The 72,089-nt window shown below is 38.7% G+C and overlaps 3 protein-coding genes and 2 pseudogenes across 3 annotated transcripts; all 5 read left to right on the top strand.

The window, feature by feature from the left end:
• The window catches only part of LOC132047527 (protein MICRORCHIDIA 6-like), a 9,156-nt pseudogene extending 3,503 nt beyond the window's left edge, over window positions 1–5,653 (top strand).
• Window positions 5,654–8,897: 3,244 nt separating this feature from the next.
• On the top strand, window positions 8,898–10,019 carry LOC132047526 (uncharacterized). Its single transcript, XM_059438559.1, has 2 exons — window positions 8,898–9,190; window positions 9,521–10,019. Exons 1-2 carry the CDS (start codon window positions 8,898–8,900, stop codon window positions 10,017–10,019), a joined length of 792 nt encoding a protein of 263 aa, XP_059294542.1.
• A 13,566-nt stretch (window positions 10,020–23,585) lies between these two features.
• LOC132035089 (thioredoxin domain-containing protein PLP3B-like) lies at window positions 23,586–29,083 on the top strand. Its single transcript, XM_059425407.1, has 9 exons — window positions 23,586–23,733; window positions 23,849–23,945; window positions 26,244–26,318; window positions 26,402–26,449; window positions 26,552–26,694; window positions 27,274–27,346; window positions 27,768–27,829; window positions 28,409–28,506; window positions 28,708–29,083. Exons 2-9 carry the CDS (start codon window positions 23,862–23,864, stop codon window positions 28,809–28,811), a joined length of 687 nt encoding a protein of 228 aa, XP_059281390.1. The 5' UTR covers window positions 23,586–23,733; window positions 23,849–23,861; the 3' UTR covers window positions 28,812–29,083.
• Window positions 29,084–29,333: 250 nt separating this feature from the next.
• Window positions 29,334–31,099, top strand: LOC132035093 (bZIP transcription factor 11-like; annotated as a pseudogene).
• A 7,894-nt stretch (window positions 31,100–38,993) lies between these two features.
• On the top strand, window positions 38,994–40,773 carry LOC132035081 (abscisic acid and environmental stress-inducible protein TAS14-like). Its single transcript, XM_059425402.1, has 2 exons — window positions 38,994–39,397; window positions 40,205–40,773. Exons 1-2 carry the CDS (start codon window positions 39,197–39,199, stop codon window positions 40,427–40,429), a joined length of 426 nt encoding a protein of 141 aa, XP_059281385.1. The 5' UTR covers window positions 38,994–39,196; the 3' UTR covers window positions 40,430–40,773.
• Window positions 40,774–72,089: the final 31,316 nt, after the last annotated feature.

Genomic DNA, 72,089 nt, shown 5'->3' with positions numbered 1-72,089 from the left:
AACAATTGCCTTATTTTCTTTTAGGACTGTAAATAAACCTCCTTTTGTTCCATTTGAATATATAATAAACATGCGTACATCCGTTCTTGATTCCCACTTATCTGTTTTTGCTTTGAACGCATGTGCTAGACAACCTCATATCCAAACATGTTACAGATTTGGATTATATCCAATCCACTATTATATGGGTATCAAAGGTACTAACTTAGAAGGAATTAAATTAAGAATGTAACTCGCAGTTTCTAAGACATATCCCAAAACGAAAAAGCATATATGAATATGTCAATCATTAATCTTACCACCTTCATAAGAGTCATATTTCTTTTCTCTTCCACACCAATCTATTGTAGAATACTTGGTGTAGACAATTGAAATGCAATCCCTCTATCTGATAAGCAACTAATGAACTCTGTAAAGAGGTACTCGCCACTACGATCAAATCGCAGTGACTTAATATATTTTTCCTGACGCTTTTCATTTTCACCTTAAATACCTTGAAATTTTCAAAGCATTCAGACCTACAAAGCATCAAATAAATGTATTCACATCATGAGTAATCTTCTATGAATGTCACTGAATACTCAAAATCACCTATGAATGTCACTGAATACTCAAAATCACCTCTTGCCTTGAAGTTTATTATACCACACAAATCAGAATGGATTGGCTTAACTTATTATTAACCTTATTGCCTTTTAAGAGAAAAGGTCTCTTAGTCATTTTTCCTTCTAAACAGGACTCACAAGTTGGTAGTGCCTCCACTTTCAATGAACATTAAAAGTTCATCCTTTGACCAACTTCGGAATCCTATCCAGATTAAAATGACCTAGACACAAGTGCCACATATAAGCTCATTCGATTCCCGAAAAAAATCTCTTATGGGACAGATTAACATTATTCAGTTCAGAAGAGATATTAATTTTAAGTGTCCACGCATCAATGTACCACAAGAGATAAAATGTTTATCAAACTCAATAACACAAGAGTTACAATAAAAATAAACTAACTATCCATCTCTTGTTTGGTTAGAAACTAAAAATAAATTCTTTCTAACAGAAGTTACATATAATGCATTCTTTAATTAATGTCTTATCTCTATCAGAAGAAATTTCTGACTAGTAGTAAGTGGGTTGGATAAAGTCTATTGAGAATTTGAGATACAATCATTAAATAGATCATTAGTTATGAAGTAAGAATAATAAAATTCAAAACACACATCACACATACAACCATGCATACTGAATAGCTAGATTCGATAGGGAAACTTAACTATTCATGCAAACTATGTGAGTCATGCCAGATAATTCACCCCATAAATTAAAACAGGACCAACTCAGATGGAGAGTAAACTGCTAATTTAAGTTAGGTAAATATCACTTTTAATAAACCCTAGTTCCATTGAACCAACGTGTAACTCAGTTGGAGAGTCAAGACAAGCTATCAATTAACTAGGGACTGAAGCACAGTAATTTACCATAATGAATCTATCCGATGGGGAAGAAGACCTACGTCAACATATAAACTCATTATATCACTGTTATATACAATGGAGACCATAGAGAATGAACCCTACCACCACTGTTTGAAGAAATAAATTTTTTTATTTAACAAAAAATTTCCAGAAAACAGAACAACGACCAAAAAACCCATCTAAACGATCCCGGATGGCCAAAAGGGGCCCAGTTCAAGAGCATAGCTCATGAGTATTGCTCAGTGGGTCGTTTCCGATGAACCTACCAAATTTCGAGTCAATCAGAGTCCGTCAAAAATCAGAATTCCGAAACCATGGCCAATTCGGATAAAAAAAAATATATTTTTAAGCCTAAATAGAATTTAAAAAACATATACATTTGTTTAGTAGTTCTTATCACATATCATCATTAGCGTACTAATATACATGAATCAAGAACAACGAATAAAATTTTAAAATATGTTTACATAATCTCAGTGTTGCTTTCTGGAAATTAGCATATTTATGTAATCATTGAATATAAAATTCAAAACACACCACATAGATATCCATGCATTTTGAACAACAAATTTCAATATAAAAGAACAATTCATGCAACATATATATGTGATGCCAGATATTCGCTGTATAAATTTAAAACCAGAGCTAACTCAGACGAAGAGTATGCTGCTAATTTAAGCCAAGTGAATATCATTATCATTATCTCTAGTTCCATTGACCCAACATGTAACTCAGATGGAGACTTAATACAAGTTATCAATAACTAGTGATTATACCTAGTGACAACCCATAATAAATCTATCCGATGGGGAGGAAGACCTAAAGTCAACACATAAATTTATTATTTCACTAGTATTTAGTCATGAAAACCATAAGGAAAAATCTCTATCGCCATTAGATCATAGCCAAGTAATTTTTCCTAAAAAATTAATTTTTCAGAAAACGAAAATTGCCCAAAACACCATCTAAACAACCCCGAATCACCGAAAAACAACATGATTCACTGCAAAGCAGTGAGTATTGCTTACTGGGTCGTTTTCGATGAACCTACTGAATTTCAGGTCAATCGGAGTTCGTAAAATTCTTGATCTCCAAAACTATGACCAAATCCGAAAAATAACCGATTCAGGCGATTTAAGGAAAACATAATCTGATCTATATCCTTATCATATATCAATTTCATGTTGAATCATCATGTGTAATCATGTTCCAGATTTAACATAAATAAAACTGACATAAAGAGTAGTTTTTCATACTTGAAATACGTTTTAATCCGAAAGAACGTACCTAAAACCCATCTAAACAGCCTCAAAGATTATTTCTTACTGGGCGTTTCCAATGAACACACCAAATTTCAAGTCAATAAGAGTTCGTGAAATTCTTGATCTCCACAACTAACCAAATTCGTCAAAATAACCGTTTTAGTCATGGCTAAGGATTAAATAATCTGATTCAGGTTTCTATTCTCTTTTTATAATTATCCCGCGAGCTCAAGGCATACATTGTGTCCTTTCTTTTGGTAAGACATACAACACCTAATTACAACAAATTGTCCTCACAATTAATACACTTGAGAATCAAGATATTACATTTTCTCCTTTTGAGTGAAAATCTCGATATCTCTTCTCATGAATTAATTAAGCGTTACTAGTATCTAAAGCAACATCTTCTATTAGTAGATAAACCTTCATCGCCAGTGTACACTTATCGAGGACAATTTTATACATGGTACATTGAACATATTACAATGACTCAAATAAATAGACCACATTAGTAGATCCTATTTATTAATCATAATTCTCAATCCATGTACTCATATAATATGACACAACCAATGCCCAACAAATTTTAACCCATCAGAGAATAAAGGCATTCATCAAAAGTCCAAGACAATATCACGTTATGATGAAAACCACAAAAATAAATTTCATATGAAAGAATTTGATCCACAAACATATCGTTGCAGTCATCAAAAAGGTTCTTTAATAAAAGATTTCACTTTCTCATATAAGAAATCATTCATATGCCGCCGCCAATCTAATTCCAAAGTGCATATATTTCTCATCTCCTTGTGATTTAAGGATTATGACAAAGTAAATCAAGTCTTGGACAAGAACTTCCTCTCCAAGAAATATGGAAACCCTAGTTCAAGCCAACTTTTCAACCAAACAAAATTTGTAATTTACTTCGCCGTTACCAAACCTTTTCTTCTTCCTTTTATTAACCATACAAAAAACGTCTGTAGCCATTCTTTATAATTGTTTTAGCAAGAAAAGATTTAAGAGAACAACACGAAATCGTAAGGCCACAGATATAGGCTCACTCATCGTGATAAAAGAATTGGCATGTCTCTAAACAATAAATTCACAGTAATAGCGACGATGAAACTTTGCACATGATTTTCGGCAGTATTATAAATCATGAATATATATATAATTAAATATATACATATCATTTAGGTTATCTATTTAGATTCAAGTGTGGCTCTTGATGACAATTGATGGAATAGAGGCATATGCAGCGGAAGCAAATAGGCAGGATTGAACTTTGTGTAATATAGACAACACATAATCAAAGATTTTAATCAAACATAAAATCGATACTTATCTCTTGGAGCGTGACCGCGGCTGCAAATCAAACTTCAAGCACGAGCAAAAGCTGTCCACGTGTTCATCCTTCAGTTCCACCGTCTTCGGCTGTGTAACCCGAATAATACCAGAATTTGCAAAATTCGTGTGGGCGAATTTGTATTGAAAAGTTGAAGAAAATTCTAAAACTCTTGGCCTCCTTATGAAATAAGACCCTTATTTTATAACTACAGGTTTAGGGTTTTCATCCTTTTCCAAAACCTGTTGGGACTTTATTTTCCACCAAGAAATAATATTTCATTTAATTCTTTATTATTCGGGCACAGCAGGGACCACATAATTTAATTAATGAGGCTTCCTATTATGGAATTAACTCAAAAAATCTGAATTAATCCTACCATAATAAATTACGAATTATTCCACTACAAAATCGTAACTGCACTCCTCAGTTCAATTTCAAAATCATACATTAAAACTTATTTAACTCCCCATGTTAAGATTACAAATACCAATCAATTAAATTAAATTGACAATTTAATTCATTGACTAATTGAATCATTTATATTTCTGCTTAACTTACATCATGTGACGGATACAAAATCTATCTGCAGAGTTTTCACATGAGACTTATAAGCATCCATAAAGGGGTATCATCAATCTCAAAGTCGAGTTATGAATTCTATCAACTAATTATTATTTCACAAATGTAATTTGCCATTATCCAATTTGCTAGGAATACATAGACCCGCAATTGAGTCGTACCATTTAATAAATCAAAATAATGAACAAATCACATTTATCATAATAATTATATCAAGATTAAGAGTATAAGTACATTTAATGAACTAGAGAATTTGTTTTATATATTCAGTACAAAAACACTTATCTTTACTTGGTCCGTTCAATACATACAAAATGTACTAGTACGAGAAGACGGAATTGTACCGTTCCCATAATGAAGATACATTATATTAATCTTGTGCTACAATCATACCGATAGCTTTGTCTAATTTCCATCTTAGATTGTGAACATAAATTTTATACTTATAAGAACAGACGATTTAATCTTCCGTGTATAAGCTAAACTCTATACACTAAATCATCTACTATATAAGTAAAGGACACACATACTAGTACATGATCTATTTAACTCTTTATTAAACAATGAATAAATAATTGTTCTATAATAAATATTATATCTAAACACATGGTTAATTGTATATATCCCAACAAAGATGCTGCAAAAAGGAAAAACTATGATCATCATATAGAACCTGAAATTCTAAAACAACAGGCGGGATTAAGGGTAAGTCTACCTAACCCCGAGTGCGTTCAAAATCCGCCTGCAACCGTTCCCGCAAGTGACTTGGAAGATCAAAAGATGGTCCTTTTTATTAAAGAGAACAAAAGGTTCCATGCAAGATGCTTGTAAAATGAGAAGAAGGAAAAGGAATTTAATGCCAAGATTACTTTGCTAAGGAAAGAACTTAAAGAAGCACAGCGTGAGTACAGACGCTTGCTAGTTCAATCAGAATTGCTGAAGAACCTGAAGAGAGAGAATACCATTATAATTCTATTGATAAGCTTGCTATAGAGCTTGAATGTCTATTGTATATTTGTACTAGTAAACTTTGTTGGGATTTTAAGGTGTGAATGAGAAATGAGAAATGAGAAAAGGTACCTTTTGGAGTGCACCCAAAAGACACCTTTTGGATTGCAACTACCCATCTCACCCTTTCATTGTCTAAAATTCAGAGGAATAGCCTCATTTTCTGCACTGAATTTCCGAGCTTCTGGGTACTTCCCTACAAACAAACAAAATCGAATGTTTGTGTAATTTGTTGCCGAATTTGCATTCGACGAAGTTGGTGGGGTTTGACGTAACGCTATGCCATCCACAGGTATATCCGTTTTATCGTAGGAGGAAGTAATCCATAACCTCGGGTACAGTAAGGGGATTAAATTCCTTAAGGACACACACTGAACTATGTGGTCTCAGATATTTTTAGTTTCTGCATTTTATGTTTTTCCGGATTAATTCAAGTTTCTGGTTTACTGATTTTGAACACATATTTACTAACAAGGTTCAAGAATTTATTATAATTTCTGTGTTCATCTCTTTTTTGTTAATCTACTACAGACTTACTCTACTCTGAAATAAAAATTTACTCTTTTCAGAGATAAAAAAAGTACTCTTTTCAGAAGATAGAAAAATACTCTTTTCAGGAAAAAAAAAAAGTCATTCTTTTCAGAAAAAAGAAAGTCACTCATTCTGGAGACTAAAACCTTTGTGATTTTCTACTCCGTTGCTTGGAGATTAAAATCTACATGATTTTTTACTCCAAGTTACTACTCAGTATACAGAATATAAAATTTTTATCGAGTTAGTAATTTTTGTTGGTTTGAAGAGATAAAACTTCGTTGGTTCTCATTGGTATTTATTCGGTTTGAAGATATAAAAACTTCGTCATTTATTAAATCTGGTTAAAGAAACAGAAAGAAATTTAATCCAATTATTTTATCGGATTGCTGATAGAAGAAATTGTAGTGTGTTGTTGCACTGTAACACAGCAACATTGTTTCCGTGTTACTGGAGAATGGCGAATATGGAGAGCAACTGAATTAAAATATGTGTAAGATTGTTTTCAAGGTGGTAAGACATGAGTTAGGCTTACATTATTACTTGAAAATTATTCTTGAGATCATGAAAATAAATGTATAGATCTTTTTGGGCGAGCAAAGATATATGTATGTTAGTTTGATAAAAATAAGAGATCAAACTATTATAATGTCTTGTTAATAAATTCTGGTTTACCCCAAAACCTGTAGGGGAAGTTATCCTCATGGTTAGCTGAATACTCAATTGTTTGCCCATAAAAAAGAAGCTCAATCCATTCCATCTAAAAAATGGAAAGTAAGAAAGCCCACCTTGAATTACTTCTAAGTGTGGAGTGTTTGGCTAAGTGCAAGTTCCTAAATGCAAAAGGGTTAAAGTAGGACCGAAAGCTGTTGATTGTGTTGCACAGGATATGTCCTTGGTGGATATTGATATGGTAGTTAGTGAAATTTTCAATTAACTCATTTGGTCATGGTGAGGACTAGTTGATCGAACTACTCATTTGATGGTTGATCATATGTCTTTTCATTAAAGGTCGTGTTCTTTAATTTGTGAAGGGATGTCACTTGAAATATTATGTTATTTCTTGAAATGGAATCGCTTGAAAGGTTATTCCTTTTCATGATAAGAAGTGTTTGTTGAAAGACTACCCTTTGTAAAAACGAGACAGTTCATTGAGCGTTTAAGTTCATTGGTCTATAAAGCGAAGAACCAACTAATGATAATGTTGTAAATCCTTAATAGGTTGGATTTTCACATTTGTGAATGTGCTATTAGTTGGCTGTTAAAAAATTAGACTTACAAAAAGTGAAATGATTGAAAAATATATATATTTGTAAAAGGTTGTGGCCATTAATGATTTCAACCATCCAAGTGTAGTGGTATAATGAGATCACTTTAAGTTAGTTGTATTATGCACTACAATAAGTATATTCCCGCAGTTATTAAGGGATATAGTGATGCAAATTGGATTACCGGAATAAATCCACAAGTGAATATGTTTTATCATTGACGGAGAAGCAGTGTCTCGAAAATCATCCAAACAGACATGTATCGCCCACTCCACAATGGAGTCTTAGTTCACAACTTTAGATAAGATCGGTAAAGAAGTTGAATGGCTCCAGAATTTCTTGAAAGATATTCCATTTTGGCCTAAACCATTGGCACTTATATGCATATATTTGATTGTCAAGTGACAATAGGAAGGGCCGGGAGCGTTATGTATAACGGAAAGTCTTGTCACATACGATGAAGACATAATGATGTTAGACAAATACTCTCTAGTGGAATGATCACAATTGACTATGTAAATTCAAGAAGTAATTAGTAGGATCCACTAACTAGGTGGTTGAAAGATCATCGAAGGTAATGGGATAATTGCCGAGGACAAGTCATCGTGGGGTGACTTGTAACACCCTGCATCTTGGAACTAAGTTTAGACTCATAGCATTAGAGTTTTAGCGGAAAAACTGAAGGTTTGAACGTTTTGCGAAAATGGTTGATACGCCTACTTCGGCAAAATGATAACTCCTTGATCAGTTTGAAATTTGGGAAAGTACCCTTAATGAAAGTTATAGTATGTAGAAATACCTTTCTAATGGTATAAGGACCAAGCCAATCAGGGATCGGATCAAGGAGATATGATCATCTCAATATGGCTAATAGTAAAGCACTTGAAATCCTATAGAATCGGCTAAGTTTTCGATACGTCGACTTCCGACAAATTTCGTGCAAATCCATTGGGAATTTGAGGAAGCTTCCTTGATGAAAGTTGTAGCCCTTTGAAATATATTTCCAACGGTATATTATGGGTCTTGAACAGAGTTATGTACGAGAAGTTATGCCCATTTTACCGAACACTGTGCAAAACCGACACCCGTCGCTTCTCGGGGCGCGTGAGAGAGCGCGCGATGGCCCCGCTTCGCGGAGAGATCGCACAACTCTGAGTTTTTAGCTTCAGAATGTTGCACGATGCACCCGCATCGCGGAACCATCGCGAAACGGGTCAGTTTCGGGTCAAAAGGTCAGGTTTACGCGTTTTAAGTTATATTTAAGGTTTGGGGTTTATTTCCCCAGCACCCCATTCACGAAAAATTAACCTAAAGTCAAGAAGAAAAAGTCCCAAGCCTTGATACTCCCTAAGCCGCCAGTGTTCACAGGGTCAAAGAAGGAGGAAGAACCCCAGAATTTCATTGATGGACTCCAGAAAATATTTCGTGTGATGCATGCTACTGATACAGAGGCAGCAGAACTCGGAGCTTTCCAGCTGCAAGATGTGGCCCATATTTGGTATGAGACATGGGAACAGTCCCGAGGGGAGGATGCACCTTCTGCTACTTGGGACGAATTTGCAGACGCTTTTATTGAACATTTCATGCCAATTGAGGTTAGAGAAGCCAAGGCTACAGAGTTTGAGAATCTAAGGCAGAAGGACATGACTGTTCAGGATTATTACCTCAAGTTCGTGTCATTGTCCGCATATGCTCCTCACATGGTTCCTGATATGAGAGCCGGGTTAGAAGATTTGTACTTGGGCTTAAACCCGAGTTGCACAGGGATGCCAATACAGCTGCTCAGAATGACAAGATGACTATTTCCAAGATACTGGCATTCGTCCAAGGTAACGAGACTAGGCCCAAGGAAGAAGAAACCTGCGCAAGCGTTATGAAGATAGGGAATTTAGTAAGAAGGCTAAGTCTACAGAAATTTCGGTCGGAGGAGGAAACCGCCCATCCTTCAAGAATGGGTCATCGGGACTGCTCGGCGCGCTTAGTGTCCCATTTCGTATGTCCAAGTTTAGCCGAAGAGTCAAAATTTTGAAGCAGCTACATATCCTTCTTGCAGCAAGTGTGGAAGAAAACACCCAGGGGTATGCCGTTCGGGCACGGATGGTTGTTTCGGGTGCGGTCAGCAGGGCCACTATCTGAAGGATTGCCCATCCGCAAGACAGAATACTGGGGGTAATGTAGCTCACTCCACGAATTCAGCGGTCCCTCGAAATAATCAGGCCCAGCAGGGGAACAATGCAGCTAGGTTCGGAAACACAAGCGGTGGGCAAAACCGTTTGTATGCATTGACAGGCCGTCAGGATACAGAAGCTCGTACAGATGTTGTCACAGGTACACTCACAGTTTTCACTGTTGAAGTATATGCCCTTATTGACCCAGGATCCACCTTACCTTATGAAACCCCTTATGTTGCTAAGAAATTTGGTATTGAACTTGAAAAGTTGCATGAACCTTTCGAAGTACCCACACCGGTTGGGGAATCAGTTATAGCTAGGCGTATCTATAGGGGTTGTCCTAAGATTTACAATGTCAGCAGAGTCAAGCCATTAGGATAGAGTATGCCAGTTATGAATACAGTAGCAACCGGTGCATATAAATAATTTTTTTTTTCCCATGAGAAATTGCTCAGATGAGAGTCGTCAATTTTGTACAGTATGAGGGAATTACAGAAGATAAGGAACGTTAATTAGATCCCATCAAAAGAGAAGAATTTATAAGTATAAGATGTCAGCCTTGGTCTAAGGGGGGGATGCATAAATCGCCGAAGTCCGTGAGGTAATTGAAGACCCGGAGGGTTATTATGAGATATGAATAATCTTAGTTCAGTCTCCATGTTTCATGTCATGTTTCCTTCACGTTCATGTAGTCAAGCTATGTCCAGCCATATTGTTAACCATGACCCATCATTCGAGGACGAATGATCCCAAGGGGGAGATATTGTAACACCCCGCATCTTGGAACTGAGTTTAAGCTCATATCATTAGAGTTCTAGTGGAGACACTGAATGTTTGAACGTTTTGCGAAAATGGTTGATAGGCCTATTTCGGGCAGCGATAACTCCTTAATCGGTTTGGAATTTGGGAAATTACCCCCAATGAATTTGTAGTATGTGGAAATACCTTTCTAACGATACAAAGACCAAGCCAATCAGAGCAAGGAGATATGATCGTCTCAATATGGCTAATAGTAAGGCACTTGAAATCCTATCGAATCGGCTAAGTTTTCGATACGTCTGCCTTCCAGCCAACTTTCGTGAAACTCTGTTATGAATTTGGGAAAACTTCCTTGATGAAAGTTGTAGCCCTTTGAAATAGATTTCCAACGGTATATTATGGGCCTTTAACGGATCTATGTACGAGAAGTTATACCCATTTTACCGAACACTGTGCAAAACCGACACCCGTCGCTTCTCGGGGCGCGTGAGGGCGCGTGAGAGAGCTCGGGATGGCCCCACTTCGCGGAGAGATCGCGAAACTCTGAGTTTTTAGCTTCAGAATGTTGCGTGATGCACCCGCATCGCGGAACCATCGCGAAACGGCCGGCCGGGTCAAAAGGTCGGGTTTACGCGTTTTAAGTTATATTTAAGATTTGGGGTCTATTTCCCCAGCACCCCATCCACGAAAAATTAACCTAAAGTCAAGAAGAACAAGTCCCAAACCTCAAGATCTCCCAAGGTAAGTTTTTATCATGATTCTAGGGTGAATTTATGTCCCTAATCCCTTTCTAACTTGAGTAAACTCTTCTAATCCATAGAGTTAGGATTGGAACATTTTTGTTGGATGTGGAAACCCTAGAACCCGAATTCAAGAGGATTGGACTTCAAAAGGTAATGTTTCTACTCTCTAATCATGTATAGTTATGAATTGATGAGTTTTGGGAGAATAGTAAATGGGTTTGATAAAGAGGATTATATAAACTATGCTGTAGAGTTTTGGATTGTTGACTTGAGATTGTTATAATGATATGGGTGATGGAGAATGATGTTAATTACATCTAATTGAGATTGTAGAATCACCTAGAAATAATAGAATGGGAATTGGGTGAAGAAACACCATTAATGGAGATTGTGGAGCTTTATGCCCACTAAGTGTTTGATAAAATGCTTAGATGACCAAAGCATGAATATTATTGCTAATATAGAATCCCTTTGGCTTGTATTGATATAGATCAAAGTTGAAAGGGGCGACGAACATTGTATTTTGCTCAAAGGCTGGAATTAAGGTATGTGAGGCTAACTATCTACGTTAGGGAATGTTCATGATTCTCCCTACGCCTCATTCTTCATACTTGTCGAATTTGACTCGGTAATACGCTTTAGCCCCGGTTTTATGATATGTTGTAGAATCGTTATCTTCTAGGGTTGCGATTTGCTGCATTCGTTCATGGTTATCAATTTGAATATCATGAACTCAAAGACGTAATCTTTATAGACTTATGTATTGTTACCACATGAGTCTCGACTAGAAATTCGGATGCTCGTAAACAAGAGTTTTCGCCTTCCAAAGATGTCTATTTCGGGCCAAGATTGTTCATTGTTGTTGTGGTCTCAAATCCTTATTAATTAACCATAATTATACATATGTGATTTTGCCCGAGGGCACGGCACGATCCGGTGTATACGTATACATGGCCGAGGCCATTGATGACGCACTACTAGGCCGAGGCCATAGCGTGCATTTATTATTGGGCGAGGCCCCACATATACAAACACGGATAATACGTATGATTCGGATATAGAGAAGGAGTATTCATATCTCTACTTCCTTGCTATTACGATTACGCTTATCGATTTCGATTTCGGTATTTTATTGCTTCAATTGCTTTACATAACAGTACAATTCAAATGTGTCGATGTCCCTTTTTATTGTTCGGGGGCTGCGCATCTCGCGATGCGTAACGATATACAAAGTTGACGACTCAGCTATTTAGAGTGCACGTATCGTCTATTGGTGAGCCCCAAATTCTTCGGGGCGTTGTCGGTCATCCGGTCGGTTCAGCTTTATAGATACTATTATTCGGACTCTTAGAGGCTTCATGACATACAGTCGAACATACGATATTTATTATGTTAGCCTTGTTGGCAAATCGTTCGCTTGTTTGGTTTAGCCATGTTGGCTACTTTCGGATGTTCGATTGTCTAAGTATTTCCGCATTATGATATTTCGGTAGACTTTTAGTTAATCGGATGTGTTAGTTTTATTTTATAAATTAGTTATGTTTTGATATCACATGTTGATCCACCAAACGGCTTGGTTCGCTCGGTCACACGCAATGTGCACCGAGTGCCGTGTTACGTCCGTGCCCGTGTTCGGGCGTGACGGTAGCGGCCAATTGAGAGGCGATCTCCTTAGGGAGTATGTAAAGGAGCCCGAGGTTCCGGTTCGATACCCCGTAGCGCCGCAGGCGGAAGAGGATTAAGGTGCGAACCGGCGTACCCGGCATGTGACAATACCCGAGTATGTACGATCAAGACTCCCGAGGGAGGTCGTCACATGACTCTACCTAGAAGACTGGAGATCCAAGGATCTAGGTTCAAATAGACCAAACAAAGTCATTAACGATGGTTCAATATTGTCAAAATAATTTTCTTGGTCCATTCTCATGATGAGACAATGTTCAGTACCAGAATAAAGCATTAAGGCTTTTTAATGGTTTCTAAGTCTAAGATAGGGTATATCAAATAGTGTATCTACAAGATGACACGTTTAGGAATCACCTATGTAAGTGTGAAGTGGAAGCCGCTTCAAAGAGATTCTGTGAGGCCAATTCTATACGCACTTATGAATTAGCCAGTGTTTATGGCTGAAATGAACAAAACAGTGAGAACCAAAGACGGTTAAAGGGTACGTTGTGTGACATGTGGTAGTCTAGGTATACACCATAGTTCGACGATCCAAAGTATCAAATCTACCGATTGAACGAGTAGATCCGACCTATGTTCACTACGAAAGTTCAAAGAGAAATCTACTTATGCAGATGCGATTAACCCTTGCTTATGAATCAATTCATGCATGTTTCCATCATATAGTCATTCCCCATTCATGTGGGGGATTGTCGTGATTTTAAGGTGTGAATGGGATGAGAAAATGTACCTTTATCATATAGTCATTTCTCATTCATGTGGGGGATTGTTGGGTCTAAGTTGAGGTGAAAGAGAAATGTTTTCAAAAAGTTGCAACTTTGGAGTTGCACCTTTTCACTTAACTCTATCAAATGGCTATATAAATCTGGCCAGTCCATCATATTTTCCTTATGAAAATTCTGATCATCTTCTTCCTCCTTTTCTGCACTTCAAATATTTTCTGTGTGTGATTTATGTTGTCTGTTGCGTCACCATTCATTAGGGTTTGAGGCACCGCTATGCTGGTGAATTAATTCGCTCTATCCTGAGAGGATATATCAGAACCTTGGAATTTCCTTAAAAACACATTGTGAAGTCAGTGGGTTCGAATTTATTTTCCGGCTTTTCAGATTCTGTTTTAGATTATTTTTCCGAATACAGGTCACCAAAAAACTTGCCTGCGATTCGTGAAAGGCTCTTACGGACGACAATGTGTAAAGAACTACATAAAAGGCACATCTTAAATCCCACCAAAGATGGGAATGGAAAACCTGTTAAATTCGAAAGCAAAAGGAAAAGAATTAGTTTTACAGGCCAGATTATTAAAAAAAAAAACACGTTAGAAAACATATACATATTGTATGACAGAATTCCACCCATAAAATACTTTGAACTGGTGCATATATGAAGAATTCTCATATTGAAGAGTTGCTAGCTGTGCATAAAAAATTTATGAAGGTAATTTTTCACCTGCACGAAGGAAACAAAAAAAGAGAATATATACATACAATTAATCTAAACTTTATGTTTTAGGAAACAACTTTTTACCAACTGTGTTCAATTTGAACGGAGGATTAAATGATACATGGACTATTTGATATCCCACTTAAGAAAATGTCTGAATACTACTTTTAATTTCAGTATAATTAATAGTTCACAGTGATCATAAAAATTTTCTTAATAACCTCTAATTGTTACTTACAAAGAAGAAAATATATGTAAAGAAGAAAATATATGTCTTTCAATTATGTAATCCCAATACACTACAAAGACGAAATGAATGCTTATAACCACTTACAATTTGAATAATAGAAGTAATATTTTTCATGGACCAAAAGCCAAATTTCTCCACTACAAAAGAGGCGTATAGCAGGTCATAACTGGCCAAATCCATAGCAAGTAACAAATGGTAACGGCTGAACATTCCTTTTCCTAGATTTCATCGTCTGAGGAAAATATTGACATATCTAAGAGAGTATAGTGACAATTGAGTAGGAGCGTAATAATTAGTATTCGCTCCGTCCCATGTTACTTGGCCACATTACTAAAAATATATGTTTCAAATTACCTGTTCATTTATAAAACCAAGATAAAATTAATTAAATCTTTTCCTTCTTACCCTTATATTAAATGTTCTTGAAAATAATTAATATCGATTATAATGTATTTATTGGAGAGAAATAGGAATAAGGTAGTAAAATACATCTTTTATTTATGATTTTTTAAGGGATGTGCAAAAGGAAAAGTGGTCAAGTAATATGGGACTGACGGAGTACACTCCTCACTCGGAACACTCCCAACAGAACAGAGGAAAATTAGCAATCTCAAGTCTCAACACTGTGAGGATGAACACACTGTTTTCATACTCACGAAAACAATGAACTCTATCAGAATTCTATACAACATGGAAGCTCTGTAATAAACTAATTTTGAGTTCAAGTTTTAATTAAAAAAATATCTATATAATCAATTTTAAATACGAACTCTATGGATAGGATAATTGAGTAAAACTAACTTCATCAATTTTTTTTATTTAAATTGTACTAGGATTCTATCCCTGGTGGTGATGTATTTATTCATAAAGAACACAAAAGCATGGGGGGACTAGATCAAAACCCCAAGAATACATCACAGACTGCAGTGCAGTCAGGCAAAAAGGAGAATGTTTACTAAAAAAAGCAATACATTCTCTCTAATCTCTATATTTGTACACTTAGCTGACAAAGAAATTGGCTTTGTCATATCTGACTCTAAGGTTAAGAAGCTGCATCCTATCTAGTACAAAAGGACCTTTAGCACCATATGATCATAGTTGCTATAAAGAATCTGTGCATCCAATGTGGCAAACTGAGCAAAAAAATCAGCCACTTTGTTGGTTTCTCTATAGCAGTGAGCAAAATAATATCAACATTGTTGATTCTGTTTGTAGTATCATCCACAACAGTCTTGAGGTTAATATTGTGGGAACTTTTGTTCTTCAACATATCTACAACAATTTGGGAGTCCATCTCATGATGCGATGATAACCTCCTTGCATACTGACGTACGCATTGCAAATTGAGCGACGAGCCCGGTAATGCGCGTGATCTCTCGTAATGCACAAAGCAGGAGGCAAATGCAAACACAAAAACACCATTACTATCTCTGGCTATTCCTCCTATTCCAGCTTTTCTATTCATACCCAGGAAGCTACCATCGGTATTGATCTTTAACTACCCCCTCTGAGGCATGCTCCATACCACAGACTTTGTGATAAGTTTCAGTCTGAGTTTTTCCACCTTCTCACATAGCTGAGGCCACTGCATCTCAATTTTGCACAAAGGAAACATTTTGTCCATGGATGCTTTGTCAACCAATAGACTTGTTGTTCCATTCTTGTACAATAGAATTTGATTTGATTGCCATATCTACAACAAAGATCTTGTTGTCCACAACACCCAACAAATGAATAAAGGCATAGCTTGTATCATCATCCTATGAATTGTATTTTTTCCTGAAGTTTGCCACCAATCTTGCACGAATCCTTTCATTGGTTTGCTCTAGTAAGTGATCCCAAGAGGTTGCCCATAGTACTTCCATAGCATCCTAGTAGGTTCACTATCAATAAACAAGTGCTTGATAGTTTTGCGGTAGAGGGTCTGTGCAGCATAGACAATCCATTGGATCTCTCCTCCATTGCATGCAAATAATATCATTAAAAGGCAGTTTAGATTTGAGCATTCTCCATGATAATTTTTTTTTTTAAATGGAACACTTTTCTGCCAAAGCTCTGTGAATAAGAGCATCTGGTACTCTTTTTTTTCCTTATGACGTCCCATGCGGATATGTTAGAAAAAGCACCATCATTGGAACAACTCTAGACCATTTAATCCTTTCTAGTGTAGGATCCAATCCTGATGTCAATGATGTGGTCAACCAACTAGTTAGTAAGAAGATTTTGAAGCTTTTGTCTATCCCAAACCTGATTGACAAAGAAATTATTCACAAGAGTTATAGTAGGGTGACTATGATCTGGACAGCAAGTGGCTAGAGCCCCATAACCAGTCCAATTATCCCACCAAAAACTGTTATTCCCTTGATGAACATTTCAAACATATGAGGTTCAGAGATATATCTAGCTTAAGTAAGAGCTTTCCAAATGTGAGAGTCACCACAGACCCAGACTTTAGAAACACGATGAGCTCTTACACAATACTTAGCAACAGTGAACTTAGCCCACAAAGAGTCTTGCTCTGTGAATCTCCACCATTTTTTTATATTGAGAATATCACTAATATACTTCATGCTTCTAATATCCAAACCCCCCTCCTTCTTAGGAAAGCAAAAGTTCTTCCAAGAACTCCAGTGGTACTTGTCCTTATCAGAAGAGGAGCCCTAAAAGAATCTTGCACAATGTTTTTCCATCAACTTAATGATACCTTTGGGAGGAGTCAGAGCAGTGAGAGTATAAATACAGAGAGACTGGATAACATGTTTTATCAAAATGAATTTTCCCCCATGAGAAAGCAGACTACTTTGCTAGCCATTAAGCCTCTTAATGACTTTGGACAGCAATTTTTTAAAGTACTCATTTCTTTTCCTTCCTATATAAATAGGACAACCAAGATACTCAAAAGGGAATAGTTTATCAAGAAAGCCAGTAGAATTCCTTATTTTATTAATTCCACTAGGCCCAGTGCCAGGAGCAGTGAGGGAATAACATTTGTTCTTGTTCATCTTTTGACTAGAACTCTTCTCATACCTATGGATCTATTTCATAACCATTTTAATGGACTTAGAATTATCATTAGTGAAGATCACAATGTCATCTGCATAAGAAAGATGATTAATGACAGGCCCTCTCTTGGACATAGAGAAGGGAATGAAATGATCACTATGAACAATGTTATTAAGCAGTCTTGCCAAAACCTCAGCAGCAATAATAAAAAGAGAAAGGAAAAGAGGATCAACTTGCTTGATTCCTTGGGAAGAAGTGAAAAAACCATTTCTGGCGCCATTTATAATAATGGAGTACCATACATTAGAAATGGTTCCCAATGAACAGCTTAATGACTTCATCAGAAAACCAAATTTCTGTAAAACAGCAGTAATGAAAGGCCAAGACATTCTATCATATGCTGTGGCCATATCCAATTTGCCAATTTGATGACAACATTTTCCCCCATATTCTTACTTTTAATATTTTGAACAATTGCTTGAGTTAACAAAAAAATTTCAGTAATGAGTCTCCCTTTCAAAAATCCACTTTGATTTTCAGAAATAATATAAGGGAGCAAAGGGTTAAGTCTTTTAGAAAGAATCTTAGTAATAATTTTGCTGGAGAAATTACTGAGACTAATAGGTCTAAGTTCAAAAAAATTAGCAGGGGATTCCACTTTAGGGATTAAAGCTAAGAGGGTATGTGAAAAGAATTTGGTAATTTTTCCTTTAAAAAGAAAAACTGAACAAATTCTATTACTTCATTCTTAATTATATCCCAACAAGATTGTAAAAACCTACCTGAGAACCCATACGTCCAGCAGCATTGTCAGAACTCATATAAAAAATAGTGGATTTGATTTCAGCTTCTTGAGCGCAACTGCAGATCAAATCACTATCCTCTTGGCTTATGCAGGTTGGAATACGATCAAGGATTCTAGGATCAAGATTTCTAGCCTTGAGAATAAACATATGCTCAAAGTGATTTATAGCAGCCTTAGCAATTGTTGAGTCACCAGAAATCCATTTTCCTTTCTTGTTCTTAATTCTATTGATCTCAAGTCTCCTTTTTCTGTCTCTTATAACAGAGTGGAAATATTTGCTATTAGTGTCTCCTTCTTCAAACCATTTAATCTTGGCCTTTTGCTCCATGATAGAGTCTTGCTTATTAAGCCAATAGACATATTCAGCATGTCCTTTGGTATCTTCTCGTCTACTATTCTCTGATCTAAGGATAGGACCTTCATCTTCTAGATATTGCATTTTAGTTTCCCACATATCAACTTGATCATGAACATCACTAATTTCTTCCCTTGACCATGCAGAAAGTCTTTTAGCCACACTTTTAAGCTTATTTTGAAGAATCCACATAAGGTTCCCAGTAACATTTTTGCTCCAGTCCATTCTAACAACCTCAAGGAAATAATTTTGAGTAGTCCAAAAATCCAGGAATTTAAAGTACTTAGGACCACATACTTGTCCGTTGTCACATTCAAAAAGTAATGATCTGTGATCAGGGCCAGTTCTAGCTAAATGCCTGACAGAGTTGTTAGCATACTTGGTGGCCCAATCATCATTAATAAACACTCTGTCTAGCCTCATCCAAATCCTCTTGTTTGGTCTCCAATTGTTGCACCAAGTATATCTAGATCCATTGAAACCAACATCTAACATACCACATGAATCAATACATTCTACAAAATCAAGGCTTCTAGAGTTTCTGTGGGGTAATCCTCCAAGCTCGTCTTCTGGATGAAGAATGACATTGAAGTCCCCACCAATACACATTAACTTATTCGGATCTTCCAAGTTGTTCCATAGGTCTTTTCTTTTAGTATTAGTACACTTTGCAAACACAGCTGTGGCATATATCTTATCACTACCATGGTCCTTATGGATGCGAAGGGTAACATGTTGCTCACGATTTTTTAGGATGGAGACAGTATAATTGTCTCTCCAGAAACACCAAATCTTACCATTTGAATTAGTCATGCAGTGATTGAATCCCAAAAATCTTTCATAAGCTTCCACTTTGGTCATGCTTATTAATGGTTCTGAGATAGCAACAATATCAACTTTGTTCTTATTAACAAGTCTTTTGAGTCTTTGAATGACCTTTTTAGATCTCACCCCCCTAATGTTCCATATGATTGCACTAATCATAAGAAACATCTTGGTTGGAGTTATTTTTTTCCTCCCTTAAGCTAGGAGGGGCAGTGTTCTCTTTGCTCTTTTTCTTCTCTCTATTTCCCTTCTTGTGTCTGCTTCTACCCCTTCTAGGAGGTGAGACCCAAGTTTTATCACACAATTCATGAAGATCTTGTTGATCATCAGTATCTAGAAGATAGTCCTCAGTCTGAGCCATTTTTGTTGTTGTTGTTGTCATTACATTCTCCACATTCATTGTTGTCAACCATATCTTGGGTGCTAAAACTATCCAAAAAATTATGGTTCAAGTCAACATCCAAATTGATACCAGAAAATCTTTTTAGCTGAGATGTTAAATGGAGGATTCACTCTTGCCACAATGTAATGTCAAATTATCCCCAGTTCCTTCCTCATTCCCAATATTAGCCTCCTTTTCAATCTCTTGTACACTTTTGTTATTATTTTGTTAGTTTCCTCCAGTATCTCTGGTGCTTTCTTTTTGTTGTTGATCTTGTCCACACTCTTGTTATCCTCCTCATTATTAGAGGTTATTTTGTGCCTTAACTCCCGTTTCTTCTATATCAATGCTGCTACCATTTTTCTTTTGAGCAACCTTGACCTTAACATTAGTTCTCTTTTTTGGTGGTTTTTTCTTCTTTTTCTTCTTGATCCTATCAAGATTTTGTTTTAGTGTTGAGCTATTTTTACTCTCTGTAGGCTTTTCTTTTCTTTATTCTTGTCTCCTTTTTGCTGGTCTACTTTGTGCTCACAGTTCTCCTGTTGCTTTCTGGCTTTCTGCATCTCTTCCCCTTTCTTAATCTCTTGTTGACTAACTTCTTTTTCCTTTTCCTCCATGATAAATTCTCCATCTGTTATATTATTGTCTTGCTCGATTTTTTTCTTTTTCATATCTTCCATTTCATCTGCTCTTTTCTTTTTGACCTTTCTACATTAGATTATTGAGTGTCCCAATATTTTGCAATGTGCACAAAATTTCAGAACATTCTCATACTCAAGCTTTTGGTAGAAACCTTTGCGGGGACAATTTGTATCCTCAGTACCCACAAAATAGAAGTTAATTTGGTCTTGGTTAGATTCACCTCAACTCTAACTTTAGCCATGCTTGGCCTGGTTCTGTTCTCAGTGACAGCATCCACGGTCAGAGGGATACCAATCGGAGCCACAATTTTTTTCACATAATTCCAAGAGTGTAAATGGAATGGTAATCCCGGAAGTAAAACCCAAACTGGGACTACTGGAGAGTCCTCCTTGGATTGGAAATCTGGTGTCCATTTTTCCAACCACAAAACTTGTTCATCAATTTTGATAGATCGTTTATACCACACGGTCTTAAAATCATCCTCTTTAGAGAAATTAATAAAAATGTGCGATAATCATAAACTCCAACAGTAGCTGTACCTTTAAATGTTACTTTCTCAGCAAATCGTGCTCGGAGTTTCTCAATTTGGGGGCGGGTTCTAATGAACTTTCCGACCAGAGTGAACTTGCATTCATTGGACATGACTCCATAGTATTCACTGGTGTTGAAGAGGACAGCTGCTACACCGTTGTGATTAGTGAATTTGGCTTTAATTTTGGGGTTCGCAAATCGATTGTTTTTAGGGTTCTGCGCAGGAGGAGTTTGAATTGATCTAGCATAGTTGGAATTTGGAGGAAGTTCTTCAGTGGTAGTAATCTGGTTAGTATTATCAGTGATGTTATCACCCACACGCGCCATTTCCGGCGTCACCGTCGTCCTTATGACTTCATCAATTTATAGCAATCAATATTAAAGGATGTTATAGTCCAGATATAACTTACCTTGCATTATAAAATTTACATTATGGCCAGATCATCATTTTCCTGGTCATGAAAAGCAATTACCTCATTATCCTTCGCATACGTAGACTCAGACTAAATCATTATATATTCCATGAAAATATCTTAGGCAACAGAAGTTAATTAGAAGCAGATGCAACCCATTGCATCGGGCATAAAAGAAAAGAGATAGCAAAGTCACAACAATCTTAGATTTAACACACATTGATCACCATCTCAGAGTCCTTGGTTCATAACATAAATAGGTAAATGAAGATGAGATACAGATGAAAAAACACTTCAAATTCCGCAATCACGAGAGGGACAGAGTCTTCAAGTTTCGTAACTCGTGCATTAAAAGGTTATAACCGAAAGGAATATTGTTCAGACATGTCCACTAATTCATTTTAAAAGGGAGAAAAAAAATAGCGTGCTACTAAATAAATAAAGAACGAAGGAAAAAATGCAAAGAACGAGATAAAAGGAAATAGAATTGTTGGTCATACGAGTAATCACTGAGCAATTATTGAGTGTCAACAGGTGTAATTGTTCTAGGGGAATTAAAGGTATTAAACTGTTGTCTTTTCCTCTTTAATTTGCTTAAAGGTTTTGTACATTAACTGAGGAGTAAATAGAGGCACCTATCAGACATTTTAAAATAAGATAAATAGGAAAAATAAGTAAAAATACTCAAAAATAGAAGAAAAAGGATAAATAATTCTTGGCCAAAGAGAGATCACTTTTTTTGCCTACCTTTATATTATAAACAGATATAAATTTTTGGTTAAAAATCCATGATACGTGCTTGTTAGGATAAGGAGCCAATGCTCCCCTTGTTGCCCCTTTCAACTTCCGCTATGGAAAACATTTCTATTTCGATCAGAATGAAATTGGGAAGATGTTATCTTGAAAGGAAGTTTTGGTACATCAATAAAATTGTAGCCATGTGACATCATGGTTCAAATTTAAACCATAGAAACAACCTTTTGTGTAAATGTAAGTTGAAGTTGCTTACGGTAGAGGACCCAATGTGATTCAACTATTAAAAAAAAAAAAAAAAGACAGTTACTTAGTTCAAATATACCCCTGCACTATCAGGAATAGTTTAGATATACCCGTCGTAATATTTTTTGTCCAAATATACTCCTCCCGTTATACTTTCGGTCTAAATATATCCCTCCCATTATACTTTGATACAAATCTGCCCCTAATTTTGATGGAGGGACAGGTGTCAAGCTCCGAATCAAATGACTTACCCCCAATTTTAAATACTCCATTCCTTTAGAAACCATTCATTTAATCCAAACTCACCCATTTTCTTTTATTTTCATCTTCTTCTCTTTGGTAGCCGGAAAAAATGACATTTCCGGGATAATCTTCAGAACACGGGCTGGATTGACATGCCAAAGGCAACAGTTCCCATGAGCATTTGCTGGTTAGTACCTTAGTATTTACTATTTGGTATTTTCGATATATTCACCTTCGTGGGTCTGCAGGAGTTCTTCTACGATCGGATGCCAGTCGAGTTGAAAAGTATAGGCCTTTACTGCCACAAAAGAAAAGAAGAAGATGAAAAGAAAAGTAAATAGGCCGGGTCGAATTAAACAGGTGATTTTCTAAAGGAATCATGTACTCCCTTCGTCCCAAAAAGATTGTCCTCTTTTGACTTGGTACAAAAATTAAGAATAAAGGAAGACTTTTGAAATGTGTAGTCCAAAATAAGCCTTAGATATTTGTGTGGCTGTAAATCATCTCATAAAGTTAAATTATTTCTAAATATAGAAAGGGAACAATCTTTTTGGGACAGACTAAAAAGGAAAGGAGGACAATCTTTTTAGGACAGAGGGAGTATTTAAAATTGGAAATGAGCCATTTGATTCTGAGCTTGACACGTGTCCCTCCATAAAAATTAAGGGCAAATTTGTGTCAAAGTATAATGGGAGAGGTATATTTGAACCGAGAGAAAAAACATAAGAGAGATATTTGAACCGAAAGTATAACAAGGGGTAGATTTAAACTATTTGTGATAGCACAAGGGTACATTTGACCCTTTTCCGAGTTCAAGGGTGGGGGGGGGGGGGGGGGGGGAACAAATGAGTATTTGTTTTTTCTTTTCTTTTTTCTCCTCGAAAATAATTGGCTCTTTTTTTAAAATATAATATAATTTCATTAAAAAAAAAGATGATATAAACGAAACTCGTCAGTGTAGCCCGGTATAGCAACTCCCAATTCGTAGACAAATCTGAAATCCGCGCCTTTCACAGGTTTTTTTTCCCACTTCAATTGAGTTAAAAAGAAACGTCGATCCACAAATTAAATTGCGAATTCTTTGTTTTATATTCGCAGGTTTAACTGTTTTGATTGTATTATTGGATTTAGGTTAGAGTAAATTATGGATCCGGATTCAGTTAAATCGACTCTTTCTAATTTAGCATTTGGAAATGTAATGGCTGCTGCTGCTCGTGATTACCAAAAGGTATTTACTTTTTTTCTGATTTGAATCTCTCTTGTTTTCAGTCTGTTAGGGGTCGTTTGGTAGCTGGTTAGAGTTATGCAGTTATTAGTAATGCAGGGATTAATTATGAGGAAATCTAAATAGCATTATTTTATGCAGAGATTAGTTATGCACGATTTAGTTATTCATATACTATTAGTTATTCCATCTTCTATTTGCATGAAATAATACATAGATTTACTCATAACTTATGCATGTACTAGTCACGCGGGTTTCTAAATTGCAAACCAAACATCATGTTAATTTTATACATGTATAACTTACCTCCTAACCGGCTACCAAATGTGGTATTACTTATACAGGATTTAATCACTTACCTCCTAACCAGCTACTAAGCGACCCCTTATTGCTCCATGCCAATTCCGTTTAGGTTAATTTGTAAAGCATAGCCGATTTTAAGTATAGATAAAGAAAGAGAATTATGGCAGGTGGACGACAGCACACAAATAATATAATTGTAATGAAATTGAATACTACGTGGACCTGAATACAGTATAATAGATACATAGAATTCATATAGTTGATACTGACTAGTTTGGGATTGAGGTGTAGTTGATTGATTGAATTTCTCCATGTCCGTTGTTTCTGATGTTCGGTTCATGTTTTTTGTTTTACCTAATGTAAATGTGGTAAAGCCGTTAAGGAATATCTTTTACTGGTCTATCATATAGTTTTGCAGGACTTGGAACATATTCATAAAGTTTTTCAGAGTTCAATACAGAGTGTCTGTACAATAAATCATTATGGGGTTTTATTGTTGAGATCTCGAAGTCAATGGAACCTTACTTTAAGGGGTTATAGAAGTCTTTCCACATGTAGGCGAAGTGAACATTTTGCACAGTAAAATTTGGATTTTAATGTGTAGGGAGTAAAGTGTAGATTTTATGTGTCCGAGAAGAGTAGAATGGATAGAAAGGAATCATATAGCCACTTCTACTAGTTTGTGGTTGAGGCATAGCTTTTAGTGTTGTAAAGTTTGGATTTTTTTTGTATTCATATAAGACATGTGAGTGGCATGTAGTTAAAAGATACAATGGATTCTCGGAATTCTAAAGTTTTTACCGAACAAGTCTTTGTTTTCCTGATTATCATCACAGTTATCAAGGCTGAGAAACTTAATTTTCCAGAAGTAAAAAAGATGTTATAAAGGCGAAGACTAATCCAGATGTTTGTGATCTTTAAATGGTTTTATTGACTACAGAGTCAAACCTGCATGCACCATTTCTCTGTGCGACCCAGATAATTGCTATTCAACAAAATAAGCAAATGTTTCACTTTTCCAAGAAAGAGAAGTATAGATGGTTCGCTTACTAAATTGTCAAAAAGCCTAGTGGTCGATGAAGTGGATTGAGCATCACGAGTCCTCGGGTTCAAATCCCCGCGGAGACAAAACACTAGGTTATTTCTTCCATCTATTCTAGCCTTGGTGGACAGAGTTATTTGGTACATGTTGCTGGTGGGAGGTGGAAGGTATCTCGTGGAATTAGTCGAGGGGAGCGCAAGCTGGCCCGGACACCACGATTATTAAAATAAAAATAAAAACTAAATTGTCAAACTTAGTAGTCTTTATATCCTTCTTCCTACAATTATTAGAGATTGGTATGAAGCTCTTTATACCGTGGAAACAGTCTCTTGCATAAATGCAGGGTAAGGCTGCGTACAATAGACCCTTGTGGTCCGGCCCTTCCCCGGACCTGCGCATAGCGGGAACTTAGTGCACCAGGCCGCCTTTTTTTGGGTATGAAGCTCTTTATATGCATGGCATGTTAGTGTGGATTATGCTTTTCATGGGTCAAGCTTATTTTCTTTCCTTGCCATAGCATATGGAGCTGTCATTTTATTGTGTGGCTAGATTAATGCTGTCTCCTGTCTCAGGATAAGCTCATCCTTTTATGAGAAATACTAAGAATCATTACTATGTTTATCTGTTTATTTTGATATCCATACTCCAAACAGTAACCGTTTAAGACCACTATTTTATTAAGAAGCTTAGATAGTGTGTGAAGTCGTTTAAACCTAACGAGTTATGTTGGATGAAAGTTTGATTATACTCCAGTAGTTTAAGAAAAGACCTATCAGTTACGGGGTGTTTTCAACATTTTGGGGGAGTTAAACCTTTTGATGCTACTTGTTATTCCTTTGGGATAACTTATTGTTTGAGATTGATAGTTGGGTCATTTTAATATACCTCAAAACGTCCAGCAGTTTTAGTTAGCAGTTATTAACTACAGATCATTTATGTCCAACTTCTCCCTTTAGGAAGTGCTAGCTCAAGAGAAGGCGCAATCATCATCTTCTGTTAATCAAGACGTAGATCTTGATGAACTGATGGACGTAAGTTTGCGTATCCTTCACTTTTTCTCCTTCTAGGCACATAATTTGTATGTCTGTTCACTCGCTAATTGTGCTTTTAACAGGATCCTGAGCTGGAAAAGTTGCATGCAGATAGGATTGCGGCTCTCAAGGTCTGTTATGTTGTCTTGCCCGAAGGTCAATGTGGTTAGTTATATATGAAAGCAAAGTGCCTGATTGTTAAACAATTGTCTTGTCTGGACTCTCTTCTGCAGAAAGAAGCAGAGAAGCGACAAGCTTTAAAAAGGCAAGGGCATGGAGAATATAGAGAGATTAGTGAAGGAGATTTTCTGGGTGAAGTTACTGGTAGTGAGAAAGTGATTTGTCACTTCTATCATCGAGAGTTCTACCGATGCAAGTAAGGACTTACTTCATGTTTCCCAGGTTATTTTCCTCCCCCAACATAAAAGAAGAAGACATAAATAAGAGAACAGTTCTTTCTCATTTGCAGTTTCTGTTATTCTCTGATGTTATCTGTGTTTGAGAAAGAGAGGTAGAGTTGTACAATTTTCCAGATAGAAAATTGTGGTATTTCTCATATGGCAAAATTGTAGGTTGAGTTGCTTTGAAAGTCAGTAGTGCGAGCACTTTGTGCTTCTTGGCATGCTGGTTAGAGCCATTAGTTTTCACCGACAACATCAAAAAAATATCTGATGCAACAATTACTTTATCAAAAAATTAAAAATCGTGGCACTATTCATCAATATTGTTGCTAAATTTTCATCTTGAAGGTTGTCTGCTTTACCAAGGTTAACTAGCCATCCAAATTTTTGTTTGCCTGGTGGTGAAAATTCTCTTGCTTGTCTTCATATTTTGATGCATTGACGCTCAACATCTATTAATCTAGCTATATATACTCTGAAAGGGGAAAAAAGTAGGAACGTACATATCGGCATGCGTGCATACACAAACATTATGGTCTTTGTTTCTCTTTCAGGATCATGGATAAGCATTTGAAGTCTCTTGCACCAAAACATGTTGATACAAAGTTCTTAAAGTTGGATGCTGAGGTCTGTTTTGCTTGAGTTTTTGTACACTTCTTTCTCAGATTAGTACAGAAGGAGAGCCTTGGCGTAACTGGTAAAGTTGCTGCCATGTGACCAGGAGGTCACGGGTTCGAGCCATGGAAACAGCCTCTTGCAGAAATGCAAGGTAAGGCTGCGTACAATAGACCCTTGTGGTCCGGCCCTTCCCCGGACCCCGCGCATAGCGGGAGCTTTGTGCACCGGGCTGCCCTTTTCTCAGATTAGTACAGTAGAAACAGTCCTCAAATTTTGTGAAGTATCTGTGCCCACCTATGTGTGGAAGATACACAAGAAAAACTAAAATAAAAAAACTCACAAAGACTGGCTCTATAACTTTTGGAGGACTGCAGATTGGATCTCATTTTCATGCTAGTAACTCTTTTTTTATGGTATAACCTTATGGCAGAATGCTCCCTTTTTCGTTACAAAGCTGGGAATTAAAACTCTACCATGTGTCATCTTATTCAGGTTAGTGCCACCTCATCTGTTTAGCCTTTTAGGTACGCTGCTTTGCACTGCTATATTCTTTCTCCTATTATTTATCCATCTTTGGGTGGTTCTCTGGTTGTTTTCAAGGCAAAATCAAGAAGTTCAAATTAGCTTTTGCCTTCACGCAATAAGATCAAACTGAAATTGTCCTAATTTATTTCCCGCAACAAAGTAGATCATATGATCTGTCAATACAGGCCCCATGCACAGAGAAAGTAAAATATCAGTCTTAGAGGGTTGAATAAAGGGAGCTAGCATGGATTTTCTAAGCTTGGTTCTGCTTGTTTTCTTTTTCCTTCCAATATTACTGTGAATTAGACGAGGGGGTTACACGATCTTCACAAACATATACTCCTACGTAGTTGCATGAGGTCTGAATGGTAAAAGGGAAGGGAGCAATCTTATTTATGATTCCAGACCTATACCTCCAAAATTCACACACATACATGTGAATATCAACATCACTGCATCTGTAGGGGTTTGGTTATGTATACTAGGATCTTTTCTAAACGATGTCATTTTGTTTTAATCTACACTTAAAGGAATTTTGCTCTTCAGGAATGGAATTGCTTCAGATAGGCTGGTTGGTTTTCAAGACTTGGGAGGAAAAGATGATTTCAGTACGAAGACTCTGGAGGGTCTTCTGTTAAAGAAAGGTAATGGTTTTCAATTGGATGCATAATCCCTAATAGGGCTGTATTATCTCTCATTTGATCCGTACTAAATATGGGGCGGTTGGGTTTTGTTAGCCGTTTTTATCCAACCTATTTTCTATACAGATATCCTGTCCGCCCATGTGTCAGCACTGAATTTCTTATACATAGCTTATTGCAATCACTAAACCATCTTTGGTGCAGGAATAATTAAAGAGAACAAGGAAGAACAGGAGGAGGATGATTCATATGATGATAGAAATAGATCAGTGAGATCGTCAATCAATCCTGATTCTGATTCAGACTAATTAGTAATTAGCGGTCACTGGTTTCTTCTAATCAAATGAGTATATCGACATTTGCCTTTTGCTGAATCTTCCTGATCTTGGGATACCCCACATTATCTAAAACAAAGTCTTTGCATTGTTGAGATGATAACTGGAAGAGATTGAATGTTGTGCCAGAATTAGTTTGTTGTAGTAGTTTAACATTTATATATGTTGCTTAGCCCAGTTTTAAGGAGAGAAAAAACAAAAGTGTATTATTGCAAAGAGGTATAAATTCTTTCCATTTCTCATAAGTAACAGGCTCTGGTAAACACGTAGTCCTATCCGATTTCTCTCATTCTATCATTGTAAATTTTCGAGAAAATGAATGAAGAGACATGATTGCTAGCTCTTCATCATTCTGAAAGGGTCTGATATTAGTACAGGGCCTTCCTTTAGGAACAAATATGCACTTGCTCAATAGTCTTACCTTGTATTTTTGCCCAAAACCGTTTAGAAGATTCTATTACTTAGTGAGTAATTTACCAAGACTTTATGTAAATATGTGTGTGTTTCAACCTTTCTCTTAATCCCCCATATACCGAGAGCTTAATGCACCGAACTGCCTCTTTATAATAGAATCCTCCAAATAGCAAAACTATTAAGTGTGGCGTATGTAAGTGCATTATCCCTTTCTGAATTTTTCATCTCGTACCCTATCTTAGCATAAACGACCCAATAGAAATCCAATCTTTTCAAAAGCTCTGACGTAATTTGCTTTAGGTTTTTAGAATTGAGTATTTGTTTAATTCCATTCAATATTGAGCATTAACATCTCTATAAAATGGTTGTCCAGTATTCCTTTGCCTGTCCCTTTCTCTATTTCTTTCTTCTTCCATGTATAGTTCCTGCTGAAACTCTGTCATTCTGAAGAAAATTCTAATAAATCTTTAATTAGCCTTCTCTCTGTCGATGCATAGCTGTATGTGGCGCTTTGACTGTTGATGTTCAGGATTATGTCAACAGTAATCAGTGAAGTTCTTCTTTGTGGTTTTACCATTAACTCAACCCTTCATCGCCGTACTCACTTGGTCCAATCCTTCTCTGTTGTCTTCCTCTACTGGTTCTACGTGTTTTCATGAACAAAAGCTTCATCTTCCTTCTTATTAACTGATTAAACTCCATTCAGGACCAACACATCGACTCTAATTCAGCTGTTATTAGTTTTTACAAATTATGAGTGTTATCTTTTGCGTTATGCTTTGTTAGGCAGGGGCAGCGCTAGGTGGACATAAGAGGTTCAATTAAATTCCTTTCATCGAAAAACTATACTACACAAATAAGCAAAAACAAAGCACATGCCAAGTTCATTAATTGTAGTGGTAGTGGCAAAGGTGGTTCTCGAATTGTTTTAGGTCACAAGTTCAAATTCCAAGTGTGCTATTCTTCCATTTTTTTGAATTTCTTGGTTAGAACATAGAACTCCTTGTTCCACCATCATAGTATAAAGTGCTTCTTTCTTTAGTGGACTTTACGCGGCCTGAATTCAGGTTAGTTGGCTAGTGAATTTCAAATACCGAATGAACCATTGCTATAAAGTTATGGCTTCTTCAAATGGAACATCTTCAGGGTCCTTAATCCAAAGATAGGAAGTATGGTTCCGAAGATGATCATCTCCGACAAGTAATAATAGATGAAAGGAAACGCAAAAGAATGATATCGAACAGGGAATCGGCAAGAAGATCAAGAATGAAGAAACATGAGTATTTGGATGAGCTAATAGCTCGAGTGGATCTCTTAAAGGAGGAAAACAATCAAATTGTGACCAACATAAACATGGTGATTCAACTTTACTTGAATGTGGAAGCAGAGAACTCTGTTCTCAAAGCTCAGATAGCTGAGTTAAGCCACAGGCTGCAGTCTTTAAAGGAGATCAACCGCAGGAGTTCAGCAAATGGTGCAGCAATAATTCAGGGAACAGAGGATTTATGGAACTATAATGGAGTAACCATGAGTAATGTTAATGATGGAGACAATTTCTTGAAAACTTGGAATTTTGCTCCATGGGAATCAGCCTATCATGGCTTGTGCTGACGACTTCATGCATTGATGATGGACATATCATTTGTTTTTTCAAAAACGTTTGTTAATTGTTATGGCTCGGAATAAAGGGGGAAAAAAAGTAAAAAGAAAATGAGGATTGATAAGTGATTGATCTCTTTTGTTATTTAAGATACTAGAAGTTCCATTATTGTGAGTAAAACACAACAATTCTCTTTTTATTGTAAAACATAATGACTCTTTTGGGATGTCGAATATGTCTTCGTTTATACTTCTTTGGTTATATATTATGTGATATAGATTATAGTGAAGACAGAGTTGAGATAAAAAAAATGGAACTTGTAGTCATGTATGTCATGATATTTCTATTGCTCCGTTAATTAAGGACAAAATGAAAAGTTTAAAGTTACACAAGAAAAATGCTATTCTTTTGGTACGACCTAATAGGGAAATATTGTCAGATAATATGGGACGGTAGGTGTTTAAGATTAGTATGAATTCATTTCTTTTCCAAATAATACGAGTTCCTATTTCCCTTGGTTTTTGCTTGCACAAGGTTTCACTATAGTGGCCATTGACAATTGGAGAATATAATTAATTGGATATACAATTAATTGCCGGTGGAGTTTCTTTAGTTCGTTTTGATAATTGAAAGGGTTCAAAGTCTCTTGGACGTGCAAAAATTGAAACATCAGGCTTGAATTATTAGCAAAAGATAGATTTAAATATGATCGAGATAATAATACAGAACATACTAAACCTAATTCTATAGCTAAAGAAACAATAGATAATTAGTTCAGGCGTCACTGGTCATTCATTTTATCATGAACCTCCACTGATTGACCCTTCTAGCTTACTGCTTTCTCCCCTGTCCCAATTTATGTAGCACCGTTTGATTTGACACAAAATTTAAGAAAGAAAGGAAAACTTCTAAACTTTGTGGTATGGAACAAAACTTAGACATTTGTGTGGCTATAAATCATTTCATTAAGAGTAAAAGAAGAATTTTAAAATTAAGTTTTTTCTAATTATAAAAAGATAATATTCTTCACGGGATAGATTACATGGGATCCATTCTCTTTATGGCGAATTTGACTCTTAATGTAAGAATGACTATTTAAAAAGGAAAGTGTGTCACATAAATTAGGATGGGAGAGTATATACTTTTAAAGAAGTGAAAAGAAGCTAGCCTCTAAATTAAGGGGCAATTTCCAAATGTTGTGTCACTCGTTTTGTCTTTTAATTCCTTATAAGAGAGATTATATATTGTGTATGCTCAAGAAAATTATTGGAGTAGATGATATCCACTTTGAACTAGTATTATTATTCAATCATATTATCATGTCATCTACTGGAATACTGACACATAGAATTATGTTGGTCCCTTTCCAATCCATTGGACATAGTTTAGCTTCTCAGTTTATTACTTGAAATTAATCAGTCCAGATTCAACTCTTTATATGATACTAATCAGTCAAGTTTTCAACTTAATATAGATAGAAATGTCTATAATTAAAGGAGACTGATTACTTATCACCAACTAAGAGCTGTGAGGCTAAACCACTTAAATTGTTGGAGCGCAATATAAATGTAAAATTGATTCAGACAAAGATAGAACGTTTGTTCGATTGTTTAGGAAAATTAATATATTATATATATTTCAAATTTTCAAGTGACTTTATTTCAAACATTGTTATATACTTCATAGCTCGCCATTATACCTTCGTACTGGTCCGTAGTATTTTCTGGCACGCCAAATGATAATTGAAATATTCGTTAACGTGTTATAAAGCCTTAATTGAAATTTTCAGTAGCGCAACTTAACTAATATAGACTTATTAAAGTTTTAACTAAAGGAAATTACTATGCCGATTTGTAAATAAAGGAACTTAGACTTTAAATGTAATTTGGACTATAGTAAATAAAACGGACTTGTAACAGACTGGGTCATTGACACTTATGGCCCCCTATTCTGTGCTGGTCTTTAATTTTTGTTCCTCGTAACAAACAAGTTTTTCACGGGCATAAGTGCATATTTCGCATCATAATATCCCAAAAGTTATACCCCACGCTCTTAAAGAACTTAGGAAAAATCATGCCACGTAGCAAACATTTTAGATTGTATTTACAAAACGTAGCTATAGTTTCAAAAAAATTACGAAATGTAGCTACTGTATTTACGAAACGTAGTTATCAGTGCCGATACAACATGCGCTACAACTTTTTCGTGCGATTTCAGCTAATACATTATACGCTGATACAACTGATACGCGCCTGAAACAGCTCTTTCGTTGATACAGCTGATACCAGCCTAATACAATTCTTCCGTGTGATACTACAACCGTGACTACATTTCGTAGATACGCAAACTGTAGCTACATTTCGTGATTATGCTCTAAACTCTAGCTATATAAGAAATTTTCTTGGGTCATTTGCACTTTTGACACTATCATGTGCTGGTCTTTAATTTTGGTCCTTTAAATGGGTTGTTCTTTAATTTTTGCCATTCAAAATCGAACTTATGCATAGAGGGGCATAAGTTATGGCATCATAATATCCACAATTTATATCAGCTTCCTTAAAGAATTTATGCTCTGCTAGGCATAAGTGCTATTTTGAAGAGAAAAATTAAAAAACTAGCCCATTTGAAGGCCAAAAATTAAAGACCAGTTCATTTGAAGGGAAAACCCTGTAATTATTTCAATTTTTTATCAAGAACTTATGCCCCATTGCTAAGGGCAAAATTTAATGCCCATCCCGTTTGAAGGGAAAACCGTGCAATTTCTTCTAACAGACTCCCATTCTAATGCTTAGGGCCAGTTCTATACACCACTTAGGCCCAATCGATTACCAGTCAAATACAGTGTTAATTAAAGGGCAATTTGCAAAATGGCCTTTGCTAGGGATCGTTTTTAATTTTGTCCCTAAAATTGGTGATTTTTAACTTTTGACCTTTGCTAAAAATCCCTTGGTTTCGGGTTCGAACCTCCGCTCAGTCAAAAATTTAAAAAAAATCCGCAAGGTAGAGTTTGGATTCGCAAGGCAAGGTAGAATTTTTTTTTATTTTTTTTTACTGAGCTGGGGTTCGAACCCATAACCTCGGGTATTAGGCGAAGGACAAAACTTAAAGACCACCAATTTGAAGGGAAAAAATTAAAGACCACCCCAAATGAAGCACAATCCGCGCAAAAAAATACTCCCCCCGTTTCAATTTATATGAACCCATTTGACTGGGCACGACATTTAAGAAAGAGGAAAGACTTTTGAAACTTGTGGTTCAAAATAAGCCTTGAAAATTTGTGTGGCTGTAAATCATTCATAAAGTGAATTTGTTTCCAAATTAGGAAAGAGGTCATTCATTTTGGCACGGATTAAAAAGAAAATAGGTTCAAACAAATTGAAACAGAGGGAGTATTAATTAATAGAGATTTTTAATTTTCTTTGTTCTAGAATATTATTGGGCTAGAGGCGTACATGGGCCAACTAAATCATTTGAATCTCTAACTACACTACTTAGGATTGAGATCTTAACCTTTTAAGCGAGCCAAATAGAAAAATAAGGGAATTGACATCCGATGGCCCAAGAATTTTAAAATTTATTTTTTAGCCTTTTCAAAATAATTTCATTTTCTAGCTATTTTTTCAACTAATTCCAACGCATATATAAACTCTATAATTGTAGTATATATCACTACTGTATATGTATAGACATTGTATCATTGTTGTATAGAATATGTATCACTATAGTGTATGTATAGAAAACATGTATCATACGTACAGAAAGTGTATCATTATCGTATAGAATATGTATCCCCACAGTATATGTATAGAAAATTTATCATTGTTATATAATTTCTGTATAAATGTATAATCAACGTATAATTAAAAAATGTATCTTTGGTGTATAATTAACGTATACTTACTAATTATACACACATTATACATATTTTGGGATAGTTCTTGAAGGCTCAATTAATGTATACTTACTAATCATACACATATTATACATGTTTTGGAATATTTTTTGAAGGCTCAATATGATTTTTTTTTCATCGATCTTTAATGACAAATTTTTCTAAAGTCGCCACAATTAGTCCTGTTCTTTTTTGTAGTGAATGAGCTGCTGGGCTTGCACTTGGCAATACTTTGGGCCGAACGGCCAACTCGGGGTATTAAGCCCAAATGTGGGCCAAACACATTTCTGATGGCCACTATGTGTCCTTTCCCATAATCCCACCTACTAGTAACAGTTTGTTTCTGTCACCGGTGTATACTCAGTATAACAAGTATATAATATACATACGTCAATTATACATAGATTATACAGTGCTTATACACTACATATTAGTTAAAGTGTATAAAAAATAAAGACTAAGATCATTTTTTGTTGTGGACTTTATTGAGTTGTTGTGCAGATTATTCAACCCACTTGAATAATTCTTTATCAAGATTTTCGACTTAATAGAACCAAGCCTAGATAGCTTCAGCTTTTACACTCTCTTTAACAATTGGAACATTCAACTAAAAGGATATTTGAATTAAAAAAGAAAAATTAAAGTAGAAACACAAACCAAGAACAGAGTAAGACTCTCTATCTCTATCCCTCTCTTCATTGGTTGGAGGGATGGACGAGGTAGTAAATTGAAGAGTCATAGGATTTTTTTTTTGGGATTTTTATGCTAGATACCTATCTAATTTAAAATAATTACCCATTTTTACTCATTCTGAAAATGGTTATACCACATATCTACCCAATCAAATATAGTTAACTGCCCATACGCATCATATCGCCCACGGTTGCATGATTCAGCTCTAGTTTAGTTTCTAAGTTTCCGTTGCTAGTTTTCCATCAACATCTGATATTGATTCACTCTGTGCACTCAAGATAAAGGGTGTATTTGGTAGGAGAGAAAATATTTTCTTGAAAAATGATTTTCAGAAAAATAAAGTGGGTTTCTTATTTATTTTCTTGCGTTCGATAAATATAAAAAAAATTATATATTAAAAGCATTTAGTATATAATCTAGACGAATACTATGGGAGGTGAAGGTGGGGATAGGGTTGGTGAAGATGGGGGCCAAGAGGGTCAGGGTGAAGATGAGTTGTGTTGGAGGGTGGGGAGAACATAATCAATGTGAAATACCACTTGTAAAATTTGTTTTTCCTACTTTTATTAAGAAAGTCATTTTCCTCATTTTTAAAACCTGTTTTCCTAAAAAAAAAAAAAATTTTAAATTTTGACCTACCGAACACACCTAATATGACATAGTTTGAATTTGATTCTATTAGATATGGTTGTTTGTGCTAAACATCGAGTTTTAAAGACATTCATGATAAACATGCCATTATTGTTGAGGTTAAAGGTTTTGAATTTGAAATTTCATCTAATTTGTTGCTTGATTCGAAGTGGGCATTAATTACAAAATATTATTTCTAGTACTTTTAAATTTTCATAGTGAAATAGAGCTGATTTGAGGTGCTTGAGATCGGATTTGAAAATCACCACTATTAAGCTTGAAGCTCTTGAATATGAAATTTCAACATGAAGATTTGTTGATTGATTCGAAGTGAGTGTTACGAAAATATTATTTCTAGTACCTTTCATAAGTTTGTACTGAAATTTGACGGCATTTAGAGTTGATTTGAAGTGCTTGGGATCGAGAGCTGAAAATTGAAGAAATATTGTTGCCTGAGCAGTTTACAATAACCGTATACTGCAACAATATGGAGTTTATAGTAACAGTAAACAACTATAGTATAAGTAAACTGTAACAGTATACTTCAACCATATACTGCATGCAGTAGTATACTATAGGCTATAGCAAAATGTAATTTTAGTGAAGTTATAATCATCAATGGTGGGGAATAATAGATTTTTTAAATTTCTTTTCTAAATTCCCTTTTTAGGATATTTATTGCACTTTTTTCAAAGTGCTCTAAAATATAGACTTTGTAATAGTATACTTCAACAACATGCTGGTAATTTCAATGAATGAAAATATATTCATCAGTGATGAAATAATCGAGATTTTTCAATGAAACTATATTCATTAGTGGTGAAATAATCGAGATTTCAGTTATTTCTTTTCAAAGTTTGTGTTTTATTTTTATAATATTTATTGCACCTTTTTCGAATTACTCTCAATATCAATTCAATTTCTTTAACTTCAAGCTTTGCAGCTATTGTAGTATTGTTCTTCCAAAATTGAATAACCAGAAATAGATCTATTTCCAAATCAGTTCATGTGTTTGGAGGGAAAGGGGAGACTTGGTTGTGTGATTCTTTTTTTTTTTTTTTTTTTTTTTTGGCGGTGAAAACAAATAATAGGTCAAGAATCTATATCAGGAATGAAGTGTTTAATTTTTGACAGTGGAATATGAGAAAGTGAATGTATTGAGTTTTATTGTTTTTGTTTTTAATGAATGATGTTGTTTTGAATTTGGTAATTCGTCCATTACTACATTTGAAGTGATTTCTTTTGTGATTTTTAGTTTTGATGCTACAAAAGAGTGATTGGTCAAACAGTAACCGCAAAATATGTTTGATATCACATTTTTAAGGTAGCTTTACTGACAATTGTAATTGTCATTAAATAAATGGCGCTAAAAGTAGATACTTTTAGCGGCAACCAACACTTCAACATAAAATGACGCTATTTGTGATCCTTGATCCAATTACATTAATCAATTATTGGTAAATATTTTTATGGTAATAGGCAATAATTATTGCCACTAAAAGAAAAAAGTATTGCCACTAAAAGTTGGTGTAGTGAGTTGATCCTCTGGTTAAAATATTCTAATAGTAATGGAGTGGCCTGAAACAATAGATTTGGAACAAAGGAAGAAAAAGTTCTTTAAGCAACATCTCACATGCAAGAAAAGAAAGAAAAAAAACATATATTTCCAACATCTCAATTTATACTAAGGTTAACCAGTTTAGACAGCCAAATATATTTTTTACTCAATTTTTTAAATATAGATTCTTTCGATATTTTATAATAAAATTAACATATTTAAAAATTATATAAAAAGTACTATAAATCTACATAATTAATAATTCACAATATAGGAAAGAGTCGAATAAAAAGAAGTAATCAAAGAAATGACTGTTTGAATATGTAAGAAAAAATCGATCATCGTGTATTTGTGTTACGTGTATATGGAGTAGGTATGATATTCGTCAGACTAGTTAAACGTCAGCCATTCTAGAATTGCAATTGCGACTACGATTCGGGCTTAGGGTAAGAAAGACGCCGCGTCTAATTTTTGGATGTACGAATATAAACAAAATCCGAGAAGTTTCGCATTTTGTCCATTTTATGATCAAAGAAAATAGAGTAACGATGTCTTGTCAAAATGGCCCCAAAGCTTATCCCTGTTTTCCATTATTAGGAGGATGACTCATAACTTAATCCCTCTGTTACCATCTGTCATGCATATATTGTATTTCTAGTTAATGTTATCCAAGTCATTTTGTCCTTGATCTCTTGGCCATAATACCTAACTTTTCTTGGTACATTAGCCATAATACCTAACACCACGTTTAAGTCTAATAACTGCTAGCTTTACCAATTCGGTGTCCAAAATTAATTGTAATACCGTTCTAAAACGAATCACTGTTATTTTAGTAGTAAGTTAATAGTAATATTTTATATTAGCAGTGTAATTTTAACCTATAGTCATAAAAGGTTGATTATCATTTTTATCAAGTTATAAATTGATGTATCAAGTAGAGGTTTATATATAATTACATACTTCACCACTCATGACTTGATTTTGTAAATATTTTTCACACCGATAACACATAATTAATGGCAGAATACCTAAAGAATTCCTTAAATTTGACATGTTTTAATTAGATTCCCTTTAAATTATAATTGATCCTAGTTACCCATGTACTTGACTTTCTATAATCGTTACCCCTCAAACAATAACTGATTTTAATTGCCCCTTATACTTGTTTGAGGGGCTAACAATTATAAAAATGCCGAGTATGTGAGGGTAATTAAGACCATGCATAAATTAAAGGAAATTTGATTAATCAAACCCGCCTAATTAATTTGTCTGGTACAGTTATAAGCTCGTCGTGACGCGGTGAAGTGTCACCTTGTATTGCAGTTTGAAGAATTTCAATTAAACCAGTTCTCTTGCCGACTTAGTCACACTTGTCTAATATTGTGTGTTGCCGCGCTCACTCTTCATACTCTATAACACCTGTACTAGTAGAAATACGGATCAAGCTTCTTCTAATCCTATATAAATGGATTAGTGTCTGTTTAGTTGAATCAATCGCAAAGATCTACATCTACACATCAATCAATCAAAAATATAAAATATAATTTCCTTCAAGTTGTTTAGGGAGAGAAATGGCACAACACGTTACTAGCCAAGACCAGATGCACCTAGTTGATGAACATGGCAACGGGGTACATGAAGGTACTCCCATGGGGTCCACCCCTACTACTGGTACAGTTACTCATGATGATGCTATGAAGAAAGGGCATGAACATCAGCATGAGGGGCAACAACAGCTTCATCGTCGTTCTGGTAGCTCTAGTTCCAGCTCCGTAAGTTTTTCTTTATAATCCAAGGCTCCATTTCATTTCACTGGAAAATTGTTTGACTAGATATTGAATTTAAAAAAGAATAAAAGACTTTCGAAACCAATGATACTAAATACTCCTTCCGTACTTCAGTCTCAATTTAAGGGTTTTTTTTTTTTTTTTTCCTAAAAGTATTTAATAAATTGATAATTTAAATATATTACATGATATGCTTAATATCATAAGATTCAAAAGACATTTTAGTATATTATACATATCTTTAATTTAGAATTATAAATTTAAAAATATTTTTTTATTTTAAATTTTTTTTGATCAGTCAAATTAAGACACTTAAATTGAAAAGATAGGGTCATACAAGATGGAAGACATGGAGTAATTGTTTCTTTTGATTCATTTATTTGACAAATTTAATTTATATACACAATATTTATTATTAGGGGTAGTTTAAGATGTTATAGTGGTTGAGCTGCCTTACTTTTTAGGTTAGTGATTACCTTTAAATTTGATCGCTAATATAAACTTTTTTACACCTCAAGTTTAAGGAGTTAAATTAGTACTGCTCTCTCCGTTTTAATTTATGCAAACATATTTAACTGGATACAAAGTTTAAGAAAGAAGAGAAATTTTTTAAACTTATGGCCGTGTTAAATGAGTCACATATATTTGTGTGGCTACAAATCATTGATAAATTATTTTCAAATATAAAAAGAGTTCATTCTTTTTGACACGGATTAATAAAGAAATAAATTCACATGAATTGAAACGGAGGGAGTATTAATTAGTACTATTGATTGTTTTGTGAGCATGCAGTCGGAAGATGATGGAGAAGGTGGGAGGAGGAAGAAGAAGGGCATAAAGGAGAAGATAAAGGACAAGTTGACTGGAGACACTACTCATCATGATGACAACAAGGAATTAACTGATCATCAACAGCCTCCACAAACCACTACTACCACTACTCCTTGTGCTGAAACTGAAGGAGAAGACAAGGGAATGATGGACAAAATTAAGGAGAAGATCCCTGGCATGCATTGAACTATCAATTCATGAATTGCCTTATCTTCATCACCTTGGAGATCAGTTAAAACCAAGAGATCTACTTTTTTACCCGTATTTTATGCACTGAGTGAGTGTGAGTCAAGAGTTGTGTTATTAAGGTTGAGTGATATTATAGCTGTCATAAAGCATGGTGTTCGGACTTTTCTGTATGTATATAGGCTGTGCCATGCCCCGCTTCCATATAAGAAGCAAACATGTACGCTATCCATGCGCTTACTCCTGTGCAAGGATGGCATTCATGTTGCTTTTGTGTCTATGTATGATCTTGTGTATAATGTTCTCTTGGAAATAAATATATAGTCTATGAATTACTACTCCTATTTTCCGTTTTAAGTTATACGATACTTTTTCACTTTGAGAATGTTAGAAAATGCTTTGGACGCTTCTCATTTCTATACAACTTGAATTCAAAAATTGATTAATTAACTAATTAAAAACGTATTATTATTCTAACTGTTTACCCCGAAATTGGATAATCAATTGAATTTATAAGTGGGTATAGGATATGTGCTTTGTTCTTGACGTATGTTAGATAAAGGAAATAGAGATTGGGAGGCTCTCTAATGAAGCGGCCAAAGATGTAGACGTTTGTGAGCAATATATTATATGATTAGCAATAATCCTTGAAAAAACGGCATTGGCCGAATAAATGAAAGGGAGAGTAAGTATATGAGATTCTTTTCTTACAAATGTTCTTGAAATGTAAAGGAGCCAACCCCCTCAAAGGAGGGGGTGTCTCCTATTTATAGTGCTGCCTCCATGGGCTTCATACAATGTGAACTGAATAAAATAATAATAACAAGGACAGCTCTGAACGGATTTGGTGGGATTTGACTGACGGCGCCGTCTGACACACGCATGGTTGGTAGCTGACCGTGACAGGACACTACTGACGCGCGGCTCACGTGCAACGGCTATCTGGACCAACGACCATACGGGCCGACGGCCACACGGGACCGAATGGCATCCTTGCTCGGCTACGGTGTAAGCGCTCCTCCTCGGTTCGACTCCGCTCCTCCCGGTTCAGCTCCGGTGTAAGCGCTCCTCCGGTTCAGCCCGAATGTCATCAGGCACGTTCCCATCTTCCTTGCCTCGGCCCTCACTCCATTGGTTTACGTTATGTCCGATTTTCCCCGTATACAGATAGCCCCTCACTTCTCGTCATGCCGACCCGTCGGGATAACGGGAAGTGAATAACCTTAGAAACCGGTGACTCGGCCAGCTCGTTCTTATCTTTAAATTTTGGCGGGAATGACCACGTAACGCCTCTGCCAACCGCCTTTTGCACGTTCTACCACGTCGCCTCTCATTAATGATGGGGACACGCGGCGCTACGCGATTGGTCACCCTCGGTAACCGTTCCCCTTCCTCGCCTATATAAGGCCCATTACCTGTTCATTTACCACTTTCACATTTTGTTTCTCTTTCAGCCTCCTCTCTTCTCTACATTCCTTCACATTCCCAGAAATTGCTATCTGCTGCATCGACTGCAGGTTTGACTCATTAACTCAAAGCAATGCAAAAGAGTTGATTTCGCCAATTGTTTTGGTTTGGTCGCTGCTGTTTCGTCATCCCCGAATTACCAGTTCCTTCACTTCCCTCTTCACTTTTAAATCCTTCTCCTTTCATATTTTCGAAATGTCCGAGTCCACTTCCCACGAAGTTCCACCGACGTCACCCCCGGGATCCGGTCCTGCATCCCCGGCTAAAATCGAGCTCGCAGTCTCGGATATTATTCCGGCCAAATTCAATTTTAACAAAGATCTCGAGGTCGACAAGCCGTCCTCGGTCTCGGACAGGGGATACGATGTGAGGCGATACCCCTCATCGATTTCCGAGGAAAGACTCGACGTAGTCCGGGCCGACTGCGGATGGGATACCCGCCCGGTAAGAGTTTTTGCACCGGGTCCGGATGAATCTGTCACCGATCACCGAGAAGGGTTCTTGTTCGTATACACTTACCCTTTTACCCTCAAAATCGATCCTCCGATTGATCCGGTCATCCTTGATATGTGCCGGACCTATGGCGTGACTTTAGCGCAGATCGGTCCGATCGTTTGGAGGGTCGTTGCGTGTCTCCGGCTTTTAGCCAACAACGCCGAGAAGGGATTCACGCTGGGCCACTTGATACGCCTGTACTCCCCGAGGGTCTTTCGGGGCGGTGTAATAAAACTTGTCAAGCGCAGCCGGAACCCGTTCTTCTCGAAGATGGACGAGGACCGGGATAGGGGCTGGCTAGAGAGGTACGTCCGAGTGAAAACCGAGGACATCATCCCTGCCGACTACAGGCCCTTTCCGGAGGAATGGAACAATAAGCGTAAGCTCGAATTTTTGGGCAATCTTTCTTGTGCATTTAGTCGTTTTCTATTCATTCTTTGGTTTTGTCGACTCATTGCCTTCTTTTTTCCCCTACTCAGCCAACGGATACGTACCTCCCGTCATCCGCGATCTGAGCGAATGGGTTACTGCGCTCCTCCGCCAGTACCCCTATGAGAATCGGACATGGGCCCACCTGTCTCGTGGCCGGTGGGTGGCGCAAAACCACGGTAATACGTTTATTCCATTACGTGTTTGTTGGGCTCCTTACTGCCCGTGGCCCTTTGAATTCACTATCTCCGTTATTGCTTTTGCCTTTTAGGTTTGCCCAAGGGTTCGGTGGCCTCGAGGCCAGAACCGGGAACCGCTTGTCCTCACCCGTCATCCGGGTTCGACACGGCGGGTTCTTCCCGTGTCCTTGACGATGCCGCCAAAAGAAAGAGGACTTCCGAGAAGGCGCCGACAACAAAAAGGAAGAAAGCACGGAGTGTTGCCCGGTCATCGAGGGAGGAGAACGAACCCGACATCATCATTCGGAGGGTCGGCTCGGTCCCCTCCGTGGCCCCCATACCGGAGGAGGCGGCCTCCGTTCAGCCTCCCCCTCCTTCTATCAGCGAAGGCCCGTTGGTTCCTGCTCTCCACTCAGGTGCGGATGAAATTCTTTCACCGGTTCCCCTTCGGTCGATTGACTTTATCGACATTTCAGGTGAAACTTCTTCGGAGGATGCTCCCCTGCAAAGGAAAAGATCCGGGGAAGCGGTTGCTGCCGGGGCCGGTGAAAGGGCAGCTGGAGAACCGGAGATCGAGGCCCCCTTAGGTGTCCGTCCATCTTCGAGGTACGAGCCTGACGTGGCTGCGGAGCCCCTGGTCTTTGCCGAAAATATTGAGGCCGCTCCAAGTTCCTCCACCCCAGCTCATCGGGTGGATGATTTCGAGGACATGTTCTCGGGGACTCCCCCCGCTTCCTGCGAAGCAGCGGGCTTTGGTCACCTCCCTATCCCTCGGGTCACTAGGCCGGCCAACCGAGCATCCGAATCTGGCGCCAGGGACAGTTTGGTGAACGTTTTCCCAGCCCCGAGCGTGGAACCCCGGAGGACCCGATCAGCAGTGGTCACTGTCCCCGAAGACTTTAGCTTCTTATCACGCCCGGTGGGTGTTGCGAGCTATTTGCGTCCCCTTGTCTCGGATTCGGACAAACGCAAAATGACAGGGGTCACTTGGCAGTGCCTTATGAACGAGGGTATGCACGCGGGCAACCGGGTAAGATCCTTAACCATCCTTGTACATTCTATCCTCAGAATGCCATCCCTTCTTTGCCTAAGCCCTTTGGTTTGTCTTATCTGCAGAGTGTGGTGCTGGTCAACGAGGCCTTCATCCGTGCCCAACACGAGATAGATGACCTCCGGGGCCAACTTGATGCCCAGGGCCGGGAGACGGAGAAATATCAACTCCTTCTTCAGGAGAAGGAGGGAGAGTTGAGCCGGGTGGCCGTGCTAGCCAATCTTCGCCCCGAGCTCGATGCGGCAAAGGAGGAGAATCGTCGTTTGGCGATCGACCTGGCCGCCATGACCGATTACAACCGGAGCCTCGAGGCCGACAAGATCGCCCTCAACCGGGATAGAACCCAATTCTCTACGCGGTTGAATGAACTCGAGGCCACGGTTTCTCAACTTCGGGGAGAGCTGGATTCGGTGAAGGCTGATGCTACGGGCCTGTCTGAGAGGAACCGGCAGCTCGAGTCTGAGGCTGCCTTGTTCAACGAGCGCAGCAGGATTTTGGAGGAAAGAGCCGAGGAGCGGGCCCGGATATGTGAGGGTATCAGAACCGAACTCGAGGGGGCGAATAAAGCCAATGACAGCCTCAAGGCCAAGTTGGATACGGCCAACCATGTGAAAGATGACCTCGACAGAAACCGGGCTCATTTAGAAGCCAAACTGGCCAAGGCCGAAGCCGATTTGGAGGAAGCGTGGAAAAGTGTGGAGGCGGCCGAGGCTCATACCGCTATTGTCGCCGAGTATGAGAAGTGGAAATCTCGGCGTCTCACCCTCGAGCAAGTTGAGCACGGCCTTGAGAACCTTCCGGCCCTGATACTAGAAGCCAAAGGAATGGAGGAGAAGGCCAACCGCGCTCTCGGGTCCGAGTCAGATGACTCCGAGCGGACTGAATCCGAACATTCATCCTCCTCTAGCCATGCCGGATAGTGTAGAGCCATCATTTTGGCATCTATCTTTTTATTTTTCATTTTCGTAGAACTTTCATTTTTCTTTTTCTCAATGTAAAGAACATTAGTTACATATAAATGAAAAGTGTATCTTTCCAGCTTCTTCGTTTGAATGTTTGCCATTGTCTTTACTGCGATTGTTAGTCCGTTTTCACGGTAGGGTGACTCGTGGTCACCGATTCATCGCGCTTGTTCGGTTTTTTGCCCGACTCTTCGAGAGTTCGGTCGTCTCCGAATTCCGAGGGCCGTTTTACTAGAGTCGACATTTTACTTCGGCTTTGTTTTAGGGCCGGTGTCTTTTCAGCCTTGGCTAATAAAGTGGCAGCCCCCGTTTGGGGGTCTTATCGAGTATTTGGCCGGTTGCCTTTGCTATTTTGTAGAGTACAATTTAACAGGAAGTTGCTAACTTTGACAGCTTTTGACAACTTTATTTTTGTAACACGTTTGTACATACGAGAGTTTTGACTCTTTCTTCTTTTGCCGTAGCAAGTAAAAATGGGACACGATTCATTATGATCGTTTGGTCCTTACATTGGAGGCTATGGCCGGTGGCCGGGCCTTATTTTGCCGTAGCAAATTTTGGATGGGACACGATTCGTTATGATCGTTTGGTCCTTACATTGGAGGCGATGGCCGGTGGCCGGGCCTTAATTTGCCGTAGCAAATTTCGGATCTTCCTGTCCACTTTAATCGGTGTCGTCGTCGGTGTGGGCACGGTACTCCCCCAGCACTGATCCGGGCCTTGAGGCCGGGTGAGCGCTGTTATTTTCCTCCGGGTGAGTGCTCGTTTTCCCCTTCATACTTGTTCAGTAACACGTTGTACTTGTTGCCTCGTTAAAAACCTTGTCGGAAAACCCTTTTTGGGACAAAACCGCTCTAAGGAAAAGAGTGCAACACGTGTTTTCAGGCCTAGATTCTATTTTCCATCCGTTCTCGACTTCCTGCAAAAATGAGAAAGGTTAATGAGAGAATACGGCCCATACCTTAGCAGTAGTATTTCTTTAGATGCGCCACGTTCCAGTTGTTGCGTAGCCGTTGCCCGTCCATTGATTCTAACTGGTACGATCCTTTGCCCGTTATACCGGTCACCTTGTACGGGCCTTCCCAATTCGGACCCAGCTTCCCCTCGTTGGGGTTTTTGGTGTGCAAGGTGACCTTTCGAAGCACTAAGTCCCCCACTTGGAAATGCCGGAAGCTGGATCTCCGGTTGTAGTATCTTTCCATTCTTTGTTTTTGGGCCGCTATGCGAATAGACGCGCATTCGCGTAGTTCATCCGCGAGGTCAAGTTTCACAGCCATGGCTTCCTCGTTCGACTCCCCGGTGGAGTACCTGAAGCGGAGAGTCGGTTCTCCGACTTCTACGGGGATGAGAGCTTCGGCCCCGTAAACCAACGAGAACGGAGTTTCTCCGGTGCTCGACTTGGACGTGGTCCTGTAAGCCCACAGCACCTCCGGTAATATGTCTTTCCAACGGTGCTTCGACGCTTCAAGCCTCTTCCTTAGACTTTGGATTATTGTTTTGTTCGTGGATTCCGCCTGTCCGTTGGCGCATGGGTGATATGGGGTTGATACGATTTTCTTGATCTTCAATCCTTCGAGGAAACCGTTGACCTTGCTGCCCACGAACTGAGGGCCGTTATCACAAGTTATCTCGGCAGGGATGCCGAAACGGCAGATGATGTGATCCCATATGAAGTCGATCACTTCCTTCTCTCTTATCTTTTCGAAGGCCTGTGCTTCAACCCATTTAGAAAAATAGTCAGTCATAAAAAGAATGAAACGGGCCTTACCTGGCGCTTGGGGTAGCGGGCCCACGATGTCCATTCCCCACTTCATGAAAGGCCAGGGTGAGACCACCGAGTGCAGTAACTCCCCGGGCTGGTGCATCATCGGGGCGTGTTTCTGGCATCCGTCGCACTTTCGGACGAAATTCTTAGAGTCTTCATCCATCCTATTCCAATAATAACCGGCCCTGATGATTTTGCGGACCAGAGCTTCGGCACCGGAGTGGTTGCCACAGGTTCCTTCGTGGACCTCTCTCAATACATACTCCGTTTCGCCGGGGCCCAAACATTTAGCCAGTGGGCCGAGAAAAGATCGTCGATACAACAGTCCATCCACCAAACAAAATCGAGCTGCCTTCGTTCTTAACGATCGCGATTCCTTTGGGTCGTTCGGGAGCTTGCCGTCACGCAAGTAGTCGATGTACCTGTTGCGCCAATCCCACGTCAGTCCCATTGTGTTTATCTCGGCATGTCCGTTTTCTATGGCCGTGTTTGACAGGTGCACTGTGGTGCCGGAGTTGATCTCCTCCCCATCGACCGAGGACCCTAAGTTTGCCAGGGCGTCGGCCTCGTTGTTCTGTTCCCTCGGTATGTGCTGCACGGTCCACTCTCTAAATCGGTGAAGTATCACTTGGACTTTCTCGAGGTATCTCTGCATCCGTTCATCCTTGACCTCGAAAACACCGTTGACCTGGTTTGCGACCAAGAGCGAGTCGCATCGAGCTTCGATGCATTCGGCTCCCATGCTCCGAGCCAGCTCAAACCTGCAATCACGACCTCATACTCGGCTTCGTTGTTAGTCAATTTAGCAGTTCTAATTGACTGTCGAATGATATCCCCGGCCGGACTTTTGAGGACGATTCCCAGCCCGGAACCTTTAAGGTTCGAGGCCCCGTCCGTATGTAGAGTCCAAATGCCCGTGGTATTCCCCGAGGTCAGCAGGAGTTCCTTCTCGACCTCGGGGACCAAAGCTGGGGCAAAGTCGGCTACGAAGTCGGCCAAGACTTGGGACTTGATGGCCGTTCGGGGTTTATATTCGATGTCGTAGCCGCTAATTTCTACAGCCCATTTTGTTAACCTACCGGACAGCTCCGGTTTATGCATGATATTTTTCAAAGGGTAAGTGGTCACTACACGTATAGGGTGGCATTGAAAATAAGGTTTGAGTTTTCTGGAGGCGCTTACCAATGCTAACGCCAATTTTTCCAAATGAGGATATCGGGTTTCTGCATCCCCCAAAGTTCTACTCACATAATAGACAGGGAATTGCGTACCTGATTCCTCCCGGACCAAAACGCCACTTACCGCTACTCCGGATACAGCTAGGTAGAGGAAAAGCGGCTCGTCGGCCTTCGGTGTGTGCAGCAACGGGGGGCTGGTCAAATACCTTTTCAGCTCTCGTAGAGCCTCTTGACACTCCGGTGTCCAAACGAAGTCGTTCTTTTTTCTGAGCAAAGAGAAAAAACGGTGGCATTTGTCGGAGGACCTCGATATGAAGCGACTCAGTGCCGCTATTCTCCCGGTGAGCCTCTGTACCCCTTTTACGCTGTTCACGACCTCGATATCCTCGATGGCTTTGATTTTGTCCGGGTTGATTTCGATCCCCCGGTTCGAGACCATGAAGCCCAAAAATTTGCCGGACCTCACTCCGAAGGCGCACTTCTCCGGGTTAAGTTTCATGTTGTATCTGCGGAGCACATCGAAGGTTTCCTGCAAATGCTTTATATGGTCCTCTGTTTCCAGGGACTTAACAACCATATCATCAATATAAACTTCCATCGTTTTGCCTATATGTTCTTCGAACATTTCGTTAACTAGGCGTTGGTAAGTTGCACCGGCATTTTTTAATCCGAAAGGCATGACGTTATAACAGTAAGTCCCATATCGGGTTATGAAGGATGTTTTCTCTTGGTCCTCCGGGTGCATCCGGATTTGGTTATACCCGGAGTAAGCGTCGAGAAAACTTAACATTTCATGTCCGGCCGTAGCATCGATCATTCTATCGATGTGCGGCAACGGGAATGAATCCTTCGGGCACGCCTTGTTTAAATCTTTATAATCGACACACATCCGAAATTTATTACCTTTTTTGGGTACCACCACCACATTAGCGAGCCAATCCGGATATTTCACCTCCCGGATGGAACCAATATTTAAAAGCTTTGTTACCTCGTCTTTGATGAAGGCATGCTTTGACTCCGACATGGGCCTCCTTTTTTGCTTCACCGGGGAAAACTTACCGTCCAAGCTGAGCTTGTGTGAAGCTACTTCTGGTGATATACCTGTCATATCTATATGCGACCATGCAAAGCAATCGGCGTTAGCTCGAAGAAATTCAATTAATTTGTGCCTGAGCTCCGGGGTAAGCCCCGTGCCCAGGTATACCTTTCCGTCTGGTAGGAACTCGAACAGAATGATTTGCTCCAGCTCTTCTACGGTCGACTTGGTTGCGTCCGAGTCATCCGGCGTGATAAAAGATCGGGGGATCCCGAAGTCATCCCCTCCGTACTCCGGATCCGCCCCGATATTCTTTGATTGCTATTGGGGGGCTTCCTCCCCGGTTGCACCCTTTTTCCCCTGAGCCGGTTCCTCAGGCCGGGGTGTTGATTCTTCTACAGCGAACATCTCCTTTGCTGCGGGTTGCTCACCGCGGACGGTTTTCACTTCCCCTAAGGTGGGGAATTTTAGCATTTGATGCAATGTTGAAGGCACCGCCCTCATGCTATGTATCCAAGGTCTGCGATAACGCATTGTACTTCATGTCCCCTTCGATCACGTAGAACGGGGTTTGTTGAATGGTGGCCTCGATGCTCACGGGCGGTGAGATCTCCCCCTTGTGGTTTCGCTCGCCATGTTGAACCCGCCGAGTACCGGGTTGCCGGCACGATTCGATCGAGCGATCCTAAGCCAATCGTTCGACCACTCTCCATCGAATTATGTTGGCTGAGCTACCTGGATCAATCAAGATACGTTTAACCATAGTTTTAAAGATAAGTACAGAAATTACCAATGCGTCATTGTGTGGTTGAATGACGCCCTCTGCGTCCGCGTCGTCGAAGGAGATGGAAGCTCCGGATAAATGATCTCGGGTACGCTTTTCCCGAACAATGGAAATCTTAGTCCGTTTCATTACCGGACACCTAGGGACGTCAATCCCCCCGACTATCATATTGATTACATGCTGGTGTTCGACCGGTTCGATCCTTCGATGAACTTCTCTCTCCTTGTAATGGCTTTTGGCTCGTTCACTCAATAGATCTCGGAGGTGGCCGTTTTTCAACAACCGGGCTACCTCTTCTCTCAACTGGCGGCAATCCTCAGTTTTGTGACCGTGGGTTCCGTGATATTCACAAACCATGCTCGGGTCCCGTTGCCCTGGATCTGTCCTTAGTGGCTTTGGCCATCGAACATCCGAAACGCGACCGACGGCCGAGACAAGATCCGAGGTACTGACGTTGAAGTTGTACTCTGAAATCCTTGGAGGACCTTTATTGTTGGCTGAACTCCCGGTATCGCTCCTGAACGAGGGCCCCCGGTTGTTCAGCGGGCGCGTGTCCATTCTGCTACCTCGACCGGAGAGGTGGCTCGGGCCTTCCCTTGATTTTTCCGTTTTGAAATTTGATCGCTCCGGGTGCGAGTATGGCCGAAACCTTTCTTTAGTCGATTCGGATTTTGCTTCGTAACCCTTTCTCGGTTTCTCGAAGCTTCTGTTCATCTTTGACTTTACCGGAGAGAGCTCGAGCTGGTCATCCTCTACCCGAATCTTCGACTCATATCGATTGTGGACATCGGCCCATGTTACGGCCTCGTATTCTAGCAAGTTTTCCTTCAATTTGGCCGAGGCAACCGAGCTTAGCATATTGAGCCCCTTCGTGAAAGCCTGTGCGGCCCATTCTTCTGGCACCGGGGGTAATTCCATCCGTTCCCTCTGGAACCGGGAGACAAACTCCCTTAGTAACTCATCGTCCCTTTGTGTAATCCGGAAGATGTCGGCCTTACGGGCCTGCACCTTGATGGCACCGGCATGCGCCTTTACGAAGGCGTCAGCCAGCATTTCGAACGAAGTGATCGAGTGTTCGGGTAGATGGTCATACCACGTCAACGCTCCCTTTGACAGAGTTTCCCCAAACTTTTTCAGCAGTACTGATTCAATTTCGTTTTCTTCCATATCATTGCCCTTTATGGCGCAGGCATATGAGGTCACGTGCTCGTGTGGGTCGGTGGTGCCGTCGTATTTCTGGATGTCGGGCATTCTGAACCTTTTTGGGATCAGTTTCGGGGCCGCACTTGGTGGAAAAGGCCTTTGGATGTATCTTTTCGAATTCGGCCCCTTCAGCAAAGGCGGGGCCCCCGGTATCTGGTCCACCCGAGAGTTATACGTCTCAACCTTCTTCTCGGTCGAATCCACCCGTTTTGCCAAAGTCTCAAGCATTTTTAGGACCTCGGTGGAAGAACCGGCCCCAGAACCGTTGCTCTCGACCACCCGCTGTTCGTTTCTTCCGCTTTCCACTGTACCCTTGGCCTTTTCCGGCCCAACTTCCCCTTGTCCGCCTTGTAACCGGGCAATCGCCATTCCTTGCTCGGCAATTGCTGTTCTTTGTTCCTGCAACATCTCGAAAATCAGACGCAAATTAATGCCGTCATTCGGTGCCTCCGGCTCCTTCCGGCCTTGGGTCCGAGACAATGTAACGGAGTTATGAGTTCTTAGGGGATCCGTGGCCGGAAGGGCAGCATTCTCTTGATCCACGGTGTTTTGCCGGTCGAGCCCCTCCCTCGAGTCAACGGGGTTCGGGTCGGCAGGGTTCGGCAGCCCCCGTTGTTCGCTGCCCTCATTTTCTGCTACAATTTCGGTGTTGTTAACGTGACCGGATTGCCCGACGTCAGCCATAGATTTGTTTTTGACGAGACGAACGAGGGGTTACGGTTTAAATGAGTTTGATAAGAATCAAGACTAAGAACTATTATCCTAGCCCCACGGTGGGCGCCAAACTGTTTACCCCGAAATTGGATAATCAATTGAATTTGTAAGTGGGTATAGGATATGTGCTTTGTTCTTGACGTATGTTAGATAAAGGAAATAGAGATTGGGAGGCTCTCTAATGAAGCGGCCAAAGATGTAGACGTTTGTGAGCAATATATTATATGATTAGCAATAATCCTTGAAAGGAAACGGCCTTGGCCGAATAAATGAAAGGGAGAGTAAGTATATGAGATTCTTTTCTTACAAATGTTCTTGAAATGTAAAGGAGCCAACCCCCTCAAAGGAGGGGGGTGTCTCCTATTTATAGTGCTGCCTCCATGGGCTTCATACAATGTGAACTGAATAAAATAATAATAACAAGGACAGCTCTGAACGGATTTGGTGGGATTTGACTGACGGCGCCGTCTGACACACGCATGGTTGGTAGCTGACCGTGACAGGACACTACTGACGCGCGGCTCACGTGCAACGGCTGTACCGGACCAACGACCATACGGGCCGACGGCCACACGGGACCGAATGGCACCCTTGCTCAGCTCTGGTATAAGCGCTCCTCCGGTTCAGCTCCGGTACAAGCGCTCCTCCGGTTCAGCTCCGGTACAAGCGCTCCTCCGGTTCAGCCCGAATGTCATCAGGCACGTTCCCATCTTCCTTGCCTCGGCCCTCACTCCATTGGTTTACGTTATGTCCGGTTTTCCCCGTATACACTAACAACTTTAACAAAATTCATGAGATGATCACATATACCAAAAGCTGATAACTTTTTGTAATCTCGATAAAGATCAATGATCTTGTAAGAGATATAAGATCCGGAAGGTCACAGCTCACAAGGCTCAGATGGTCAGCTAGAATCCCAGATTAACAGAAAGCCAAGACAGTGTACTTTATATATCGACAGTGTACTTTATATATCTGATCAGTTTTTAGTATTGTTATCATTGTATGAGGCTGGCCCCTAGGAATCAATTGGCGGAGTTCCTCAAGTCTTTTTTTAGTGTTGATGACCCCTGTTGCCTTTTGTTTGTTTTTGGCCCAAGAAAATGCTAAAACTTGACTTAGAAACACGCGGCGGCCTCTTTGTATTTTTAAGAACTTATGGGCTCTCTTTAAACCTAACAAATTTTACCCTCAAATCCACCTTCACCCATCTTCTTCTTCACAAAATCCAGCCTTTGCTCCTTCCTTCCTCTCTCTTATCGAACAACAGATGGTTTCTGACCAAATCCATACACCATAGAGAGATTCAGGGATTTAAAGCAAATTTTTGAATTTTATCTTCTTCCACTGCCATGACAAGTTGGAATTTCAAGCTTTATATCAGCGATTACACTTGAAGAGATATACATATATGAAACACTAATTTCAATTACCGTCTTTTGGATTTTTTTGTAGTTCAATTTGTATGTATTCGTTTTTTAATTGATTTGCGCAGTTTTTATCTTCGATTTTACATCATAGTCATAGCTAGTGCAAAAACTGCAAATTAGCCTACCAATACTAAGCAAAGTGACCAATGAGAAATCATGTCAAAATATTTTCAAAAAGATATCTTTTTTATTTGATATATTATATATAAGCATAATAAATAAATAAATAAATAAATAAATAAATAAAATAGTTTTAGTAAATACTAAAAAATACTCCTTCTATTTTAATTTATGTGAACCTATTTTTTCTTATTAGTCCATGCAAAAAAGAATGACTTCTTTATATATTTGGAAGTACTTTTACCTTTATGCAATGATTTATAGCCACACAAAAGATATCTGACTCATTTAGGACCACAAGTTTAAAAGTCTTCTCTTCTTTCTTAAAATTCGTGCTCAATCAAATGGTTCACATAAATTGAAACGGAGGAATTATAAAAGAACAATGAAAGAAATTAAAACTTAGTAAGAATTGGATGGGTTGGTTATATATGACCCGCTTTTTAACCCATTTCAAAGACAAGTAACTTTTGGGCGAGTCAATAACCCACCTATTTATTAACTCAGTTCATTTTGACCTGCTCAAATCTAGCCCACTGCACATTTGACTCTAGTGGCGTGAGCATAATTCTTCGTAAGCGGTATCGATATTTAATGATCGCTAATGGTTTAAGTTAAAGCTTGAATGATCCAGTTTACACTCTTTTCAAGTAATTTAATGTCTAATATTTAAGAAATCAATCTAGGCTGGCTAGTTTGTTTTATTCTTAGTAAGAAAGGTGTTGGGGTTCTAATCTATTGAGAATTTACTATTTTTTACATAGCAATAGGCGCTCATAATTTTTTTTTTTTTAAAACGCGCAAATTTGTCCCGAAGTGAATTCGAACTCAAGGGAAATCATTAGCGAGGCGCTTTACAAGCAAGCCATGGACCCTTTTGTGTTAAGTTGTGCTTATATATAAGTTGTCTAATAATTATGATTCTTCTATTAATGAACTTGTTGTAATGATTGAGTTTTGTTTTAACTATTTTTTTTTCCTTAAGACCGAAATGAAATGTGAATATTTAATTTTATAGGCAAATAATCCCGAAATTGAAATGGATAAATTTCTCGTCAAGCTGCCAAAAGACGGCCAACTAAGTTCTAGCTCTAGTCTGGCATCCGTGAGATCACAAGTAGCCCCTGAATTTCAAAGAGAGACAAATTCTTTTCCACGTTCAAATGTGGATAATGTGCTTGATTTGGAATTTCTCGAAGCAGATCCCAAAGAAATAAACCCATTTCGTATTATGGTCCTAATATTCGAGATGTGGTGAGGAGATACTGTATTTAAAAAGAAAATCATGTCAACCGGTTGTCTTCCCTAAAACTAAGTTTGGGAATAAAACGCGTCAATTTAGTCCAACTTGGTTTAAAGGAAGATCTCAATGGTTGGAATATATAATAGCAGAGACCGCATTTTGTTTGTGTTGTTATTTGTTCAATAATGAACTTGAAAGCCATGGACAAGCAGGGAATGCATTTACAAGAAATAGTTTTAGGTGTTGGAACAAAGGTTTAGAAAGACTAAAAAAATATGTTGGTGAAGTAAATAGTATCCATGATAAATGTTTCAATAGGATGCAAGATTAGATAAACCAACGTCAATCGATCCAATTTATTTTGACAAGCAAAACGAAAAGCGAAAAAGTGATTATCAAATGCGCTAATATCCCTACGCTTAAATGCATATTACTATCCCATCATAACCTTATCAATGTCTCAAATTCTTGATTTTGCAAGATACTTCATCGACATACAATACACTATTTTGCTCATCAATTGCAATTGACACTTTAGCTTTTTCTAAAAAGAATTCAGTCGTGGATCATTTCTATTATGGTCTCAGTAATATTTTGAATACTATTAGAGTTTCATTTAAGCGCAGGGATTCACTTCAACATCATCAAGCAGATAAGTTGGAATAGTTGTTTAAATTTGGACAAGTTCATACAGGACAAGGTTTGATTCAAGAATGTGGCCTCTAATGACGGTGCGATACTCATTGGCAATCTCATTTTAAAATTTTGGACAATTTCATTATTCTATTTCCTTCATTTGTTAATGTGCTTAAGGATATAAAACGTGATTGTCTATATAACATTGATAAATTTGCAGCGAAAAATCTTTGAGCATGATGCAAGAATTTGAATTTATCTTTATGTTACACTTCATGTTTAAGGTGTTACTAGTGACAAATGAATTGAACCAAATTTTCTAAAAAAAAGATCAAGATATCGTCAATGCTATGAGATCACTTGACCTTTCAAAGAAAAGATTGCAAACAATGAAAGAGGATGAATGACACTAATTGATGGATGAGGTTTGTTCATTTTGTGGTAAACATGATATTCCGATTTCCAAAATGGATGAAGACTACACTAGTGGGAAGTCGAAGCGTAAGAGGTACAAAATTTCATAGTTACATCACTTTCATGAGGAAGTATTTTATGTGGTCATTGATCTAGCACCTCAAGAGCTTAATAATCATTTTGTTGTAGTGACTACTGACTTACTCCTCGATTTGGATAGTTTGAGTCCGGTTGATTCATTTGTTAATTTTCACAAGGATAGGATAATGAAACTGGTTGAGTATTATCCAAGTGAATTTGGTGATAAAAAGCTTGGGGAACTAGGTTTCCAACTCAATAGTTTCATTGTCTTTGCTCAAAAGTGTGATAGCAAGTTTCTCAACTTGAAGGGAGTTAAGGATCTTGCTAGAGTGATGAAGGAGACAAAACTAGATCGAACTTGGTCACTTGTTTATCTACTTGTGAAGCTGACTTTTAGTATACATGTTGCGACTGCAAGCATGGAAGGTGCATTCTCATCCATGAAGTACATAAAGAATGATCTACGTAATAAGATGGATTATTATTTTTTGAATGCTTGTTTAGTTTGCTACATAGAGCGTAGTATATTTAAAAATGTACGTAATGATGCTGTTATTGACCATTTTCAAGATATGAAAACTCGGCGAGGATAATTGTAAAGTGAATGATACTTTTTTGCTAATATAGTACTATTTAAAGGTTTCTCATCAACTTAGTGTCATTGTAAATTTTATATAATCGAATGAAATATATATTTTGAGGATAGTGGTGTCCCTATGCTCTTGAAATTCTGGATACGCCTCTGGTTTCACTCTTTATCACCGGCATTGCAACATGACGTATTGTATGGCAACTAAGGCTTAATATACTTGTAAGTATATAGTGTTTATATTTATCAACTTCTAATGTATACATTAATCTTCATATATAATTCTTAATTAACTTCCTTCTTTTTCTGGACATAGTTTTTTGTAGTATTTTTCATCATTAATTCGTCCAATCGCCATAGACGGATTATTTGACCATTTTTAAGCCTTCCCGGTCATTATAATCATGTTGGTAGCGGTCAAATGATCGTACTTTCTTATGCAATACGTTACTGTATCAGGTGTTTTGCTGTTGTTAGAGCTCGAACTATTATCCTTAGAGTGATTGGGTCATTTTCGCGCTTCCAGTACACTGCATCAGATGATACAAATGTTGGCCACACTGATCACATTAGCTTGTCTGATTTTGAAGAAAATGAGGGTTTGAGAGTGTTTCGTTTGGTCGTAATGTGCATTTTGATCATTTGACCCCCGTTAACCCTTCCCCAAGCCCCGTTAGAGTGCTTTTGACCTGCGGGGATGAGCGATACGGTTTTCGAGGTCATCGAGCAAACGGAGCATCTTGGCTCAGCGGTCTAAGGTGTTCATTATCTTGTTAGAGGCACGGGTTTGATTCCTAGCAGCAGCTTCGTGCGCTTTTAGCCCAAGGTAATATCAAAGTTCACCATACTAATAATCACCAAGTCTATCCACGTATCATAGCCCATAAAAGTAACCGCACAAGACCGACAGACATCTACTACCACAAAATCTCCAACCGGAATAGACACAGGTATGGGTACATCAAGAATATCACATGTCAGATCTAATCCCGTAGAAAAGTAGGCAGACACCTATGAGAAGGTAGAACCTGAATCAAATAAAACCAAAGCTGCCCGATGACAAACAGAAATAGTACCTGTGATGACAGCATCAAAAGCCTCTGCCTCTGGTCTCCTAGAGAAGGCATAACAATGGACCCATCCGCCACCGAACTATGCATCACCACGGCCGCTCTGTCCTGACTGAGCTCCTCCTCTAGAACCCTAAGACCTGCCCCTATCGGGCTGATATCCACCTCTAGCAGACTGAGAACCACCGCGGCTTGTCGAAGCACCGCCTCTACTTGAGTAACCACCCCTACTAATTGAAGGAGCTGGAGTCCTGGGAGTCTAAATCTGGAACCCTGTTGGGCCCTACTCTGTCCAGGCCTGGGACACTCTCTAGCAAAGTGCCTGAGTCACCACACTCATAGTATCTAAACTCCTGGGGCTGTGACATAAAAGCTAAAGAACCGGTATAACTACCACAATCTGCAGGTCTGGAATATGAGCCCTTAAAAGTCTGCTTTGCACTAATCCACTCTGTTTCGAAGGACCACTAGCTGAGGCATAGAGCGCTGACTGAATGGTGCGGCTATGATAATACTGGTGAGTCCTGCCCGACTGGCCCCCACCTCTCAAAGTATAACTACTGAAACTACCAACCTGACGGGCCCTCTTGTCACTAACCCCACCGTGATCTCGGAGCCTAGCAGACTCAACACTCGTAGCATGATCCACCACTGACTAGAATGAAGACCCTATAGACAGAAGCTGAAGATGAGACAAATGTAACGGATGTATCAACCTCTTAACGAACCTCCTAACCCTCTCGGCCTAGGTGGGAATCAACTGAACAGCATAGCAAACCAAGGAAAGGAATTCGCTCGGACTCAAAGAAATACATACCCCCCCCCCCCGCTCCATATTGTTGAACTTGTCTCTCCTCAGAACCACCAGAGTACGGGGGACATACTTCTCCAATAACGTATGATGAAACTAGGCCCATGACAATGGAGGCAACCCAGTTGGCTGACACTCGAGAAAGGACTGCCACCATATCTTTGCATCCTCACACAACTAATAGGTTAAATAATCAAATCCATAGGAATCAATGATACCAATCTTGTACAACCTCTCATGACTGTCAATGATAAATTCATACGCATCCTCAGCTGGAGTACCAAATAACTTCGGCGGCTCCATCTTAATAGATCTGGCAACAACTCCAGATCCTGAATGGTCATAGCTAGACTGGAAACAGGCCTAGGAGCACATGCAGGTACTGGGATCTAGTCGATTCGGGGAGCCATAGCAGCAGCAGGCTGCATCCCTTGAGTCTGGCCCTGCTCGGGAGTCTGCTTTCTCGCTCTAGTCTGAGACCCTCCTAGAGTGGCTGGAAGGCCACCCACTGTGTGCAACCCATCAAGATAGTGCAGAATACAGACCATGGTGTCCTGAAGCACAGGAGTAGCAATTATCTCGGGTTGAGCCTGGGTTAGTTCCAGGTCTCACTCATCCATAGGCTCGTGCTCTGGCTCTGGAGATAAGGATCTAGCTCGTCTCTAACCAACCGCAGGGGCCCTGCCCCTGGCTGGTGCTATGCCACGGCCTCAACCTCGTCCTCGTGCTCTGATCTTATCAGTGGGCTCGGGCACCTCATCTCTCACAATAGTAGCACGAGCCCTCACTATTTATGAGAGAATAAAAGTGAAGTTAGATACCAATTTGAACATCCTAGATACCAATTTGAATAAGGTAGCATGAAAAAAATGAAAGAATTGAAAGTTTCCTAAATGTCCTATAGCCTCTCACAGATTAGTATGGAGCTCATCGTACCGATCCGGAAGACTCTACTAGATATGCTCTTGTACTTATAAGACCGGCAACCTAGGGATCTGATACCAACTTGTCACGACCCAACTTGTGGGTTGAGCAGGCACCCACTCTGACCCTCCTGGTGGGCGAACCCTTCCCTCACTCTACCATTTTTAGGATTAACATGAGGAAGATTAAATAATACATGTAGTCTCAATAGCATATCATAAATATCTAAAGTGCGGAAGTACAAACGAAACCCTAAGAATCTGGTCAAGTCATAGTACAAGAGCCGCTACAAAACTACATAATTCTGAATATAACAAATACATGTGTGTCTGAAAAAACTGTCTCGAAACGGAAGGACAGATATCATAAGAGAAGAGTTTTTCGCGCTGCGGATCTAGAACATGGCTCACTCTGAAAACTCAAGTAATAAGCCTCAAGAATCACTCACGAGATGTTGACATAGGTCCTCTAGCAAACTCTGCACTCAGAAAAGAGTACAACAAGGCAAAGATCAGTACAAACACTATGTACTGGCAGGTATCATAGGCCGACAACAATTAGTTCGTTTATATGAAGAAAGAAATCAACAAGTAGGCATGTAAGAATCAAGAACACTCACGTACCAATCAACATAAGAACAATTCACTATCAAATGCCAAATACAAATCAACAATGAAGAATGGATGTAAGTGCGAATGCATATGCGATGCAATGCACTGGCCAACTGTCAACACCGTACACATATGCTAAGGGTGGAAACCTCTATGTCTCAATAGTCCTGACCCATGGGGGACCTAAGAAATTCATGTCCACCCTCATCCCGACAAGAAACCTCGGCATCTAGTATAACACATTCCACTCCGGTAGCAACCTCGGATCACTGATTCTCATCTATCTTTTATACGATCTGACAAAGACCTTTGGATGTTTCGTTGGCTCACTTATCATCATTAGTACCAAGTCAAAGTTTATATCAATGCATCATATGAAATTAGAATGTATGCCATGCATGATACCATAATCAACAAAGAATCATAATCAAGATCTCATTCGTGTCTTATCATAAGCACACATCACAATTCAAGCCTATTCTCATTATCCTACCTTTTTTCGATGATAAGTGACATAACAAGAGAGAGGCGAATGTATATACAAGTCATAGCATGACAAATAATACGACAAGTCAATCATAACAACAAGGCGACAAGCCCACAACAATCAACAGAACCAACCTAATAGGATTTTACCTCCATACCATACCCGCTTGACATCAATGTAGGTTAAAATTTACCTTTCAGTTAGACTCTAATTAGTGAAGCATATATAGAGTTAGATATGGATAGGGAAAGCATGTTAAGCCTTCGAGTATACTGTGGAGGTGAAATCCTATTAGGTTGGTTTTGTTGATTGTTGTGGGCTTGTCGCCTTGTTGTTATGATTGTCTTGTCGCCTTATTTGTTATGCTATGACTTGTGTATGCATTTACCTCTCTCTTGTTATGTCACTTATCATCGAAAAAAGGAAGGATAATGAGAATAGGCTTGAATTATGATGTGTGCTTATGATAAGACACGGATGAGATCTTGATTATGATTTTTTGTTGATTATGATATCATGCATGACATACATTCTCATTTCATATGATGCATTAATATGAACTGTGACTTGGTACTGATGATGATAAGTGAGACAAAGGAACATTCGAGGTCTTTGCTGGATCGTGTAAAATAGAGATGAGAATACGTGATTTGAGGTTGTTACTGGAGCGGAATATGTTATACTCGCTGCCTAAGGTTTCTTGCCGAGATGAGTATTTACATGGCCTTAGCGAGTCTCCCATGGGTCATGACTATTGAGATATGGAGTTTTTCATTCTTAGCATGTGTGTATGGTATTAACAGTTGGCCAGTGCATTGCATAGCTTTTGCATTCACACTTATATCCATTTTTCATTGTTCATTTGTATTTGGAACTTGATAATTGAATTGTTCTTATGTTGATTTGGTACGTGAGTGTTCTTAATTACTTACATGCCTACTTGTTGATTTCTTTCTTCATATATGCGAACTAATTGTTGTCGGCCTATGATACCTTCCAGTACATAGTTTATAATGATACTACCTTATGGTACTCTTTTTTGAGTGCAGAGTTGTTATAACCTAATCGGCTAAGTCGCGCAGGCACCTACCTTTCCCACCTCGGTAGGCGAACCCTCAACCCAACAATAGCAAAAATATAATTAAATAATTCGATAAGCGGAAGAGAATAAATCACGTAAGTCTGACGATAAAATATAGATAAAGTGCGGAAATAAGGAAATACACCCCAGAGTCTGGTCTACTCCATATGAGAGCATCTAACTAGATTATACAAGTCTGGAATATATTAATAATATATCAAATCTGAATATGTCTCAGAATGGAAAATAAGACATAAATAAGGAAGAATCTTCAAGGCAGCGGACATCTCATGCTTACCTTGTAGACTCTAAGCGACCGTGATAGCGACTATCAGGCACGTGAGACGGAAGTGGATCCAACCTAGAATTCTGCATTCATAAAAGAATGCAGCAAGTGCAGGTCAGGACAAAACCACAGTACTGGTAGGTATCATAGGCCGACTAAGTATGGCTAACATAATCCAAACAATAAAGCAAGATAAGCAGATAAATCAACAAGTATAAGTCAAACACAAATCAAAACCAAGTACACGTTATCACCTAGGTTGCAGCCTCCAAACCCAAGTGTGCCAAGTCTCAATATATCCAATCCGAATCTAAATAACACAGTAAATCACCAGATCATCACAATATAAGCCATAATGCAATGCAATGCAATAATGTATGAATGCAAATGCAATGCAATGTTGTGTACACATGTACTACAGATGGAAGTATCGACGTCTCGGTAGCACAACCCATGGGGACTCACGAAGTCCATGTACCACTCATTTTGGATCTTTGCCCAACGGTCGAACGAGACTCCGAATCTTTGCCCACGGAGGATTTTCATCAGCACAACCTATGGGGGACCTGCGGAGTCCATGTACCTCGCGGCTCTGGTACAAACCTGGGCAATCGCTACCACACAACCACGATTCCGGGACAACCATCAGATATCGGACCTCACGTCACTCTCATTCAACTGAGCCCAGCTCATCACAATGATTCTTCAAGTATCATCAATGTATCAACAAAGATATCATGAAAGATGAGAATGCGTACAATGTATAAGTTCAATGTCAATAATCAAATCAATATCACAAGTACCAAGTAAGGGTACGCTAACAATATCATGAAAAGGCTACATAAGACATATAGAATACTATCCTCGTATCAAACATCAACAAGTGAGGTACCACAATATCATGAACAAGATATATCAATAGTCTCTAATATCTACTATCACCACGCGACATCAAGCCAACAATAATAGATCAATCAAGTCACAACACAACGGGGTAGCTAGCCCCAATCACACAATAGGGCCCAACCTAAGACAATATTCAACCCAACTTCATACCCGAAGGTTTACATTCTTTCTCCGATAATATTATCTAAATAAATGCTTCGCTAAACGAAGTCTCACCATAGGGTAAGCCATAACCTACCTGAAAGGCCAAACAACAATAACACCAACAATCACTCCTTGGCCTTTATTTTCCACTGAGCGTCAATATCAAGAAAGTCTAAGCATATTCGAATAATAGAATTAGAATCAAGAAGAACGTCAAAACGAACCCTACTTCTATCAAGACCCAAATTCCCAACCAATGGAATAGGGTTTATGAACTAGAAAGGTGAAATTAGGGATGTAAATGTCCCAACATGAAATTAAACCTCTAGATGATCAATTCCCATCATTAGCAAGCCAGAATAATCAACAATTCACTCTAATTCGGATTCTAGGCAAAACCCCCAATTTTGGGTATAAACCCTAACTTCTAAATCCATAAACTAGCCTTTAATTAGGAAGAAGTTATGAAATAAGGGTTTTAGTCGTCAATTCAATGCTTAATGAAGCTAACCCAACCCACAAATCATGACTTAGAAGCCTAGAAGGAATATTCATTAAACTCACCTTTAATCTTCCATTACTTAATAAACTAACAAGAAGAAAGAGATTCTAAGATGATTAGGGATAATCAATTAGCAAAGAGATTAGACGGACTTACCTCTAAGAATATTCTCCAGGAATCCTCTAGAATTTCTCCCCAAAGCTCACTTTTCAGAATAGTAATAAATGATAGACTAAGAGCTTTTAATACACACTTAATGAATATAACAGGCGCGATACCGACACAGCGGCATCGGGACCACAGTGATGGTACCACTCCGATGGCCCCACAGACCGCAGAGACGGTCGGCTGCAAAATCACATGGCCTCCCCAGCGGCTAATCCCACCACTATAGCGATGCTGCTGGGACCGTAATGGTGCCGCCATGGCGGACATTAGCACCAGAATTTCTTGAAATCAACACAATCTCAATTTGAAATCCCGACTAATACCGGAGGTCATCTGCTCACAAACCACATAGACATGTACACATAAAAATATGCTACGAACGCACTCATGGCCTCAGAATTTCCAACGAAGGTCTCGTTGACCGAGTTAACCCTCGATACTTCAATTCCAACTTCCTAACCAAGTCTCAAAATGCATCCGAGTGCATTGAGAACTGAATCAGATATACATACAAGTTCTAGAAGACCATCCGGACCTCTCAAAATCGACGAATTTCTGAAAAAGGTTCGTTTACCTAAAAGTCAACTTTGAGTCAACTCTTTTTCATTTTAAGCTCAAATTTCACAAATAGTCGCCCGAATTAAATCTAAATACCTCGAGAAGCATGTCAATAGTCCTCTCGGGTCAAAAGTGAGCTAACCAAGCTCCGGGAAAGGGGCGAAAGTGCCAGAAAGACTATAACGATCAAGTGTGTCGTTATAAGAGTTTGCTACAGGATCCACGTCAGCACCTCATGAGTGATTCCTGAGGCTTCTTATTTGAGTTTCCAGGGTGAGCCAGGTTCCAGATATGCTACTCGAAAAACTCTTCTTTTATGATATCTATCCTTCCATTTCGAGACGGTATTTTCAAACACTCGTGTATTTATTATATTTAGACTTATGTAGTTTTGTAGTGGCTCCTGTACTATGACTTGAACAGATTCTTGGGGTTTCGTTTGTACTTTCGCACATTAGATAGTTATAATATGCTATTGAGACTGCTTGTACTATTTAATCTTCCACATGTTAATCCTAAAAATGGTAGAGTAAAGGAAGGGTTCACCCACTAGGAGGGTCAGTGAGGGTGCCTGCTCGACCCACGAGTTAGGTCGTGACAGATCATCAATGTCTACAAAGACTTACGGGGCTTTACTGTTACACCTCGAAAAATTCATGTTGTCGTATGGTAGATAGACTAACGCAGGGTGAGAAGTATATGATGTTTTTATAAGTAAGAAGTAGTATTTGATGGTTCTAATTAAGATTCCAAAGACGTTTGAGGCAATAGAAAAAAGTTCGTTGAGAAAGGCGAAGCATACGTGGTGTTTCAGAAAGGTTTTTCCAAGTACCGAGCTAACATTGACTTAATAATGTCTTGGAGAGAGGGTTATAACGCTTCTTAGATTGTTAATGAAGTGTTAAACAAGTGTCAAGAAGGTTCCATAAGGATTGGAGATCAAACGAAACGACAAGAACAAGTTCGGAGAGAAAGTGGATTATACAACCATTTATATGGTCCGTATAATATTATTGTCACGACCCAACTAGGGGCCGTGACGAGTACCCGATACTTGTACCGGGCACCCCCTGTCATAGGTCTTGTTCTTGTTACTAAGTGGGCCGTATGAACACTGGCATTTTTTTTTTCCATAACATCGCCGATAATAGCATACATATACACGAGTAGTAGCAATCAATCGTACTGACATATCACACGGCGACAAAGACAACTAGGCTGTGAAACATCTGACTGTACATATCTGTCTACGAGCCTCTAAACACGATACATATAATTACAAGTAACTGACTTTGCTGTGTCCAAATATATACACAAAAACAGTACCCAAAATAGAAGCTCCGGAACAACTGGAGCGTCTTCCAATGTACGGCTGAAAAAGCTCCTAGGGGGTCGAGCCGTCAACTCCGTCTACCGCGTGGCATGAGACGCGACCCCCCGAGAAAAGGGGTCGCATGTACGAACAGTGTACCGAGTATGTAAGCCATAGAAATAATACAATGAAGCATGTAACATGTGAGCAATAACAACCTGTGGGACCAAAGATCATGTAACGAGATAAAAGGGATAATCTGTACCTGTAAGTGCCTCTCAGGCGGATGTCATGCTTGCTTATTATATTTTTTTTTCAAAAACATTTCTTGTCATATACATGTGAAAATAAAACAAGTCATATCGCTGAAATACGTCGGCTCGCCCACATGTGTCCCGCGTCCGGGCATCCCGCGTCCGGGATGGAATTACGCCACCGACCGAGTGGCAATGCGTCTATAGCGCAATATGTATCCATTCCCCAAAATTTCCCCATTTTCATATACATATCATATACATGTCATGTACATATCATATAAGCAGATGCATAAGAACCCAAAGAAAGTCATGTGTCTATCGGGGTGACGTAAGGTCGGTAGCCCCCGACTACCTTATGGAATAACCACGGTCGTTTCGTCTCACCTTGAAGGAACAATCATTATAAGGCGAGACCATCAATGAATAGCAACACCATAAGAAAGCATAAAATAAGATTATAAAGTTCCTATGAAAGAAGTAATGGAAACCGATATGCACGTTTATCGAGACTCGGGTGACGAACATAAAAACACGGTCATCATGTACCATTAGGGTCATTCACGAAGGTTTCAAGGCATTTCAATTTCATTTCCAAAGGTTTCGGACGTTTGAACACTTCTTTCTTTAAAGCACAAGTTATGGATTCAATTCTATTGAATGAAAAAGGAATAAATGTAGGTGTCGTTTCCGAGGGGTAGGACTTTTTTCCGAGGGTCGGATTTCAACTTATACTAACTAGGACATGCCAAATGAAGGAGAGGTAGGCTTCACATACCTTTTCCGCTTTGCTCACGTCTCCAAACTCAAGCTCCAAGTTCGCCAAAATCTACAAATTGGTCATGTTTACCAAACATGATTAGTGCCTTTAGAATTGAATTCTTAAAGTAATACTTGGCTACCGAAATTTTGGCACCTCCCCGTAAATATTCCATTCCACCAAGTTCAACTTGGCCAATTTTTATCAACAACAATCCGGGAATTCAAACCCGCCAAACTATCAACCAACAATACCAACAAACTACTTATATTCAATTCAACTCAATTCAATTCTTTTCAATGCAATTCAATTCAATTCCATACAATTCAATATAACTCAATACAATATAATTCACATAATATTCCAACAATACCATCAACATACTACTTACCCACATCTTCCAATTTATGAAACAACAACAACATTTTTTTTTTCCTTCTTTCAAATTCAATCAATATACTACTTTCTTCAAAACCTTCCAACTCCAATAAGAACATTATACTTCCTATGCCAACATCACCATACTAACAACATTATCTTTCATACATACAAGAACATGATATTCAATTTAAATACTCCAACCACAAGTCTCCAACTTCTACAACTTCATAAGATTATTATGCATTCATTAGCAACATAATATCTACCACACAACAACAACCAAAACATGCTAAACAAAATTGATTCTTCACCCCTACACCTATGCACCTATTCGGCCAACCCTCCATATTCATGTTTTCCATGGACTTCCATATTTTCCATGCACTACAACATAAAATTAGCTCACTTTTTCATGCAACACACAACACAACACAACATAACACATACACACACACACACACACACTCACGGCACACACACACTCACTTCCACAACACATGAATTTCATCCATTTTCATGCACACAACATACTCAAACATCCATAACACATAAGAATAGAATTAAACCTTACCTTTTCCTCAACTCTTCACTTGACTCAAATCAACAACCTTATGAATATGAGTTCTTCTTGCCCACAAATCACTCCACTTCACTAAGAACCCTTCATAGGATTGTTTGGCTATGAAGAAACAAGTTGGAACCTCTCTCTTTCTCTTTTTTTTTTTTTTTTTTTTTTCCTTCGGTTTTTCTTTCTTCTTCAAGGCCGAATGGCCATATTCTTTTTTCTCTCTCTTCTTGCTTTCCAACTCTTGAGAATTCTAGAGAAATAAGATGAATAAATCATCTTTCCTCTTATATATATACTTAACCCCTTCCAATAATAATTAAGCATATAGCCCCTAAGCTTGGCTTGATTTTATTTGGCCACATATTGAAGGTGGGGCCCACGGCCAAGTGGCCCCCCCCCCCTTCTTGAAAATTCTAGCATATTTCCTCTAATTCATGAAAAATATTTCCCTTAGTTCCAAATTTGCCCCTAGCCTTTCTCCGCATTTCCATGAGTCGTGTTGCGAATTTACCTTTTTACCCCTGGCCTTTCTTAATATTCCAACTTTAACATTTTCCATAAGCAACTTGTGTCACTTTTCTTGACTCACCCGAGGGTACAAAATGCGGAATGTAAAAATTATACGGTCCGTATAATGGTCCGTATAACCGTTACAGTGAAGGTCCATCACTGATGGAGTTATACTGTCACTTATATGGACCGTATAAAATTATACGGACCGTATAAGGTACTGATATGATTCTACTTAGCACACTTCATTTCAAGACATACATTCAAGGATGAGATATGAGACTTCAAGCTCTACAAGCTACATGGAAGATGAGGAAGTCGTTTGAGGCCTTTGGAGGCTCCTACAAGCCACACAAGATGGCTTATGATGTGTAGAAGGTATCTTGGGAGTTGATTGAAGAAGAAGCTACTAGAAAGAGGACCAAATGCGCAAAGTGGCCAAACATGCAAATAGGGACATTTCTGCAAATTGGCTACACTTGCAAACTTGGACAAGATCGGGAGTTGGCTATTTGTGCAAAGAAGGTTATGCTTGCAAGAAGGTCATGCATGCAAGGTTGATTAGAGGGCTATCTATGCAAGGAGGGGCGTGTTTGGCCATTGAAGGCCAATTCTTGAATTGAAGACTACAATAAGAAGAATAGCCAAGCAAGGCCCTTACTTCATTACGGGTAGCATTGTAATTGCCTATTAGTTTTCTTTACTTATGTCTTTCATTTCATTACTTAGATTTTGATGATGAATATTTGATAGATACTCATATTTTGAGTGATAGATTGTTAGGTAGATTCTAGGGTTATTTTAGTTAATATGATGGTGAAATCCATTGTTGGTCTTTGAACCTTTAATTCCATTGATTTCATGAAGAGTTGTTCATTTGTGGATTCATTTGAATCACTCTTGCTTTGATTTCAAATAGTATAGGTTCTTTTAGGATTGAATTAGATTGGGAGGTGTTGGATTTGATATATCCAAGGTCGCCCATAAATTCACCCTAATTGGGTCTTGCTTTTATCCTCTTTTCTCATCTCCTTTTCTTTATATCTTTAAATTCTGCGTTTTGGATTGAATTGGTTCTTCCCTAATTCGATTCGTATCATTTGGTATCAGAGCATAGGCTAAGAGATTGTTCCTACAATTTTTAATCCTAGACTCAAATTCAAAAATTAAAAAAAAAATCCAAAAATTCAAAAAAAAAAATCAAAAATTGGTTTTATGTTGTTTGTTTGTTTGTTTGTTGGATTTGAGGTTAAATCTGTGTTTGTTGCCATCTATAATCTCTAAATCCGAAGTTTGAAGTGGTTTGGTGAAGATTGGAGCCTTTCACCAATGTTAGGGTTTAAAGCTCTTGAAAAAAAAAATTCGAAATTTGTTGTAGTTTTTTTGGGGATTTGAGGTCAAATTTGAGTTCCTTGATATTAAAAACCCCTAGGTTTCAAATTTCGTGGCATTGGAGGTGTTTTGAAGAACTCCAAATGGGTCTTGGTGATTGAGGTTGATTTGGAGCTTAATTCGTATTGGGTTCTGTTCTACACATCAAGGGGAACCTAGATCTTTAATTTGGAGGAGAAACAAGGTGATTTGGAAATTGGGTGTTCTTCAAGTTCATAAGCATCTTTATATCTCCATAGTGAAGAAGAAGACCCAAAAGAGTGTCGATCTAAAAAAATTTCAAGAGAAAAGGTCAAAAAGTTTTTTGTGGGCCAAGCAAAAAAAAAAATCAAAAATCAGAAATATTAAGTCCAATTTTTTGATTTTTCAAAAAAAAAAAAAAGGCCACGTCATCATCCACGTCGGCCCATTGGTCAAAGATACGACGCGCGCTTGGGGTCCAAATTCAGAGGCTTGAATTTTTTTTTTCTACACTTAGAAAAATTTTCTAAGTGTTGGCAGATTTTGGTCCAACTTGAGAGGGCTATATCTTCGTGTATATAAAGAGTTACGGGGCCAATAATATATCAAAATTCAAGTTCGAGAGTCTACTTTCCAAATCAACAAGCCGTTCGTGAATCTAAGCTCTGTAGAAAGAATTATGGGCGTTTAAAAAACATGCTGCAAGCAACTCCGAATTTTCTAAGTGTTGGCCCAAAACTTCCCAAATTTTTGCTAAGTGTTTGGCCAAGATTTGTTCACTTCTTCTTATTATTTCTTTGGTTCTCTAAACTAATTAACAACTAGTAATTCATCCTACTTAGTTGTTAATTAGTTCTTGAGTCCGTCTTTCTTTCGTGCCAATTCTTTTCAAGCTTTTCTCGTTTTAGCTTCGTTGAAACTTCTTTGGCTCAAGTCCTTTCGTTTTATCGAGTCGTCCGTCCTTCAATTAACAAGAATCTTATTCTTCCACAAAGGTTAGCAATCTTGTGAATTGATTTGGATTAAAAGGGTTCTTGACCAACCTTGGAAGAAGCTTTAGGTTGAGAGTGGTAAGAAGTGAGAGTTGAATACGAGGGACGTGAGGCTTTATTGCTAATATCGTTTGCTAGTTTTGCAGGTACTCATGGCTATCCAAGAAGGTACAAGGAGTTTTATGGGAGGGATGGATGGCTATGGAGTTGAAGTTAGTAGGAGAAGTTTTTCACACACTACCACAACTAAGGAGAGCTCTTTTGGATATATTTGTGGTAGGTATCTTGGCCATGGTGAAGCTTTGAGGTATATTCCTTCTTGTAACTCTCATACTAGTGGAGGATCATATGAATATTGTTATGATGAGTTGAATGAGAGTCCTCAAGATGTAAAGGGAATTGATGTGAAAGAAGGGATTTGTAGATTTGAGGTAGCTATCAACTACCAAAAGGGATATACTATTGACGTGGGAAGAAACATATTAGAAAATTTTATTAGTCCCGCGGTTGTGAAAAGGTTGGGGCTACGTTGTTATCAAATGTCTCATCCAAAGTACTTTAATGGGACACAGGTTAATGAAGTGGTGGATGTATATGTTAGTAAAGGAGAACATTTTTATAATTCGCCAACTTGTTATGTGTTTCCTTTGACCACTTGTGACCTATGCTTGGGATCTCCTTGGTATAAACGTGGTTATGATCTTGTTTATGAAGATGTGTGTAGAAGATTCATGGTTCATACTCATTTTGGTTTTAATGAACGTCTCTTTAAGGAATTGCCTATCGAAAAACCACAAAGGAGTAAACGGAAGCTTTACCAAGAAGAGAGAGAGAAATGTGTCATCTTATTCAACTCCAAGTAGAAGTTTCTATAAGTCCTTAGATGATGACATATCAAGAAGTCCTACAAGTTCAAGAAGCCATGAAATTAATGAAACAAGTGCTGGCTTGAACTACTCAAGAAGTGAGCTCTAAGTCTTATGACCAATCCAAAATGAAGAAGTCAAAAGAGTGAAAAGATAGATCTCTAAGTCCAAGGCTTAGAATTGATTTGAAGGGTCATCCTAACCCTTCAAAGGGCATTCTTGGAGTACACCCTAACTTCCCCAAAGACGAGAGACAAAATATTGAGAGGAGTAAGGGAGAGAAAAGTGCAACTTAAGAGAGGAAAAAGGAGAGAATGTGTGGAGTGATGTGAGAAAGTTGCCACACTTTTTCTAACTCTATCAATTTTGATCTTTCTTCTCCTATTTGTGATGTCACTTGTGCAGGTATTCATGGAAGTAAACCGAATGTTGAGACTCAAACTTTGAAAGTTCATGAGGTAGTTGAGAGCTTCCCGAAGGAGCAAATGGACCACCAAGTTGAAAAACGAGGTAAAGAAGATGTTGTGTGCGAACTTCAAGGTAAAATAGCTAATCTAACACCACCAATAATGTGATTGCCCATGTTGTTGAAGTAAGTGTAAATGATAGCTTGTCCTTAAATGAGCTTAATGAATCTTTGCCTTGTTATGTGCTTAGTGCTATAATGCCAATTGACAATGTAGTTAAAATGGACGATCCAACACTAGTTGATCCTATTGATGACTATCTTGACTCTTCTTTTGAGTTCAAGTTGTGTCCACCTAGTGTTGATCCTCTTGATATGCATGTTATTACATTGTCATGTGATTGTTAGTGCACCCACTAGTTGATCCTAGCGATGACCGAATTGAATCTTCTAGCAAGGTCGATTTGTGTCCAACTAGTATGGGTGATGTTATTGGTCAACTTGCTTGTATTGATAGTCCACTAATTGAGAAATGGTGTGATGTGCTTAATGAATCTCAATTTAGTGATGAAGCTAGCCAAGTTGATATTGAATGTGAACATGACACAACACCCGTGTTTGATACTTATGGAGATGAGTCCCATGACCTTGATTTGTTGTCATTCGTTGAGACTCAAGATTCTAAAGGTGTTATGTGTCAAGTAGATAGTCATGAGATTGAAAATGCTTTGAAGAACGACCTTTGTCTTTTTGAGAGTGAGATTGCATACTTTGATCCTTCGTTGTTCATTGATTCTTCTCTCTTTATAGATAATGCATTATTTGATATTGACATGACTATTGGGAATGATGAACCTAGTGTGGTGTTTGATAATGTTGAGCATTTTGTTTCATTTGGATACTATAATGTGATATGTAACCCACTATGGAATGA

This window comes from Lycium ferocissimum, chromosome 2 (genome assembly GCF_029784015.1).
Source record: "Lycium ferocissimum isolate CSIRO_LF1 chromosome 2, AGI_CSIRO_Lferr_CH_V1, whole genome shotgun sequence".
Classification (NCBI taxonomy): Eukaryota; Viridiplantae; Streptophyta; class Magnoliopsida; order Solanales; family Solanaceae; genus Lycium; species Lycium ferocissimum.
This window is presented reverse-complemented; position numbering and strand designations above follow the sequence as displayed.

Bases quoted from the DNA above. Each gene is read 5' to 3' on its own strand.
- LOC132035089 (XM_059425407.1), top strand. From the start codon at position 23,862: ATGGATCCGGATTCAGTTAAATCGACTCTTTCTAATTTAGCATTTGGA. The intron at 26,450-26,551 runs GTCTGTTATGTT...TCTCTTCTGCAG, and splicing joins ATAGGATTGCGGCTCTCAAG to AAAGAAGCAGAGAAGCGACA. The intron at 27,347-27,767 runs GTCTGTTTTGCT...ACCTTATGGCAG, and splicing joins TCTTAAAGTTGGATGCTGAG to AATGCTCCCTTTTTCGTTAC.
- LOC132035081 (XM_059425402.1), top strand. From the start codon at position 39,197: ATGGCACAACACGTTACTAGCCAAGACCAGATGCACCTAGTTGATGAA. The intron at 39,398-40,204 runs GTAAGTTTTTCT...GTGAGCATGCAG, and splicing joins GTAGCTCTAGTTCCAGCTCC to TCGGAAGATGATGGAGAAGG.
- LOC132047526 (XM_059438559.1), top strand. From the start codon at position 8,898: ATGCATGCTACTGATACAGAGGCAGCAGAACTCGGAGCTTTCCAGCTG. The intron at 9,191-9,520 runs GTTAGAAGATTT...TCCTTCTTGCAG, and splicing joins GTTCCTGATATGAGAGCCGG to CAAGTGTGGAAGAAAACACC.